The 58,154-nt window shown below is 37.7% G+C and overlaps 1 protein-coding gene across 3 annotated transcripts; it reads right to left on the reverse strand.

Annotated features, from left to right (window-relative positions):
- Positions 1–905: 905 nt before the first annotated feature.
- Positions 906–57,442, reverse strand: st18 (ST18 C2H2C-type zinc finger transcription factor). 3 transcript variants are annotated; one of them, XM_041802485.1, is made up of 23 exons: positions 57,336–57,442; positions 53,034–53,208; positions 27,665–27,780; positions 22,340–22,391; positions 21,512–21,542; positions 21,131–21,318; positions 15,052–15,729; positions 14,254–14,388; positions 13,343–13,433; positions 13,156–13,248; positions 12,363–12,571; positions 11,968–12,167; positions 9,852–10,097; positions 7,099–7,208; positions 6,451–6,513; positions 6,068–6,136; positions 5,773–5,835; positions 5,300–5,380; positions 3,759–3,980; positions 3,520–3,605; positions 3,332–3,435; positions 3,071–3,214; positions 906–2,936 (listed from the first exon to the last, which is right to left on the reverse strand). In XM_041802485.1, exons 2-23 carry the CDS (start codon positions 53,200–53,202, stop codon positions 2,796–2,798), a joined length of 3,291 nt encoding a protein of 1,096 aa, XP_041658419.1. In that variant the 5' UTR covers positions 53,203–53,208; positions 57,336–57,442; the 3' UTR covers positions 906–2,795. The 3 variants fall into 3 exon arrangements, with proteins under 3 accessions (XP_041658419.1, XP_041658418.1, XP_041658420.1); XM_041802484.1 differs by having other exon boundaries at positions 3,071–3,217; XM_041802486.1 differs by lacking the exons at positions 53,034–53,208; positions 57,336–57,442 and adding an exon at positions 37,815–37,916 and having other exon boundaries at positions 3,071–3,217.
- Positions 57,443–58,154: the final 712 nt, after the last annotated feature.

The following is a 58,154-nucleotide window of genomic DNA, read 5'->3' on the forward strand; positions in this document are numbered from 1 at the left end:
GATTTAATAAAGTAAAAAAATATTTCTCCTTCCCTTAGGCATTCTGTTGCTCTTGATATAAGTTCAAGGTGGCTTCAAAGTATAAGAATAAAGTGAAATATGATGGCATATAGTTGTGATTCATCTTTTCTTTTTTGGCCTCTTTTACCTCTAGTTAAATATTTGGCCATCTAACTTGTAAAAAGGTGTATATAATTAATGGAAAGTTGACAGATTTGGTTTTAAGAAATTTTAAACTCAGTTTTCATCATTCTGGCTTTCTTGACTATGTGATTAATCAAATGAAAATTAAAAAAATATACATAATAAGTAGAATTGATAAGAAAAATAATACTTTCATCTAATTGACTAAAGAAGATTATAGCCTGTTGTATAACTTACTTTACGCATTTTTTGCTTGATAGTTCTAGCTTTAACAAGCGTACAGACATATGAAAAAGAAGTGCCAAAGCAGGAGTCATTTAATTTACAAGTTAAGCATCTTAAATCTCTACAGTATATCACAGTCATGCCTATATTTTCATTTCTAAACCCTGATCAGCTCTCATTATTGGACCCCAGTGACCACTCCCTGTCACTATGGATGTAATACCTCAGAGTCACCACACGGTGGTGCTAGTACCAAAGAAAATTTCAAACCTGGTCTGATAATTCAGAGGCAACTGGGTTTAAATTTCAGCCACAGCAAAAGTTTTAAGAAAAGCACACAAGCATTTGAAAAGTTTATTTCTACCATACACAAACTGTACAACACAGCGCATATCTGTTTATTATGAAATAGTAAAAGTAATAGGAAGTTTCAATTTACAAACTACTTCAACTGAAAAAAAGCATTACATTTTCATGTAAAAGAAAAGAAAAATACAATACAATTTCATATCATACTAATATCGTTCCACAAAAAAAGCATTTCACATTACAAAACATCAAATACTAACAGGGAAAAAATAAATATTATTCACAAAACTTCCTGAGCAAACAATGTGTGGTAGAGAAATTAAACAGAAGAAATTATAAATAAATAAAGGATTGTTAGGTTTAAAGAGTGTCATTCAAATTTTTAAAAGTTTAAAATTCTTTAAAACATATTGAGTATTTGGATAAAATAGGGTCCCTTTTTGTAATTTGGCTCTTTTGCTGTTACATTTTTTTTGTTTATCTTTGAAATTCCCTAGGCTACATGTGTTTGACTTGGTTTTTTTTGTTTTTTTGTTTTTTTGTTTTTTGCAGGAATGAAAAGCGTATTGCTCAAATAAATTGTCAGTCTTTTTTCTTAGAATAAACTTAATGTAGAATTCAGATGTCTTTTGTATGGTGACATGACGCTTCCTGTTTCCCTCTTTTTGTTAAAGTCAAGGGCAGTGTGGTGAAAAAGAGTCAAAGAAATGAAAATACAAAAGTGCAATTGATGCAAACAAACAACTGATTAGCCAACAACTATCATTTGTCTATGTTTTCATTTGATTTTTTTGTCTGTTTTTTTTTCTTTTGCTTTAATGACAGAAACAGAAATGTGAGTTGTGGTGGTAGTGAGCTGTTTTTTTTTAAACAGCTACTATTCAAATCTGCTCCAAGCGTAACAAGAATATTTAAACCGTACGACGGGTTGAATTGTTAAGGCTTGTCAGCAGTTTAAGAGAGAAATAAAAGATGTTGGATTTTAAAGTCAACTTCTTCCTCTTTTCCACTCTGGATGCTAGCAAAAGTTCAAATAAACACCAGGCGTTTGGATCTCAGTGGTGATTTTTCAAAACCTGGCTCTGAGATTACAGCTACTGAGACAACGGTATTTAAAACAGTCATCAGGAACGGCTCCTCCTATGAAAATAATTGTACTGTATAATAAATTAGACACCATCCACATAATACTGTCCTACCACAAAACATAGTACTCGTATATTTTTATGGATTCATATACATTTAGGCACATACTATATGCACACTCGAAAGTGTGTGCACAGAAGGCAGTTTAATATCTATATTTCAAACAAAAAAGACATCTTAACAGAGTGGAGTTTTGATTTGTGTTGCACTCTTCATGTGGCACGCTATGCAAAGCAGAATCTGACATTCAGGTCACTAAATGATGTTGCATTTCACCTCCGTGGTGCATTCAGCTGCTTTCGTTTGTGAAGAAAAAGGTACAGTACATGTGCATTGCATTTTTGTTTAATCCCAGTGTTCACTTTGTCTAACCATACATTCAGTTTCCAATAAACAAAGCAAAAGCAATGCTTAAAAATATTTTGGTAGTTTTTTTTCTACTTTGAAGGGAGATCAAACTTATGGTCTAATAATCATAATAATAATCATAATAATAATAATAATATACGTTTTCAACACTAGATGGCGAAAGTATGCCATGAAATTGGAATGTGCTTCTATGTAATTTACAATGTGCAGAAACAGATTTTTCAAATATTAATCATTTACAGTTCTAGAAATAAATAAAAATCAAGGAAATAAATACACTGATGAACAAATATAATAATAAATAGCGATAATATAAGAATGAACACATACAGATTAAAATCAAGCAAACCATACAAAATAATTAAGTGCAAGAGGGGTAAAAATCTCACCAGGATAAACATATCGAGTGAATGCAGAAACAGAGAAAGCATTACAAATCCGGCTGGTCATTTTCTCAGTGCAGTGTATTTACCGGGGAAATGCCAAACACATTTCCAAAAAGCCTCGTCTTACACATGCAGCCAAGCCAGCACTCTTCAGTAAAATAGAGCTATCTAGTGCCATTATCCCAAGTCAAAGAAACCTCTTGGTAGCTCTACAGCTTAAACATGGATGCCCTTAATAGCCTGTTTGATATTATCCAAGAGGGCCTTGCACTCTGGAGAGTATTCATGCTCCGAGTTGTTGTACATATCAGTTAATGTGTTCACATAGGCTTCAAAATTATGCTCACTGATGGGTCCCTGCAACGAAAACATGTGTGACTATTAGTGAAAAGAGCAGAGCAGAAGAGACAATTTATAGAGAATGAGATATCTTCCAGGACAGGTTAGATATAATGAGTGCTAGTGCAGTCAGTGGTCAGGGCTTACTGTACCATTTGAGGCAGCTGAATGTCTGTAAGACTGTTAATGAGAGCTTGGCTAAGGCGGGCGAGCTCCTTCAGGAGGCTGTCGTTGTGCTGTTCGATCATCTTGTTCTCCTCTTCAATTGTCTTCAGGTTACATTCCATAGACGAGATCTGCTTTCGGTTACAATGAAATAAAAACAGAAAGAACAACACAAAGACAGGCGTGTAAAATTGAGATATCAAACTTTTATGTTGTTTAAAGTGAAACTTGTCCGAGTGGATATTTACCTGGGTTTGAAGCTGCATCATGTCTGCTTCTATTTTCATGTTTGACTCATTTAGTTCATTTATTTCATGATCCAAATGTTGAATATCTTCTTTGTTTTCAACACCTGCATTAAAACATTAGACTTAATGATGCCAAATTCTATTTTACTCTTGTATTTTACAGCACACAGTATTCTGGAGTTGCTTACCACTGCTTGCTTTCAGTTTGATAGTCATCTCCTCCTCTGTGTGTTTTTTCTTAATACTCTGTGCGTTCAGTGGGCAGCCGGACAAGCTAGTTCAGCAGGTCATAAATGACAAATTTTTAGGTTCACAAAAGTTAAGCATCAATACAGAGTGATAATGAGAGTGAAGCTGCCATTGTAAGAAAGCAACATGTCGACCGGGTGTATTGTTTCAAGATAAAATGGAGGACAGGCGACCTCACCTTCTGTGAGTGGCAAACACATTATTGGCATGTCCGAGGCCATTGCAGCCAGGCAGGGGACAATGGGGCAGTTCCTGTTTATTGGTCTTCCAGGCAAAGGGCAGCCCATTGATGGACGACTCCTTCTGTCTTTTGGCAGCGAGCGGACAACTGCCTGCGCTGCGATGGGATGTGTATTTTCCCGATATATGGCCCTGCCCGTCACATCCGATTACTGGACACCTACCAGAGAGAAACACAAAGAGCGGTGCATGCTGTAAACCTGCAAACGCTGCTGATTCACACAGAGGGGGAAAAAAAGTGACTTACTTGCATTTAATAATATTTCTAAGCTGCAGACAAAACACAGACATTTAACTGCTCAGAAAAAAACAAGCACATCATTAAAAAACAAATCTCTCTTTCAATAACTAGACCGGAAGATTTGTTAACCATTAAGTTGATTAATCCAGCCAAATGCTGATTAAAAATAAAGTCGCCAAAACTAGAAATAATCGCATTAACTATAAGTTACTAATCCACTCAAACTTCGGGTGGAATGAGTGCTCTGTTCACTGCGTATATTTGGGGGTTGCTGATATTTGTGCTTGAAAACATAACTCTGAATATCATTAAGAGTTTGTCAGTAGGATTCCAGGCCTGTTTTCTGCAGGTCAGTAATGGAGTGACATGAATTACAGATAATTGTCATGGATCCCCTCATGCGAAAGAACGTAATTTAGGGGGGTGGCTAACCCTTTCCCTTATTGATAAAGGTGGAAGGTCACCTGAGATGATACAAATAGCACACACACGCTGCAGAGTGCTGCTGCAAAAAGCCTGTTTCAGCATTTTGTTACTCGACAGCAGCGCAGCACTTAGAGGACAAAACAACAGCAGTCCCATTACTTCCAACCAGCACAGGTAGGTAGCTCCATGCAAGCCACCAGGACAATGGAGCCATGCCATATGGCCCACTATTTACAATAATCTAGGGACATTTGTTTCCCTCCCCCTTTCTCTCCCTTTCTCTCTTAATGTGTATGAGATCTATTCCAGTCTAATTCCTAAGCTTGTGCCCTTGCATTAGTAATTAAAAAGAAAAAATCTGTGTCCAGATGTATAAGTAAACAACGGCTCATATATCTGACTTTGGATTTAACTGCAAATCAATTACATTATATTTTTTTCCAATAACACTTTCACAGACAGTGATTAAGCTGCAAATGAGTGCAATGCCATCAGAGCAGGCAGTTAAACATTTTCTTAATATAGTTTAATTACAAAGAAAGCACTCAGAGAGGAGTAATAAGCCAGATATTCCATTCAGAAAACAGGAAAATATACAAAAAAACCTACAAAAAACATGCTGCTAATCCTTTAGAAAATAATTCACTAATGTTACGGCCTGAGAAGAATTATTTTCTTTGTTTAACTCTATGGCCTCCAGGTATAAAGCCACAGGCGAAAACACATGACGCATTTTCACAATGTTTTTCTTGTTTTATTTTCCAAACAAAAACATGACAGCATGGAATGAGGGGGAAAATAAAATCTCTTACTTAAGCTCTTGCTCATCTTTGTCATCCTTGTTTGGTGTGAGCTTCAAACCTCCTTTTCTGGCACGTGGACATCCTGACAAGCTAAAGACGATTGGAGAGAGTTGGGGTTAATGTGGGGAAGAAATGAAGATGAATTGTTACAGGCAGCTTTAAGGTATGAGGAGATTTGAGTAAGGCCTGTTTTAGCAGATTTAAATGGTACATACTGTGCAGTCTGCATTAGCACAAAACAACCTGTTCTTTTGTGTCGTTTTAAAGTTTAAAATGTGCCTTTAACAGTTTCTTTAAATGAGAATTAAATGCAGAGATAAATACATGGATGTTCGAGAAGGCAGCCAAGTAAATCAATAAACACAAGAATTCAAAAAGTGCAGCATGTTTGCAGCATAAAGTGAGACTTTCACCATCTGTTTGAATGTCATGCATCTGATAAATGTATTTCATGCTCAGTTGCAATGATTTCTCTCTGCTACCTTCTGTGCGAAGCATAGTTCCCAGTCACATGTCCAGATCCATCACAACCAGGTGTTGGGCACCTGCAGGTTGAGACACAGAGACCAGGTGCTTTTTACAGCAAAAGACTGCAGAGCAGAGCGCTGGATTCATGCTAATATGCAGGAAGAGAGTGAAACAACTTCATGTGGAGTTGATAGAAATGGTGCATAAAAGGAAAAAGGAAAAGCATTGACCCAAGCTGAGGTAAAAACAAGCTGCCTAGTTCAACGTGATAAATCCTTTAGCAACAATAACAGTTTTCAAAACACATACTTTAGTTCCTGAGCGTTGGCTGCCATCAGTGATTTGAGTGTTTTGTCAGCCAGGGGACATCCAGACACACTAGAGAGGATAAAGAGCTAACAGTCATTTTAATGCACTCTTTGATCACAGCTGAATTGAATAATCTTAATACAATGTCTCAGTGCATATTTATACTAATTTATACGAAAACACAATTCCACTTCCTTGTCATGAGAAAGCTTTATGTGTCAGCGTGTTAAAAAAAGACATTTGATGTTAAACTCAACAAGCTATGTATGTGACAAGTTTGCAACTGTAATGACCAATATAATTTACACACTCAGCACTGTTTCCCCTTCTTTGTCTTTAGATCTGTTAGCTGGTGCTAATGAGAGAGTAATTAATTACGGTACCTCCGATGTGATGCATAATTCCCCGTCACATGGCCGCTGCCGTCACAGCCCGGGGTCGGACAGCTGCAGGAGAACACAAAGCAATAAATGCACAGATTACTCTACTTCCCACTGAATTTGCCAAGCTTGGACTGATTGTTTCTTTTTAAACACTGACAACCTTTTCATGGGTATTAAAGAGAAAATAAGAGTTAGTACAGCAGGAAGTTTAGTAGAAAAATTATTTTGCTCAACATTGGGTTTAACAGTGTTTCTGTCACTGAAGAGATCTGAGGGAGCTGCTGTGCTGCAGAAAACTACAGGATCCTACTTTATCTTGTAGTGTGATTCTCAAGAGGAGATCCAGCAGAGCATGCACTCTAACTACAAGAGTTAAGAGTTGTAAGCTTTTATAGGACATACAGGGAGGAAACTCACTTCAAAAAGATACATTTCTGCTCCACATGAACCTGCAGAAATACCAGTTATAACGACGTGTGAGTTTCACTGTGTTTCCACTCACTTTTATAAAACTGTCCCACAGAAACAAAGGTACGGTTCTGCGCTAAACTCCTATGGTTAATGCTGACCATCTGCCAGCTAGAGGGAGGCTCACATTATGCACAGCTGACTGGATAAAGATGCCTCGAGATGTTTCATTCTTCATACCTCAAAAGCTCTTTCTTTGAGTCTCGTAACAGCAGCTTGGCTTTGGTACTCAGCATGCTGCCGTCTCCTTGATAGTGCTGGTCCTCCAAAGAGATGTGATCGTAATCCTCCTGCAGAGAAAGAAACAAAGTAAAAACATGGCTTTTACTGTCTGTCAGGGCCTGACCAGGATCTGCAATGACCTAAAAGTGAATAATTAATGAAAAGCTCCTGAATAATACTCTTAAAACACAAACCCTGAGGGCTGGAGTGCAAAGCAGAGATTATGCTTAAGGATACTTAAACTGTAGTAAACCATACATCCATTTAAAGTCACACTTAATCCACATAGTATTTATCATGTATGGCCATGACGTATGGATTTCCTTTTTTTCTACAGACAAGATTGTGCAGTCACCAGATGTTGTCTATGTTTGCAAAGCAGGTCAAATGTAATGTGATAACTCACGATATACACGAAGACTAACTGAAAAGAAAACCTTTAAAACACACATGAGAATGGACTCAGGCCCTTGTTCAGGAGTTATACACTGCATATGATGAACAGATATTTTAAAAATGCAATAAATGGGCAACGAGTAAGATTTTTGAAACTTGTGGCTTTGCTGTGACAACTTGTGGCTCTTTTAAGTCTTACTTGGAAAAATGATTCCCCAAAAACTTTAAAAAAGGGGAATTTTGACCTCAGACATGATCTATTGCATGTCACATCAATTAGTTTATTTCCCACACTTACACAGTAGGCTTTAAATGGCAGATTTAATTGTCAACCTTTGGAAAGAGAACATGCAAGTTTGTTTTACTACAATAACCGGATGTGGATATTCGTGTAGGTTGAAGTCTATATTAGCAGCTGTTGGAAGAAAAAACATTTTTATTCAACATTTTTGTCTAGCATATGAGTATTTTGCCCATCATGTGTTGATTTTTCTAAACTCTATTATACTCACTAAAATGTTAGTTTTTATTTTATTAATTCAAGATGAATGTCAGGTTTTCAGTTATTTAATGCTGGTATTCAGTAATAATATTAAGTTATAAAATGCATTATTTTTAATCATTTTAGTATCTTCCACTCATCTTAAGTATAGCATATCATTTCTGAATTTCATGATTTTCTGACTTTATCTTTAATATTAACTATATCAAACTAATCCTTTCAAATAAATAAGCTGTTATTGCAGATTAGCTGGCATTTAAAAAAAATAAGCTGAATAAAACAAACTGAGGATAAGAATTTTTTTTGTAAAATGATAAAAAGTAATGGCTTAAACCATCTTTTAACCCAAATAATAATCTTAAATGACTAAAAATGATGAAAATGAAAGGTGAAACCAAGCTCTCTGCGTGCTCTGATTATGTTTTATTGAGCAATTATTCGATCCTTTGACATTGTGAGCATTCTTATTCATACATGTTTATACATACTGTGAATAAATATATCTCCCAGGTTTGGACTGTGGCTCTTGCAAAGGTATTTTTTAACAACGTGACTCTTTGAGTACCATTGATTTAAACTTCTAATTGTCACTTTTTTTTTCATGGCATTGTATTTTCCCTGGAAAGGCAAATTTAATGCGTTGAATATTTCTCATTTTCTTGGTTCATCAACCCCTAAAGTAGACTTTCTAGGTCATAAGATGATGTCTTTTTAAAGGATTTAGCAATCATGATGAAGGCCTTTTAAATATTTCCTTTCTCCTTCTTTTATTTGGAGTGCCTTTTTCCCCTCTTTTATTGTCATTTTCCTGTCATACTCTACAACAGTGATCAACTGGTTGCCCCAGGGCCACATCAGGCCCCCCAAAGCTCCCCAAATGAAATTAAGAAAATGTGAGGAGGAAAAAGATGTAGTGGTTTTTAAGATATCTTTTGTCTTTAAATCCATACACCTATCAAATAATCGCCAAAATGATCAAGACTGAAACAGTTTCATCAGGAATGATTTCATGTTTGATCCTTTTTTTTCATATCCACCTGTCAGCTATTTTAAGTAAATAGGAAGCATGATAAACACATACTTGAATAAATCGACAGTTTTCTGTTTTAACTTTTCACTTCATGCTCTTGCAGAGTGTAATTTTCTTGCTTGAGAATCAAAACAAAAGGCCTGTTTCCTCCATTTGTGTTCCACCAATCAGGATGCAGAATATTGGCGTCAAACCTGGTGATGGACAAAATGGCAGCCCTAGAAATATGTAGCTAAAATGTTTGATTTTCCACAGGCGATAGGGACTGATCTCTCTGTTAATGCTCAAAAATTATTGACATTTTGAAAGAAAAAACAAATACTGCTACAGTTAAATGTTAATTAGACAAACATTTTTACTTTATTTTAGGTAATTTGAAAGTCTGGCCACAAAGGTGCCTGTCAAAATTACAAAGTCTGGCCCTTGTTTAAATGTAGTTGATAACCCCTGCTCCACAGTTTTTACATAAATTAAAATCAACAGGTAAAGTTGACAATAAAATAAGAAAAACATTAAATTTTGAAGAAATAAAAGGAGGGGATGTTTGAGGTTGCATGTCCTCAGTATTTTCCATAACTTGTCCCAAGAACTACGACCCTTACCCATCTATTTCTGCTTGTAGGTACTAGTGAGCCACTTCATTTCTTTACCCTTTCTTAAACAGATCTTTCTTTGTTTAATCATGTGTTTGCATACTAGGTTTTCATCCTTTGTCATTCAGATTTTCCATTCACTTGGTGCACATTTTTAGAAATACATCCAAAGTGGCATTTTTCTTCTTACCTCTGGATCCTGTAACATGTGTGCTTTGCTGAAGTTGACAGGAACGGGGCTCTCCCAGCTGTCTCTCTCACACAACGGCTGGTAGAAGGCGGGGCTAATGAGAGCGCTCCCCCCTTTGGCTGCAGAGGACTCAGAAGGGGACAGCGGGTCATCCGAAGGTGTTTTTGTCTGCGTTTTTGTGTTTTCTTTGCACTTCTTCATACTCAAGTCCAGAGTGCCATTTTCATCCACCTCTATGAGCATGTCCTGAAGATGAAGAAGCTAAATTTTTAATATTTAATCCATAAATACATGTCACAACATGTTGTTAAACTGTACAATGCCTTGTGTATTGTTGTGGTGTGTGCTGATGTGCGAAAACAAATGAGGTAGGGGATGAAAATAGAACCTTATTCCAATTACACTAAAGGTATGTAAATAAAACAACACAATGTCTCATTTATACGACAGCAGTGATATGGCAAACTTGAACCCAACGTTTCTCTGTAAACATAAAAAATGTTGTGAAATGCAGCGCAAACAAACAATGCATTTAAATAATACATAGAGTGGTTATCTCACACCAGACAAAGTACCAAACTAAGCCTGCGTTAATTCTGCTGAACACAAAAAAATAATCACTGGTGTGTAGTTTTTCAGTGACAGCTGTGTCATCTGTTTTCTAGGACACACAACCAAGATGGCAGCTGGGGGGGTTGGGGGGGTGGGGGGGCTGCTGGTTTTAGGTCATCATTATAATAGCAAAAATTAAAAAGCTTAATGTGGCATAAGTTTCCCCGCTGACAGATGTGTTTGTCGTTTCTGCGCTCAAACGCAATAGCATGATGACTTATGGCTGTTTTATGGTATTAAAAGTTTTACCTCATTAAATGCTGAAATCCCTTTCCCATAAACGAAACCAATCATTCAACGCATATGTTTCATTAAACCCTATACATCATTATTTTTTGTAACAAAGGGCAGCTTTTCAAATTAATTAAAGGGGATAATTTACATGGATGTTGGATGTGGCTGTCCACTTTAATTATCCGGCCTTTTGATGATTTGTGTGCACATAGTCAAAACTACTCCAGTGTCTAACTAAATGACTTTTTACGATTTATTTTCATTTGAATGTTTTCAGCTGCAGCAAAAACTAAAGTCAGGATTAAGTTCTTTATTTCTCCTGTTAACTAATGATATCATCTAGGCACCTAAATCAGTAAAATTAGCTTGAATTCACGCTTTAAAAGCCAAGCTATTTGGTCCTCAGCGTGTGATATTCCAACGTGCCATATACATATGCAGATAAGTTAAAGCATCCGACGACATATAACACTCTAAATATGGCCCCCCTTTTTTTTCAAACTGAAAGCTGTTCTTTATTTTGTACGTCTCTCTGAGACAACTAAGCTGTAAACGAGAACAGATGATTAACTTGCTAACACTGTTTTATTCATTCAGTGGGCTGGTACCTGGTACAAGGCCACATTCTCGGCTCAACAAGCTGGGAGACAAGGATCTGTGCTGTGTAGGTGTGGAAACTTGAATCATCTACAGTACAGTATGCACGTATGTAACCCACAGAATGTGATCAATATTAATCATAAAGAGAGTTAAGAGACAGGCGAACACAATCAGAGATAATGACAGCAGACGAGTTTGGATTAAACTTTTCAGATGTTAACTCCTTTAGCTGATTGGTTTAATCCGTTAAAATGCTCTTAAAGACGTTCATGTGTAGACACACAGCCTATGCTGGATCATATAACTAAGCAAAATATCCTCTGCCATCTGCAGCGGGCAAGATGCAGTTTCAGACAACAGTTCAGGGTTTTTACATGCCAGCTGATGTCGAACAAAATACACTACCACATGTTTAATAAAAAAAATATTCAAGTAGTTGTAATTGGGAAAGAAGGCTGATTGTCTTTCTTCTTTTGATGTGATTACACAAATTTTCATTTGTGTACATTAAAGCTTTATAGAGTGGAACCCTCCTTGTTTTTCTGCCACCAGAGCGCCCAGCTCCCTTTGCCAAATTCTGTCTTTTGATGTCTTCCCTTTTTATACACAAATCAGAGTTCCTTTAAAGTGACCACATTAAATACCTTTCCAAGTGGTCTAATTTGATTACCTTTGTGGAGGTTGCCAAGGGCCGGCCAGCGACAGCCTCCATGTTCTTCCGGTAGCGAGTGGAGAGGTTAAGGATGGCGGCGGTGGCTGCTGCCGCTTGGAGACCGTCTTCTTTTTTGAATTGACTCGGGGGGCTGTGCTGACCAGAGGTGGGCAAACGGCCACCTGGAGCTCCGAGGAAGCCAGGATACTGCTGAGGTGCTAAAAGACAAATAATTAGGCGAATAATTTAGTTACGGTGACACCAGGTGTTCTACTCAAACTTAATGGTACAAAAACCTTTAAAACAGATGCATCCTTGTAGCTGAACAAAGGCCACGGTAATGAATGAGGTTGATGCAGTATGTTAACTTACAAATGACTCGTTTTAAATTCAAATAAGTGTACGAGACTTACAGTCAGGGAAATGTGACATTTCTTGGTCCTGGTTGGTCCCCATTAGAGGCTGCTTGCCGAAGACCTGTGCATCAAAGCTGGCGTAATCAAAGCGGATTCTGCTGTACTTGTCCATGTCTTTTGTCAGGCTCGTTTGCAAGGCTGCTACTGGATGAGAGAGCCTGTAGTTCAACTGGTTCATCTCAAACTTCTTTATCAGGCCCATGGCTCTACAAGAGGACAAATTAAAAAGACAAAAAAAAAATTATATTGTCAAATACTGGTGCCCTGCAATAAAAATGCAATAACAAGTGCCCAACAGGCTCATATTAAGCACTTAAGCATAGACATTGTTTGAAAGCATTCAGGGATGCCAGTGCTTTTGTACACATAGAGTCTGGGATCTGATGTGTGTTGTAGATCCACAGCCAGGTTGCCAGACTAATTAATATAGTAGGAGTGGGCATGCTGCCCATGATATATCCACAGGGAACAAAGAGTTCTGCTCTTTTATCATCTCTAATAGAGAGGAACTCACAGGACCAGCAACCGTTGCTTATGTCTGCTTGGAAAGCTGGAAATAGACCGTGTGTGTTCTGCTGGGATCAGGGAATAAAAATATCCCACACTCTCCTCAACAATAATAGTGTTTATCAGGTTTTTTTTTTTTTTTTTGCATAACCCCAGTTCTGCCTTTACAACTTCAGTCCACTACAGAGCTGAATAATATTTCTGGATGTTTGTTATAATTATTTTCAGCTCACGTGACCACACTGAAAGCAGTGAAAATCCACAGTGTTATCTGGCAGTGTACCTGGGTGAACGGTCAGGTGTTTGTCTGCATTTCAGGCTCTCGTCCTGAGGTTTGGAGACTTTCACTGCAGCAGCGATGGGGCAGCCTGAGAGACTGGTTAGAGAGGAAATCAAGCAGCTTAGCCAAATACTGTAACTCATCTATAAACATGGTGCAGATTTTTAATGGCTATCTCCTGTGGATTTACCTCCGGTGGGTGCTACGGTTGCTGTTGACATGGCCTCTCCCTGTGCACCCGGGGGTGGGGCACTTGAGGACGTTCTCATGCATGGCCAGGACTGAGAAGACGAGGATGGACAGAGGAGATTAGCATTAAAGATGCCCAACATAATTCAAAATGTAAAATGTAATCAAGCTTAAACACATATACAGAGCCTTCTGGAAATAAAACAAACACTTTTTCATGTGTTAAATGATGATTTATGTTAGTGGTTGGTGCATTAGAGCCTATAGAGCAAAGATCCTACAGAGACAGAAACAGGAGAAAAAAGCAAACGGCTTCCTCATTGTGAAGAATTCTGTAATGTGGCTGAAATGTAAATAGCTTAGTGCAAAGAGGAGCGTAACAAGACAGCTGATTATATTCTTCAAAACAAACGCGTCGTTAAAGGTCTGCTCTGTATCCTTAGAAACTTCTTCTCTGTGCACATTCTCCAATTAGTTTGTTGGAGTTGTCTATTTATTTTTGAATGCCGCGTTAGCTAGCCCTTTGATTTGCAAATACTGCCTCCAGACTAAGAGCACGCGCTTTTTTGAAAAAGTTAATTACTTTTTCTGTTCCTTTTGTAACATTACTGTTTAATGTCGAATGTTTGTTGAGTTATATTGAAATGACTTAACAATCGCCAGTGTGAGGAGGGAGAAAAAAGAATTCAACATTCAAACATTACAACGCATTATGAGAAAAGGAGGGAGAGAAAATCCTTTAAATTTATTTGAAAAGTTTCTGGCACATCTTTGTATTGAACTAAATGTATGAGCAGGTCTTTTTTGTCTTTGCGCTAAGAGGATTTCAATTACTGTGATTGTAAATCCCAAAACTGACAGGTTTTATAAGTATCAATCATCCATATTTTCACAAAACTGCATGTGACTTACTCTCTGGTGGAACTCGGACTTTATGGGGACAACCAGACAAACTCCTGTGATGCGGGTAAAGGCCGGTAACGTGACCAGTGCCATCGCAGCCTGGAGTTGGACACTTTATATCTTTTTTATCTGTACGTGGAGAGTCTGTGGACACAGGAAAACAACATAATACATCCTTAATACTTTTCTCCAAAGCTCCTTCTGTTTTAAAGACATGAGGAAAAAGTAGATACACTTAAAATGCGCTTTTCAGTCTACATATTGTGCATAGGTTAACAGATTGAAATATCATGCAAAGCCAGAGACTTTTTTTCCAGAAAACGCATCTATTAATCTGTCATTTTAGTTAAGGCTGCAGTTCAACACAGAGCATTCACTTCTTAATGCCCATCCATCGAAAGATTACATCTCGGATTACACATTTAGCTGCAGTCATTTGAAGAATCAGAGGGAAACATGAGAGGTACTTTAGGAGGATTTAAGACTTATGGTCATGGTTAAATATCCAGTTGATTCCTATCAAAATCCAATATTCTGAGTAGTAGCAATTCCATCAGTAAATTTTGTTCTTCTTTATTTTAGTCTGTTTATTTATTACTTCACTTGTTGCCAAAATGTTTTTGAGTACTTAAGAGGATTTCCTCCCTCTGATTTCCTCCCCCCTTCGCATGCGTATGCTTCTTTCATTCCTTTTAATGTTTTTTTGGGGCGCTTAAACACAAGTGGTTCATCTGATTTATGCTGAAAGAAGGCACATTATTGAAATAATAGTAATAACTTTTGATTCCTGAACTTCATTATCATTACCTTTCCCGCCATGATAGTTGAGTCTGCCGTCCATGTCGATCATCCTGTGCCTTCTTTCGTTGCTCATCTGCTCCAGGAGGAAACGGTCCATTTCCCTGTAGGCGTGGTGTAGGACCTGTCGTTGCTCCGTCTGCAGCGCTATGGCCTGCTCCAACAGGCTGAGGTTCACCCTGCCACGGCTCATCTCCAGGCCTCTCTCGTGGAGGCCCAGAGCCCAGCCATCCAGCCGAGGAGGCCTCTCTGCCTCTGCCTCCCCCTCGCTGTCCTCCTCTGCGTGAAGCGGCCTGTATCTCAGAGCCTCGGCCTGGAAAATGTTAGCTCGTGCCATGAGACCACCGAGCTCCAAGTGAGGCTCTTCTTTCATGAGGCCGTTCCGTTCTTCGGAGGCTCTGGAGGGGCTGAAGCCGTTCACCTTGGCAGAGTGAGCGAGCGACTCCCATTCAGCCTCTTTCATGTCATCATAAGGACTCCGTGGGGATGATGTGTGGCTCATCCTGCCTTGACTTTGGTCTTCTTCTACATTATTATTAAGGAGTTCCTCATCCTCTTCATCCATCAGACGCTCAGAAGTGTCTGGCTCACACTGTGGTGAACTGTCAGATGTAACTTCTGACCAGCCGAGAGAATCGCTGCAGCCATTTTTGTGGGCAACTCCATTCATTGCACTTAAGTTTTCATCTAAAACAACAAGAAAGCATTTATTATTTTTGTGTTTTCAAGACTTACAGGCGTGTTTGTGACCCTTCAGTCACATCCTGGATAAGAATCAAATGTCCTCTTTAATCTTCCCTAAATCCTTTAAAGGTTTTAGTTTTATGTGACTTTTTGACAAACAAAATCTTGAAAAAAAACATGTTTTTTCATAACCTACTACAGGATTAGCAAGAACACATGTTGCAGTACAATCAGAATGTTCCAATATTTCAAGTATTTTTTTAAGATAACATTTTTGACTCCTCTTGGTGCTAGTTGAACACGAAACCTGGAGATGAGAAACACAATTGTTGTCTTCTTTGTCTGTGTCTCCAATTGGAGCAACGAACCAAAATAGGGCGAGATTATGGAGGATTTGCTGTACGCTGGACGATGAACATCAGGCTTTTAATTAGTTATGTGTATTTTCAAGTGCACGCCAAGCAGCAACATGTTGTCATCCGTGAAAAAAAAATATTTAAAAACACATAATAGTTGTTTTTAGGGATGAGAACAAGGGAAGTGAAGAGGATTCCTTAGGACACAGATGGGAGAAAAGCAAAAACATGAAGATGAAGGAGAGAAATTGCTGTGAGCTGCTGCCGTTCTGTGTAAAACAACTTGTTTATATACCTCAGTCAAAATAACCTGAACCTTTTAGTTATAAAAAAAAAGTAGTTAAAGCAAAACCCACAGAAGTAAGTTGTTTGTGTAAAGCAAGGTTCCTATACACTTTTAAAAATCAAATTCAAGACTTTTTAAGAGCTTTGTAAGACCTGAACTGAGAAAAATTAATATCGCTTTTTGCGCAGTAAACAGTCAGTCCGAGATTTCTCAGTACACCGGACCAAGGCAGAATTTTCTGATTAAAGAACTGTTTATGGCATGTCAAATGGTATTGGGCAAAGACATTTTTTAGCCATAAACGCTCAAATTTGATGATTTCTGTCTAACGAACTCACTGTTAAAAAGAATAATATGGCTTTTGTCTGGGGGAAATCTGTTAAAATTCAGATGGCCTGCATGGAATTAAATGGGCAACCTAGTAGCCCAGATCTTAGAGAACTGGACTTGTGTTTTACAATAGTACAAAGTGTATTTGATCTCAGTGGTCCAGAATAAATTCAAGAGGGGTGGGGGGTCCTGCCCCAGAATGCCCTGAGTGCCCTGAAGTCTGAAAAGTAGTTACACAACAATTTGCGGTGGAGGATGTTAAAAAATCATATAAGATTGGCTAGAAAACAAAGATTGCCCTCTAAATTTAAGACCTCTTATTAGTTAAATTCAGACTTTTAAAGACTTTTTAAGGCCTTAAATTTCAAATGATAAATTTAAAACTATTAATGACTTTTTAAGGATCTGCAGCAACCCCTTTTTAAAGGCTATTTAAAGGCATTACTGAAAATACAAATAAATTGAAGAGTTGAAAAAAGGTGGTTTAAATATCTAATAGATGCCATTAAAATCAGGCATACCTCTATATAGAAAAGAAATCTGACTTAAAAAAACAACTTCACAATCAATGCACATATCAGGGGGAGTCTTGGAAATATATGGCACTAAAATAAATTGTTTAATTTCTACTGTAAACTTTTTTATTTATTAAATGCATTTTAAATACACCCTACTGTGAAAATATTAAAAGTAAACCACTTTAATCAGTGCTGGTTAATAATCTATTTTCCTTACCTAAATTAGAAGGTGAAAGAGTTTCAATAAGAAAGATATCATGTTTTCATGATGGCATTTTTGGCTGCTGAGTTTTAAACGTTTGTGGGTGTTAGAAGTGGATCATTTATAGCCGTAATAAAATTATAGCCAGATGAGGACTTAACCATTAAGCAAAGGTAGGCAAATGCCTGGGGCCCTGGACTACTAGGGGCCCTGTGAACACATAACTAACTAAACCTTTCTCTCCTGCACTAGCCTGTGTTCAGGCCAGTTGGTATTTTAAGGGGTAGACATATTACAGTGAGTAAACTTGGTCATGCTATAGTGGCATAAAAGCAAGCTGCATTTTAAATATTTGTGTGAATTATGACATCATTTGTTTTACTTTTTCTTTAAAAACATCAAAAGCAGGTCATTTGCTGTAACTGTGTTATTTTAAATATACTATCAAATATATACTTTATATTTAGCCACATTCTGAGAAGGTTGGATATTATAAAATTACCAATAAATAAAGTTAAAATGTAAAATTTAACAAAGATATATTTTTCTTTGACAGGCTATATACAGAAAATCTGACATTAAATCAAATACTTTTACTGACCTTTTTGAAAACCCTCTGCATCTAACCCATTACATCAACAACACAGTGTGCTAAGAGAAAGACAAATATGTGACAGCAAAGAAAAGACAATGCTGATAGTTTTTCTTATCATAGAATGCAAATAAGGATTTCTTTGAGATTTTTTATACTAGACTATGAGAAAAAAAACCCTGATGCATAAGGTAGCTGACAATGTAAGGTTTTATTTTTTACCGAAGCTTCCTACAAGTAGTTGTGCCACGATTAGAAGAATTTGTCTAAAAGTTAAAGCTAATGCAGTTCAAGCTAAAAAGATGAACAGCATACAGTAATAGCAAAAATACAAGGTATAATTGCCCATTTCAGAATACTTGTAATACTCTTTAACTCTGATTTTAAAGCTTTTAAAAGCCTACAACCTCTTCAGATAACTCTAGAAAGTCTCGATTTAAGACTTTTTTAAAAGTCTTCATTTTTGCTTCATTGATTTATCAACTTTTAATACTTCTGACCCTGCAGACACCCTGTTTGAGGAAATTGTCATTCGTTATTAAGTCACCAGATGTCCATTTAGAGTCTTCAGTGGAATTCTTAAAATCTACCTGGACATTTATCTTAAAAATTTGCTTAACGGTCAATTGTTTGATTAGTTTTACATCAAGCTACAAGCAGGACTTTCTTTGATAAATAAGAATTTAAAAGTGGGGAAAGCAATGGATGTGGAGGGCCCCATATCTGTGTTTGCCTTGGCCCCAAAAGTTGCTAAATCCACCAATGATTATAGCAGATAAATAGAATTTCTTAGCATTTTGGTTGATATTTTTACACCAATTTCCTCTAAATCTCTTTAGTGCTCTTAACAATTTAATTTGTATCGACCCACTACTGTCAGTCTTTTTAGCATAAATCCAGAAATCCTGGTCACATGAACAGGAAAGCCAGAAGATATCACAAAGCCCTACACACACAAAGTCTGATCAGTGGACAAAGAGGGTTAACATTATCCCTTAAAAAGCATCTGAAACAAGTCTTTATTAACACCACTGATTATACATTAAGTCATGGTCAGTGATTAACAATGGAAAGCTATCATCTGGATTGATTCACCCAAATCTCCCTTGATCCTCCAAAACCGTTCAAACTTATGCTCGATTAAGGCTCTTTACACTGCGAGGGTTTTTACTTTCTGCAGGCCCAGATCCTCTTAAGTGGCTAGACACCAGAACCAAAAAGTGGGATTCGACGTGTCGAGGAGGGAGATAGAGATGGATTGTGAGAATCAGATCACACACAGATAGAGGCATTATCAGCCAGCTACTACTTATTAATGAGAGCAGCACAAAAACTTAATCCTCTTCAAAAGAGCTTTAACATCAATTATGAGGTGCTAATAAAAAAGAGTTTTCTTTGGATATTATGCTCTGCATTATGAAATGATTGGAATATACTGCATCAAATACATTTTAAACAATATTCCGACTTGTTTCTGGCATTTTTCTGCTGTGAAAAAGATTTAAAAAGGTGTCTAAAGACAAACCTTGCTGAATGAAAAAACTAAAGCCACGTATTTACATTTATGAGGGAAGTAACAAGGGTTTTGTTTTTCATCCAGATGGACTCCCCCGGCCTGACACAGCCGCATACAGTCAGACAGGCACACAGACGTATACACACTCACTGACACACACATAGAGACACAGAAGTGCAGTAAAAAAAGGAAAGAGATGGAGGAAAAAAACTTGGATCCCTCCGGTGGTTTGTGTGTTGGAACAGGTGAACAGTTTGTACTCCAGAATAGCCATTACCAGCACTCTGCAGCAGGGCTGCAGTTGGCTGGAGTTGAACGCAGTGTGGCTCAACCAAACGAGAGGCTTATTTTTCTCCCTTTTTGTTAAAATGCAGATATGACCAGCTTCCCACTGCAAAAATTCTTATTGCTTCCAGTCCACTTTTCCAATTTTTGTTTTTCCACAGAAAATACCCCCCCCCCCAAAACTGACAATAACAGGAAAATATGCTCTGAAATTGTTTATCAATATCTGTGATGATTTAACACTCCTCTGAGTTTTTTCTTTTTATTCTGGCAGCATTTTGTTTTGTTTTAAAGCTGCTCCACTGAATATCAGGTTCAAATCAGGAAAATATACAGCAGTCAATCAGTGTTGGATGATAAAAAGGAAAAGTATTTAAAATACACATCAACAAAAGGAAGTACTGATGATGCAGAGTGAATTACTTCGATAATTGTAATGTAATATGAACCCAGGAAACAAATAAATTCCATTTCCAATGAATCCACACAATTCAGTGAGCTACTCTCCTGGTCCATTTAACTACACACATGTGTACTATAATGAGCCGTAGACATTATGCCTAATTATGTATTAGACTGTGTTAGAGGGCCTAACAAAAGCTTTTGAAAGGGACAATTACGTTTGTTGCTTAGTTACATCGTTAAAAATATACCAAATCAGTGCAGATTATAGTGGGCGAGAATGCACATGTACACCAAGAGCATTGTTGCCAAAATGCACAAAATTCAATTCATTAGGGAAAAAGAAAAACATTTTTGCTTGTGAAAAGGCCAGTGGCATAAGTGAAAATAAACAATTTCTAACTGTTGTTGATGAAATGCTCCTGTGCTGTAGTAAAGTCTTTGTAAAAATAAAACAGTAAAAACATCAGAGCATCAGCCAAGCAACGCTGACGCCTCGTTTGTTTTCCACAGAAGGCGACTTCAATAAAAATTCAGTTTAAAAGGATGTAAGAAGTTTAATTTAAATCAAAGTGAACTGGTGCTCCCCTCCTTTTCAGTTTTTCATTCTATGGATTCAATGGATTTGGACGGGCTATTGAAAAAGGACAGATGAGGGGGTCTGAAATCTGGCCTCATCAAGAGACGGTAAAGCCACGCCAGAAATATCATGGCAGATCAGCTGTCAAAACTTCAATTTGTGGACGTGAGACACAACTAATGTGGACCCAGCAGTGTAGTCTTTCACTTCCACTGCACAATGACTGCGGCTGCTGGCTGATGGCAGAGGGAGGGAAATATGAATGCAACAGATGGGATTTTAAAATTCAGCGTCAATTGTTCATCAAAACAGACAAAACAACAGGACATCTGTTTACCTGCTGGAGTGTCAATGTTCCTCAGCTCTTCTTTGTCCTGTGGCGGTGCCAGGTCCTCGCTCTCCTCTTCACATGCCTCGCTGGGGCTGTAGTGGCGGGGCTTCATCAGCAGGGACTTTCTCTTGTTGACGGGGGCGCCCTGCACCCCTTCCTGAGCACTCCTCTTCCTCGCCATGGACCCATATGGGCTGAAGGGAAGAGGGGAAGGGACAGAAAGCGCAGGAGGGTCAACAAAGGCATCAGATGGCTCTTTTTAAAGCTCTAAGTGAAGAGTTCTTTAAATAAAGTTAAACCCTCCTAGTGTATTACATGTATGATCTGGGAAGAAAAAAATCTTTTTGGCGTGAAGATAAAAAAGATGAGAAAATTCAAAGTGTTCACCTGTGAGTGTCAGTAAAGCAGTCGGCCAGCCCTGTGAAATAAAGGCCAAAAAAGAACAGACAAAAAGTCATGTTTACATTTCCACCTGAGTGGCACAGCATCTGTCCACATATTCTTCATCAAAGGTTCAAACCCACTCACTACTTTTGGGCGATTGCTAATGAACTTTTATGCTTCGTAAATATTTGTTAGGCACATAATGTTTCAGAGAGAGCATCACCTGGGTTCATACTCCTCTATGTCGCCTCATACTGTATTTTTACTCTTTTTTCCCCCAATGCCATCAGTTGTAATCAGAATAAGGATGGAGAAGTGGGCTCTTCATTGATCTGAAAAGCTTCTCATTCAGTCTGACACAAACAGTCGCTCATCCTTTAACAGCATTGACAACATGATCTAAAAGGCTAAATCAATTTTTCCCAGAGGCCCTGTGTAAATCTCATTCACAAGTTCTACCCCTACTCGCCTGAAGCACGACCAATAATAATAATAATAACACTTTTCATGAATTTTCCCCACATGTAGTAATAGCTGCGGTGCTGAAAGCGAAAAGGCCTCGGAGGCCCCCGAACACTCGCATAATGACATATCCAGTCTAGAGGTTTTCAATCACACAATATAGACACACTCCTTAACTAATTTGAGCCACTGTTTCAATTTAATGAAGTTATTCCCCTCTGAATAATGAAATGGCAGTGCAGTGCTCTTCAGACCGGTAAGATAATACATAAAATTGACAGTTATAAAGTTGGATTGTTGAACTGATACCCCTCGCCTGTGGCGGTGAGTGGAGTATGTGTGTGCGTTTAGCCTAAAAGCTGTGCTCACCTGTGCTACCGTTACATGTTTTCAGGGTTTGCTCCTCGCCTTCAGAATCCATCTGTGAAGAAAGAATTAAGATTAGTGCTTCAAGTATAACATTACCATGAAGTACAGACCAAAATTTATACATATAAGGACGATTTAAAATGATTTAACAAAAGTGTACATTACAATACTCGATTTCTCTCTAATATCCCTAATTGGAACAAGTATACTTTTGTTTCCGGAAATAAAACAAGCTCAAAATTGAATTTTTTTGCTTACATCTGTGTTGAAGCAATGGGAAAAAATATCTAGCACCTTTATTGTCATTCAAGGATGAATTCCCTTAATCTGATCTAAGCAAAATATCATAATAAAATCATTTCATGAACCCAGACTATACATCATATTGAGAGTTCAGGGTATCACTGCATCTCTTATTGGCATTCAAACAAACATGCTAATTTTCTATTCATTTTTTCTTTATATGTGAAAGAACCATAAATTCTTGAAAGAGTATTGCTTATTTTTGTCATATAGTCGGAACCAGTGAGCTTTAAAATCACAAAGCTCCCAAAACACCACTAATATGCAAAACACATGAAGTATAATTTTAGGATAAAAAAGTTTCAAAGGTTAGAAAAAATGTAATGAGTCCCAAAAAATGACATGAAAGTACAGACAAAACCTCTCTGTGTGTGTTTCGACAAAAATAGTTGCTAAAATCCATCCACTCTGGCGGGCTGTTGCTTGTGTGTCCCAAATAAAACCTATTAAACATAATTATTCCAGGCTGATGGTGGCGTATAGTGGTCACAGGCCAGTGAAATCTGTGAGTCATAGGATATGCTGTTACTTTTCCCTGGTAATGGGAAACATGACTCCTCTCTCTCGTTTGCTGTTGTGATTGAAGGCACTGACCTGTCATACATTTATAATAGGGGAGCAGGTGTGGCAGTGATGGACCTTAATTTCCTTTAATAAACCTTTTATGTGCCACACTCTTAATGCCACGCCGGGCCCTCAGAGGTCCTGCTCATAATAGGTTCATTACTTTTGATTACTACAGCCTATTGAGACAAACAACTCCCAAACACTATGGATTACATTCTGTAAAAACCAATGTACCTCATTAGTTTATTACACTTTTGCACACAGATATGCTTCAACATTTTTTATAAATTTGTTATTCTGGAGGCAAAATGTTGCTCTTACATTGTGCAACCACAGATTGTAACATGGACATTAATCAAAGTTCAAATGATGTTATCAGTGGACTAAAATATCACCAGTGACTCATGCACATTTGTTTCCAAGGTGTGTTTTTATTATCTGACATTTTAAAGGCGCCCTTCTCTGGTAAAATCACAGCACTTTATCATTAAACATGTTACACTTTTCTGTTCTTTTATACACATCTCCATATTTTTCAGGATTTTGAATTAGAAATTACATAAAAATGCTACTGAAATAATTCACACATGATCCAAAGACTTAAAAACTGCAATGAGTCTTACTGTGTATCTGCATATCCTCTTTCATACATTACATAAGTTTCAGCCTTTCAAGCAAACTGAATCCTTCCCTTTGTAAGTGCTGCTCATTAACCGTGTTATGTGTACATTTCTGACACTGTCATGACAAACCCGAATTTGACAAAGCAGAGGCTAATTCATATATCAAGTAGTGACAAGTAATGAGACAATGAGGAAGGCCTCAGCGGATGCTCTGGCGTATGAACAGGTAGTCCTGGCATGGCAACAACATGGACAAACATGTGACGCAGAGTGTTTACAAAAGCAGAACAAACAGATACATTCAGGGTCGGACGGGAGATTTTATTTGACTTTTCCTATACAATCTGGTCCAGAAATATATATCATTTACCTCCTCTTTGTGTCATTTCTTTAAGCAGAGTGTTATGCAGTGAAAAATTGGTAATAAAACAGTTTCACATTGATGAACATTGGAATCTAACTTCATTTTATTTTTATACATATTATCATTCTGCATAAACAGCATGCTTGTATACACGTTTGGTTTAAACATTATTTTGAAACTTATTGTCCTTTGTTTTTTTACATTTTCCTTTGATTACCAGTGAGTACATGGGAGCTTGTGTAAAAACAGAAAATGCATCACTATAGCAAAGCCAATTATGCCTTTGTATATTAAAATTTAGTTTTTTTTCTAACAATTATTCTTTAGAAATTCTCAAAGTATTCCTGCATGAGCTTAACATCATGTTAAATGTCTATTTCTATAAAACTAATGCCTCATAAATATGAGCTTTTAGTGTGAGGGTTGCCAGTGCAATTAAAAAAAAGTCTGTAGTTCAGAAAAAGTGTCATTCCAGCATAAGAACTTATTTCTAGGGATCCACAATATTGGATTTTTGCTGATATTCGATATGTCAATATTTACAAATTAATTTCAACCAGTACCAATACTGATACTGATATTAAAATGTAGTTCAGGCCTTAAACAGGATTTGACAATCAAATTTATGATGTTTTTAGACGTTTTTTAAGACCTGAGCTGATAATTAATACCATATTTTATGGTAAAAAATGAAAGATGTGAATTTTCTCGGTACACCAGACAAAGCTGAATTATCTTGTTTAATGCACTGTTGTCAATTGATACAGAAGACAGAGATTTTTTTGGTCATGAATACCCTAATTTGATGATTTCTGGCACCTTTAATGCCTCCTTTCTATCAATATATGGGATGATGATATTTATCATAACACACACAACAAGCATATACTCAAAAACAAATTATTTAAATCTAATAAATGTAGTTAGAAAATAAAGATTGGAAAAAGACGTCTAAATCAAAGTGCCTTCTAAAATGCAAGACCTGTCATTTGCACAAATAAGACTTTTTAAGACCTGTTCTAGCCGTAAATTTAAAAAGTCCAATTTAAGACTTTTGACAGTTTTTTTAAGAATCTGCGGGAACCCTGTAAAACTTCAGTCCTTAAAAAACACAATTTAAAGTTTGAGGATGATCAAATGTACAAATTTCATTCCTTAATACACACTTTAAAGTGTAAAAAATGATGGTAAATAAAGAAAAAGACATCAGCTGACATAGGCATGTTGACCTAGCCAAAAACTCCACCTACTTATTTGTTCATATGCCCAATATTTACAGCTGACATAGGTAGATTTTTATAGCCAAAATAATGGTAGTATATATCAGCAGAAATGTTCATATCTGTCGATATGACATCATACCGATAATAACATGCATCCCTAATTATGTAAATAAGTTACTTTCTAACAATCCAAACATAGGATAATAATTTTGATTTACATATTTTTAATTTTTTTAGTCAGGTTTCTTCAAGGTATAATGCAAATAATTTTCGTGCTGAAATGTATACAGTAATTCAAAACTGACTTGATCTATGTTTCATGTATCATATTAGTTGAGTACTTATATTACCTCAAATATTTCCAATAGTTTTAAAGCCAGAGAAATTATTTTTACTATATACACACACACACACACACACACACACATATATATATATACATATATATATATATATATATATTCCTTTTTATGCCTCTCTGGAGATGATAGTGGAGTATAGTGGATAGTCAGAAATAGGAATGAGAGTTCGGGTGAGACATGCAGGAAAGGAGCCACGGGCCAGATATGAACCCCCACGTACATGGGCCATGACCTCACCACTAGGCCATCTGCACCCCAGATATTCTTAATTTTACAGTTGTAATGGTCTGTGTTTGCAGACACTGCAAATGTTTCTTTTTTCCATGGAAATGCTGGATGTTGCATCAGAGACTACAACATAAGAAAGCTTGAACTGCTACTGCAAGCTCCTGTTCTGTTGCTGTACCTCAGGCATGTTTTGTGCTGCTTTCTTATGACGGACCGTGATTATTCTCCGCCATCAGCTGTGTGCTCTGTCACCCACATTGCCTGTAAGTCAAATCCCCCAAATCTCCGCCCCCTGCAACACTGTGGCCCCAGTAGACATTTCCCAGTGTGCTAAGCTCAACCCACCTCTGCTGCTTACTTGTTATTTTGAATTGAGGAGTGTTTTCAATAAAAACTGCACTCCATCATGTGTATTTACTTAACAGTAAACCACTGATTTTGTGTCACTGATACCAAGGGGAAAAACTGTTAAAAGTGCCCTTCTTGTAACCATTATTATTATTATTTATTTTCTTACTCCATTTATTCGTATATTTTATTTAGTTATATTGTGTAAGTCAGTGGGGAGGGGTGAATGGGTATGAGTGGACAAATGGGCAATTGTGTGTCTAAGAGGATGTGTGATTGTACCAGTCTTTTTGTTGGGTGTTTAATTTTTCCTCTTATGCAGAATTAAAGTGAAATATGTAATCCATCCATTATTAAGTGAGTAGTTTGCAAACATGTAAGGCCACTTTTGAATCACTTTCCTCCCTCACTGTGAAAAATTCATCCATGAAACAAAAACAGTGGTTCATCATTTAGTACATACACCTTATGGAGTGCAGTTTTGTTGAACAGAGTCCTAAATTTGAAATAACAGGTAAACAGGAGAGATGGTTGGAGATAAGCAGCGCACCTCTACTCATCATCTTTTGTTGTTGTTTTGATTTAGAGCCCCCTGGTGGTAGAATCTAAATACAGGGTGTTTAAATAAAAACAATGCCATGATGTTTTTCAGTGTTAAAAGAATGTGTGTTCCCATCTACAGCATGTTCCCTCTGCCATACCAGCCTGTCCTCTGGCATTGTGTTCTGTGTAGTTGCCAACAACTCATGTAAAATGCTGTCACAGAAAAATGTGGATTGTTTTAGGAGCTATTTTCCAAAAGTAAACACTCAGATTAACTTCCACTGAAGTAGAGTGTTTAAAGTTGATAAAAGAATAAACAGATAAGACATATAACCAAGCTCCAGCTCAGTTCAAAATTCACACTCACACAGACCTTAAAAAGTAAACTGATCTAAAGAAGCACTAGCATCATTATGATACTAATATTTAAAACATAATGATGTTATTACAGATCTCACTGAAATTTATATTATGCAAGTTTTGTCAGGTACAAATCCAAGTGAGTAAACCGCCACAACTAAAGGTAGCACTGACTTTAGAAAAGGCTGACTCAGTTCTGCCTTTTAAAGAGTATATTATCTGTGAGCCACCCACAGCTCTACATAAGTAAAAAAACAATCTGAGCTTGTGTTCGTTGTGGTCAAACGAGCAGTGACACTCCACCACTTAGTGTGCTACTTATCCAAAACACTGTTACACAACCATTCATCAGCAGAGACTTTTTGTCCCTAACTAAAGTTACTTTCCCTTTTTCACATGTTTACCTTTGATTGTAGTTTGTCGAGCACTCGGTGGGATAAGCAGCCTGCTCTGCACTGTCCAGTCTGGTTGTTGCTTTCACACTTGCCTTCTCTCAGGAGCTGATCGTGTAAATCATCATCTGGAAAACAAAAAAACAACATATACAGCATTTGGTGGCTTGTTTACTTTTCTAGCACATCTGAACTCAATTATGCATCTTTAATCTACAATTCTGAATGTAGTTTTTGTGGCAACCTAGAGCCATGCAGTCAGAAAAAGGTGGTAAGAGCGCATTAATGCTCTCACATGGACTAAGCAGCACAATGCAAATTGATTGCTTGACAGAGATCAAATTGCTTGCTTCTAATTAATACAAAACATCCAAGAGGGAAAACAAGGATGAACACAATGAGTACATTAAGCCTCTTCACTTCACAGATCTTATTATGGAATTATTTATTTCTGTTAGCTTTGAAAAAAAGAAAACAACATCTTCTTAATTATAGCTCAGAGAGCGCTTCCCCAGAAAAACAAAACTGGGGGGAAAAAGATTGAGAGGGAGGGGAGGTTATTCACCCAGTTTCATTAGCATATGAAAAAAGACTCACTACTATTTGAGCTGGTTCGTCATCTGCTGAATCATATTTATGCGCCCCCCCCTCCTCCTCTAGTGCACACACCCCGACACAAATAATGCTTCAGAGAGGACGGTTTCCCTGTGTCTAGGGCAGATTTCTCTGGGGGGAAAAGGAGGCAGCCTGATGCTTGGGGTCTATGAGATTTTCTATGTGTTAATCTGGCTGCTAGCTGTCCTTGAGCCCAGCCCATTCCCCCCTTAACCCCATCTGCTAGCATTCCCACCACAGAGGAAGAGAATGGGGCTGCGACTGGGGGTAAAAAAAAAAAAAAAAAAGAGGGAGACCTTCCCAGTCCAGCAGTCATGAATAACCATTGCCTCACACCCTCATCAGAAAAAGCTGGATCCAGGCTGAGACGGTGAAGAGGAAATATCTGTAAAACACCACAATGCACGCTTGCATTTTTGTTGTAAGTGATGCTATTATGATTATTTTTTCATATAATGCCTTATTAATACCGTGCAGCTGCTGTGGAGATTCATCACTGACCTTGAGTCTTTGTGTCCCCTTGTTCCCAGCTTATCCGTGCACTTGGGACGCTCTCATGTAATTAACACAGACATTATTGTGATGGAGTTAAAAAAACAACCAAGAACTGATACCTCATCTTGGAGCCAATAAAGCAGGCCGGAGTCACAAAGTAATATTCTGGAGAGCATAAAATTAATTACATTATTTACATTTCCTTTTAGATAGAGGGGGTACAGGCGAGATGATAGAGGCAAATGAGATTACACAAAATAAGATTTCAAAATGTCAGTGCTGCACACTCAACCAAGCAACTGTTATGATTAGATTACTCGTTTAATATAATTACTATGTAAGGCTGTGCGTGTGCAAACAATGCATACATAATAAAAAAAGAGGAGGCTGGTCTTAACTGATTCCCATCCTTTTCTGCATGAGCCTTCTCTTAACCTTTCTTCAACAGTATCATTTTGAATTATAGGGAACGGATCGGTGCTCTGTGCAAGGTCACTGTCTGGTGTGTATTCACCCCCCCACCGTCCCCTCCTCTCTCCTTGTTTTTGTTTCCTCTTCCAGAAGCACACAGAGCGAAGGGTTAAAACTGGAATGGATTTAATTATGGAATGAATGGAATTATAATGCGCCTGCAGCAAGTTTTCCTCCTTATTTATTAAAGCAGCTGATGGGCCAGGTTTGATGAGCCACTTCTGGCATAATTGAGTCATCACACAAAGAGGGTTCCTCGCATTCAGAGTGGTTTTATCAGCAGCAAACAGACCTGATTACTGGCAATTACACTCTGATCTAGGGGAAGGAGAAAAAAAGGGTAAATGTGCGGGGTAACTTCTGTGTTTATAGTTTACCCCGGGAATAATTTTCACATTAATTTTACATGCTAAGTGTTTTCAGTTTATGTAGAATAAAGAGCAAACGGCAGGAGATAGCACCTTGTACTTTCATTTCCCCCTTGTAATGAATAACGTGAAGTGATCATAATTTATATTTACCCTACAGGGAGTTTTAGTAGTTGCAAAGACCTGGCTGAACATAAAAATAGTCAAAGTTCAAGCGAAAAGGTGAGCTGGCAGGAATCTACCTGCTTGGAAACGCCTCTGTCATTGGAAAGCAGGTTAAATTGTGTACCAAAAAAAGGCAGGCGATTGCTTTTGCTATTTTTCATTGACATGCAAATGTGTTTGTGGGGACTAAATTAAGCTCTGTGCAGAGATTAAAATCAACTTCTGTTCAGAGAGTATTCAGATAAACAACTTTTTCTTTTTTTTTGTGCTTTTTGTGAGGTGGCCAGGGAGCCATCAGACGCCCTGTGCCTAAATACCAGCTGGACATTAGAATAATAGCTGAGATATATTTTAGGACAAGGGAGGGGACAAAAGAGGTTTGGTGTTTCTAATTCATGCCTAAAACTTGGCTTTTTATTTTGCTTTAAAGTGTGTAATCATGGGTTGATGCTAGTCACTTTACCAGCGCCACATTACATTGTGAAAATGTTGACAGTTTTTAATTATTCTTTTTTAAATGTACTCCCTTAAAAGCTTTAAATATAGGCTGACTTAATAAGTTTAATCAAAATTTCTGCATTGAAAAATATTGGGTGGTGTATTTTTCCCTTTCAAAAAATGTCTCCTTTCAAATAAAATTGAGCACAAATTCAGTATCTGAAAGTAAATTATTCTGCCGGCACTTTATGAGCATTCCTCTGCCTTATAGAGGTTTCTGGATTCAAGCATACACAGTAAAAAATCTTGAAGTCAACTGCGATTTCAGATATAACAGCCTCACAGCTACCCTGACGGCCAAGCAAAGTGTTTGTGCCTTTTGCCAAAGAGTACTTTTATAGAGGAGCGTATTGGCATCTTATCACTTCTCCAAGACAGAGATGCTTCAATAAAAGAACACAGCTCACAGAATTCTTCACAGACAATTAGGAGCCTGGCTAGCCACTATCGCTTCAATGATTTGTTATGATGGCATAACTACAGGGGAAACTTGTTATTGGACGCAGTTAGCAAGAGTCCCATAAAAGAGTCAGATGGTGACACCTTTGCCGAGGTGATTTATGAATCTTGTAATCGCTTTCCAAAGTCATCCCAAAGCCTTCCCTCTAAATTGAGTTCATCTGGAGCCGGACCACACAGAGGCACCAAGTCCAGATTGTTTCTTCTGACATCAAAGAGCCAATTTCTGTTTTTGACCAAATTTCTGGTGCTTTTTAGTTCCCTTATCGTATGAAAGGGGCCTAGATGATATGCTATTTTATTGGGGAATTTCAATCCAATTAAGAGCACCAAAATATCGAGACAAATAAAATTAGTATCTTCTTACACAACACTGTGAATCAATAGCATAATAAACGCAGTGGCAGACAATTCACCCATTGGCAAGCCTCCAGACGGCCGAAGCACTCTCATGTTAGTTTGAATCTTTGAATTCTGTCATGAACATGGTTTTTCAAACCTGTCTAATTTAGGGACAGGTGTTTGGGGAAAAAGAAGTTCCAGCCCTGGTGTAACAATGAGCAGAGTAATCCCGCTCATTGTTCCTGCCCAAGGAGGCCCTTTCATGGAGGAGGTGGCATGAATGCTACCAGGTGGTCTGCAATTTGGAGAAACGTAGTAACCGTTCCAGCTAATCCCCCCGTCACAAAAGGCAGGTCTCCAGTGCTCAGGGGCTCTCGGGGGCAAAAAGGGAAAAGTTTACCTCGAAACAAACAGTGTCTGAAAGGAGTCAGGGACTCGAGCAGTGATTCCTAATCAGATTGCGCTGAAGTGAACAGCTCGCATGGCAGCTGTAGTTTTCCCAGGGTTAATTACCTTTCACTGCTCTCTCTAAATGAGTCAGCTGTTCCTGTCATTAAACAACCCCACTCTATCTGTGCTCCTCTGTCCTCCACACGTGCACACGGGCACGCACGCTCACGCACACATACACACACTTAAAAAGAAGCACCTTTGTCTTTCTTGTACTTTTTATGTAATGGGTAAGAAGAAAAAGAGGCTTAAACATTCATAATTTGAATATTAGAGCCACTTTGATCACTTTACTCATCAGTCAGAGGCCGTTTAAATGGAGGTTGCTCTCTTTGTATTTATGCTACTGATGTTTATGCAGATAGAAGGCAGTATTCCCCAAACACCTCCCCTACCCTGTTGAAGCAGAATAATACCAATCTGTCAAGGTCTAATTCTAAACAGCCCCTTTAGTACTAATTGAGTATATATAGGAAGCAAACATGCTCACATATGCACACACACGCACAAACACAGGCGTACGTACAGACGCACAATCACGCGCACACGCACAGACACAGAGTCCAGCTCTGATATAGCTGTGCTGTCATCAATTGTGAACAATCTGTCTGCTCACTGAGCTCAGTGGCTTAGGATGTTGGGGGAGTTTTAAGTGATTTTTGCCACTGTATGGTAAAATCCCTTGGCCACCTGGATTACAAACTCTAGTCCTTTAACTCATGCCAGTATAAATCCGTGTTAACTCGGATTTACCTCTGGCATATGAATTCTCAATCTGCGTAAGCTTTGTTTGGAATGAGTCGAACATAAGTATTTCATGCAGTAAGGATGCCCGATGGTGAATTTCCTATTTCTGTGAAACACACACTGCGAGAATGTTCGGGAGGAAATCAGTCATCAGAGTAACTAGAAAAAAAACCTTAAGCAGCGTTTTATTACACTGGAGAGGTGAGGCCCGCTCACCACCGCTCCACAAACCAGGTGGAAGTGTGCAAAAGCTGCACTGTGAAATCTGCGTTACCATGGTAACGGATATAAACTCAGCGTTGTCTGCAGTGGTCAAGAGTTTAATCAGATTCCTCAAAGCAAGATTCTGCTTTGCTTATTGTCAGGCAAACATTATTTGCTCAGTTGTTCAAACACGAGCGCTGCTCTGCCACCAAAGCGATCATGATAAAATAAAATATGGCATGAGCAGCCGGGAGGATCTAAATTAAGTATTATCCAATATCCATACAATCTCTCACACTGGTGCGCACACACTTCTGGGCTAGCAGAGTTAAGCCAGACTATTTTGTACTTAAGAGGTTAGCAGAGCTGTTTTGTGAGTTTGATCCGTGCTTGCCAAATCAGCAGATGGTCCATGAATATGATTATGTGCATCAATAAAAGGAGTAATCTTTAACAAAATGTAAATTTGACTTAAGTCCAGGGTTTAATATACGCGATGGACTTTAACCCACTTTGCCAGCCTGACAGTGGAGCATGATAAGCTAATGCACTTTTCTGTGTAATGACGCTTCAATGCTACTACACAGAAATCAGAAAGAAGAAGGAAGGTAACAGATATCTTCAGTGTTCAATGGTGTAAAAACAACACTTATGAATGGACATTTTAACCATTTACCATCAAATCAAACAAAGTCTGGCTGCTTTAAAAGATCTGATCTTAAGATCTTGAGATAAATCTTTCAAGTCAAACATTTTCAAGGAGCAACATTAAAAACTGCATCTCAGACAAAAAAATTAAACCTCTAAACTTGGAGAATAAAACTATCTCATAGCTCTGACATACAGTTCCCATCACATAAAGTGCAAGAGAAGACAGTAGCTCGCAAAAAGACCAAGAGAGAAAAGTTTCAGCAACAATTCAGGAGTTAAGAATGGTCAAGTAAGAAAAAAAAACAAGAGCTACTCCTCTGAGTCACATAAAACAGCATCACTGTTATTGACCCTTCAATGAATGCACTTATCTGAGCCTGAGGCTTACACAGCGCAGCACATCCTCACAGAGACAAGCAGCATCACTTGTCTCCTACATCTACACGCACTCATGTTAACATGTCCGACAGGGCAGAACGGCGAGCTTGACTTACCGTGCCCCTTTTAGCCTTTGTTTTGCCTCTCATGCTGACGTCGGGGACGAGACGGAGCAGAAGGATATCGAGGTGGGGTACGGGGTACAGTCCAGAGCCTTGCTGCCTGATGAGAGAGTGTGTTTGGTTTGCATGTGTGTGACTGTGAGTGAGTGTGTGTGCAGGGACACTGTGATATTCACCCGAAACGCTAAGCTTTTCTTTTCTTTTTTTTTTTTTTGTAGCCTTTGTGTCATTCACTTAACAACCAATCTCATTAGCTGCCGGGCTACAATAGGCTGAATTATTTTCTGTGTAAATACACCACATGGTGATCCTCAAGGTAAGACCTCTGAAGGTCTTTTTAATCACATAAAAGATAGATTCACCCCGGAAAGACAAAAAACAATGATTACTAGAGGAAGCAGGCTACTTCTAAAAAAAGAATTGAATAAGACAGTAGAGTGATTTTAATTTGGAGATTTATACTCCTCGGGGTCTGTGGAGAAGAGAGAGGAAATGTAACATTATGGGACTTTCATTAATATGACTAGTGATATACATATAAGCAGTTCTGACTAATAATGATACACTGGGCACATATGTAGGGTGAGATATAAAAGAGTGCCCCTGCTCTGATTTTTTGAAAATTTTAAGTATTTTTTAATAGATGACAAAGGTGATGTTTTATGAAAATAGTGTGCATGTTTGGTTTTTTCAGTAAATCTCTAGCTGCAGTGCTTACTGGTGCAGAACCATGAATTTGTGTAAAATGTAACTATTGTGAGCACTTGAAGTCATGACAGCTGTCTATAAGCATCAGGGACGTGTCTATTGGCCAACTTGACCCTTGTTAGAAAACAAAACAAATAGAAAAAGAGAATACTGCAGCCTGGGACTGCCGAGCCGGGTCACTGGAGATTTTCCAGACAAACGCCGCACAGGGGAGGGGAGGGGAGGAAGAATAAAAAGGACAGGCTCAGAATCTCATTTTAACAGACCGCACACAATCTGGGCTCCCACAGAACTATCTCTGCCTGACCGCTTTCTATTTATCCCTTATCAGTGTTTACCAACCGCTAGTTTTCTTTCATTCACACTGTGAGGCAGTTCTCTTACTATCAGTCAACAGCTGACACCGTGGAACAGCCTCAAAGGCAAGAGGAAGGGATCAAAACTAAACCAAAGCTGTTTAAACAATACAACAGAGGAAATAAATTCATAAATCCTAATTCTTCCCAACCCACAAGGGTATAAGCAGATCCTTTATAGTTAGGCCAACAAACAAAACCACAGCCAATGAGGTACATTACAATCAAGGTAAACGCTAAAATATATATTTTTAAAAGAGGAAAGGCGTAGAAAAATCCCATGTAATATTAATTGGGAACATTTCATAGTCTTGCCCTGTCAGGCAAAATAACTATTTACGAAAAGCGTTTATTTTTTCGTGCCCTTTTTACTATCTTTTGTTCAAAAACCTGATAAAACCTGTTTTACATATTCACATCCATGTGCCATATAGGAGGGCAAAACGAGGAAATCGGACTGCTTTTAGGAAAAATTAACACTTAGTTAAGATTTTTAAAAATGTTGCAATGATCCTGAAATTCCTTTTTTTTTTAGCTTATCTTGTTAGAATCAGTCCACTTCTGTAGAAGAAAATCAAAGTATAGGAATTACACTTTAGGTGTATTTTTATATAATGGGTAGTACTGGTATCCTATATTCTACATAATCATGCAGTTATAGAAGATAATTAATTCACCAAGGGCCTGTCTCCTAATTTGTGGAATATCACTGATAACAAATTTAAAGTGATATTTACATTTCAACAACTCCTCAAAAAAACACAATTACACAATTACAGAAGAATGTTTCGTTCTTAAAGGTTATAAGTAAAGACATTTCCAATCATATAATGCAATTTAAAACCAGAGTGAACAAGAATATTAATTTCTAAGGTATATGTGACACTGTTTCCTTGCTTTTTACCATCAGGTCACACACACAAGCAGCTCTGTTTTTCTGGAATAGTGTTCAAAAGTTAAGTAATTAATTACATTTATCCTTTGACCAGCTGCTCACCAGCAGATGGATCATTTATGAGACCTTGTTGAATTAAATCCACATAATTCATTTTCCTGGATTAACTAACTGAACTTTGAGTATGGTCAAAAACAGGTAACACAATATTTAGCTCACTGATGTGAATGCCGAGGTTATTCATGCGATTTTGTTTACATTGTGTGCACCCGACGGCATCTGACTTTAAAATAAATAGAAATAAAACAGCCTGAAAAACTTCATTTTTAATTAATAATACAATACTATTTTAAAAAGACAAAAATATTCTGTTGTATTAGAAGTTTAGAAAGTATTAGAGTTATGACAATAAGTTAGTGGGAGCAGTTTTACTGGGCAGTAGGTACCATGGACAGCTCCTGGAGGCAAACACAGGTTACATTTATGTGTTGTGTAGCAACTAACATCCTGCTTTGAAGCCGAGGGTGGGGAGCACACAGGAATAATGACTCTTACTTATCACTGCTTTGCCACACATCCCTGCTAAAGCCTAGGCTCCTTTTTCTAATTAAACAAATAGGAGACATGTAACTTTATAACCCCGCTCGCAGGTTCTTTCTTATCGTGATTTACTTTTAAACTTCTAAACGGATTATTTTTTGAAATGTGACACTGTTACACAATGCTGTGTTATCTAATGTCTTTTGTTGCCCTTTTTCTTGTTTATTGAAAGCTGTCTGAAACAAGCTGATGGAGTTTTGATTAAACAGGCAGAATCACATTTTTTTCCCCACTGAAAAATTTATCAAATTTTCTACAAAAATTTCCAAACCTAAAAACAATTTCACACAGCGATTACTGAGTATAATGGCTCCAAAAGACAAGGGAACAGATATGACTGACAGATATAGCAGATCCTGGCAGTTTACATGAATATTTTTGACTCCAGGCGATGAGGATTATTTCTGTTGTTTAAAAGAATATAAAAGACAACCAAAAAAAGGACCCTGAAGTTTTAGCAAAACAAAGAAGCCCAAACTGTGCTCATATGTGAAAAAATATTCCACTTTTGTCTCACAGTGATCAACTTAAAGTTGGGTCATCAAGCAGAATCTCAGCCGCAGCTTACTGGTAAATGATGAACTTTTCTAAGCAGCATCCGTCCTCCTGAATCAATAGTTGCTCTGGAGACTGTGGAGTGCTTTGGCCCCTCTGAATTTGTTCAAAGCTAAGACTTAGCTGTGTGTAACACAAAAGTTCACTTGTAGACCGTATTAGTATCAAACTGCATTCATGATTAGCATATAGCTTTTCAACTTTGCCATAGTTATGATGCAAATAATTACAAAAATTCAGAACTGAATGTAACGCTTTATCCCTGCTGAATTAACACACATTTAAATCTCACCCACAAACACAAAAGATGCTTTTTTAGACAATTTAACTTCCCTATTATATTCGACATACATCTATATTTGTCAAACTTTTAAAGACTTGCAATGTGAATTACAGAAAGCCAGAGCAGGATGCAATAAAATACTTGAGCGACTGTTCAAATACGTTATTGGAACATGGAGTCAATGTTTAAGTGCATTAGGCTCAGTGGTCTTGTATGTACAGCTGTCACTGTCAAAGCCACAGGCAACCTGACAATGCTTTGTCTCTGCACACAATACCAACATGTGCTCCTCTAAGACAAGCTTAAACTCTACACAAACGCCGTGAATTTAATCTAGATAGACAGTATCTCATGCTATCTGCATGATCAAAAATAGGTCAGGCATCTCAAAAAACAGTTTGAGCCATTTAATCTCCTCTCAAACTGTCTGTAACCTGGACTGAAGCTGTGCTTGCTTTCCAGCAAAGATTTTAAGAATACTGATTTATATCATGCTAAACAATGCTCATCACTGGAGCAATATTTTCTAAATGCTCACTGACACAGCTCAGAGTGATTGCCAGCATAGTGCTATATCACATAATCTTTTAAAATCCACCAACACAAGTTTAGCTGCCGAGTAAATCTCAGTGTAATTCTGAATAAGTTTCTAACACTTGTACATTTCAGCCTCTCTTTTAGATTCATGACAGCATAAAAGCTAAAAGCACTGCCGCTCACAAACACGACTCAGAGTATCACAGTTGATAAACGCTGACCAAACTGACATTATAATAAATAAAAAGAACTTTGACACCAACCTAGTGCTGTGATCCAAAAAGTTTGATTTTCTCCCAGTCTCTTGATAGCTGAGCTGGTGCTGTGGCTTTGAAAGGTAGTCCCCAGGAATATGACATACTGTGCCTTTGACAGCCTCGAGATAAGCACCTGCGTTCGGGTCCCTTTTTACGTCACACCTCCCCATTCACAGCCCTTCAACATGATGCACATTTGCACATCAACAGCCACCAACCCCCCTCCTCCTCGCTCTACTCCCACATCCGCAAAACACACAAACAGGCACACAAGAAGGCAGATGCGCGCACTAGCCTCTACTCCTGCGCGTGTGCGCTCTCACAGACACACACGCACGGAGAGATACACGCACAGATTTGTGCGCGCGTAGTGAAGATGCATCATACATGCTGGAAAAAAAACACTCACATGTGCATAAACACTCACAGGTGATTTATCTCTTTTTTTACTCCTCCATCCAGCCTTATTCATATATTGATCCTTATTTTCTACATTAAAAAAACTTTCACTTGCTTTGTCATAAGACCGGGGCATATGCCCTCCCAAGCTCCTCATACATCACTCATCATGCAAATGAGAGGGAATGTCACTCCTCAGCAGCAGATGGCCAGGGATGATAACAATGGCTCAACAGACCAGTTTCAATGTCTGCGACTTTATCGCTACGGCAACAACAAAAATAGATGATATGAAATCCTTGTCTGTTAATTTGATTTCCCCCCTTTTTAATGTCTGTACCTGTCAGTTTGTTTCATTTCTCCCAGCCCATTTGAATGTAAAAGCTTTGTCCGAGCTTTTTCCTGTCACGAGAAGTCTGGCTATCAGTAAAAGGCAGAGACCTGGAAATGATTTTTGGTGACTACGGAAGGCTGCTGCCTAGCAGTTATTCAAGTAATTAGGTGTAATTCCTCCCTGTAGGCCATGTTAGCCTCCTGAGTTAGCTCATGCGTTAGACAGGCCTGGATAGAGACAGAGAAGAAGAAGAGGGGAGAAAAAAAAAGAAAAGAGGGGCCCCCGAGAAAATCACAAATGCAGCTTTTCAAACACCCCCCCAGCCAAAGTGATGTCACCCTGCGTCCTGCTGACTCCTGTTCATACAAGCCCCCATAGCAGAGAGTAAACAGTGCAAGCGTTTAGCAAACAGGGCCAGATTACAATGACAAAGGCAACCACACTTCTGGGTGGAGCCTGGGGCGAGGGGGGCAAAGAAGAGGGGAGGGGGGAGGGGGGCAGGGATGGTGTGGTGTGGTTCAGGATTTAAAATAAGTGATACCCATGAGGGGGCCCCCCCTTTAAGATCCAAGCATAGCCTTTTCCCCCAGCTGATGGTAGGGGCCACCCAAACATGCTTATCTGTCGGCGATGTCCCCCCCTCGGTCCCTAGGGACAGACGTGTGAACACAATATGTAATAATAATGTATTTTCAGCTCTTTTTTCTGTGATTTGTGCATTTGGTTATGCAAGGCCGGGGACTTGAGGATGGAGAATATCATTACTTAAGGTTTGGCAGTTGATCATCACCTTGTTTAATGCCTCATTTGAAAGTCTAATTTCTAACTGTCTTCAAGAGCCAATTCATGGTACACTGTGAAAGAGACGTACAAAAGACAAGCAGACCTGCACTGCTTCTCCCCTCTTTTCTCTGTTTGTGCCTGATAATCACACAAACATATGAAAGTAAAGAAGCGTCTATCTCAGCATCTTATCAAATAACATGTTTCTTTGTTTGCTGATGCGGACAATCTCATTGTGAGGACACAGGAAGCTTGTTGTAGGGGATGATTATTTCATGTCATGAGCCAGACATCAGTTCTGTCAGAAGAAAACACAAAAAAGATTTTACTCATGTAAAGCAATCTTAACAAAATTTGAGAGAGCAACATATTGAGGACTACACTACACGGCTGCTACAAAATGGAACATTTTCTTTTGGCCCTAACATCTGTTCAAATGTGTAAAAAAAACAGAGAGAGAGAGAGGGAGAGAGAGAGAGAGAGACCTCATTCAGAGCAACATAAACTAGTGTTTTGTCAAGCTATTTCATCAACTGAAAATGTGGGCATAACTGGAGAGAGCTGATGGAGAAATGAAAGAGGAGTGGGTTGGACAAAATTACATGTCAAACAAGGGTTCACATTTAAAAAGTCCTGCTCATATTTGTAGAAAGTGTTTGATTGCATTTAGAAGGGTATTACAATGGGTCACATCTGTGTCTAAAAGCTTTTTGCATTCTGCTGCAAATTATGTAAGCAAAGTGAAGGGTCGCAGCACCCTGTTGTTTTGAGCACTATACCTTACTCCTGTGAAACCTACACAAATATGTTTAACTGAATTCTTCTAATGCAGTGCAGGATCAAAATGTCAGCGGTATAACTTCAACAAACCCCCTCACTCAACACCCCGCCCCGTAATTTCAACAAAGCAAGGCGACTAATTTCGAATGGCAGCTTGTTCAGCCAAACAACAATGCATATTCACAATGTGCCATTGAATATGATAGACGTGTAAAAATCTATATTAAACTGTGGTTAATTTCAGTTATAATGCTGCAAGCTTGGTCTAAATGACACAAATGCTGCTTCTTGGTGGCTCTGAACCCTCATTGTGCAACCACTTGATGCCGCTTGTTCATCACAGAAAGTCACATAAAAGAACTGAATTAAAATAAAAAAAAAAACATTTGCATATGCAAATACAAGGAACCACACATAAGTACATGTTGTTGATATGGCTCCAGGATGTAGAACTATCTTTATGTTAATGTCAACAGACAGGGAATATTCTTTTGAAAATACAGTACATTTTTCATGGGGATCATTATCTACACTGCATGTCACTGTGTCTCAGTTAAAAGAAATGATTAGATTACTTCCCAGCAATCCCCTTTGGGGTGATTTGTGTGTGACCGTGGGCAACCTTACAATATGTTTATTCAATGTCCTTTGAAGACACTTCAATAACATCTTAAATGTTTTATGGACGAATATAGGATATTTTCTATCTCTGCCTTGGAACACGACTCTGTTATATCAGAGTTTCTTCTTTAAATTCACAAAGTCTTCATCTCAAAGGGTATATCAAACTGAGCGCTAGGGTTGTCACAAGCCTATAGGTTTAAACTTTGATATGATACAAGACAAACTCAAACGATATCAATACCTGTTCTGACAACCATGGTGAAGGAAGTAGAAGTCCCAGGCCCTCAGTATTGGGTATTTTCTTGTTTTCAGTAATCAAAAGTTGCAGGCAAGCTTAGAGACCTATCTCAGGTTGCATAAACTCACAAGCCATATTTCAAAATGTTGCCAGAGTTTTGGTGCAATTCAAACAGTATGCATATAATAGCTTACAATTAATTCATTCTTCTTCACTGTAAAATAGAATGAGTTAAGCTTACTTAAAGAAATGCAGAAACTCATTGCCTCAGAAATAAAAAGTAAACTAAACCGGACTGGAGTGAGTTCAAATAGTTTATTTATTCTAAATGTGCGGCGATTACATTCACTTAATATTTATAAGTAACAAATACTGATACAACCTTTATTAATCTAAGTGTGCTATACTAGTTTTAAATTTAGTGTTCAAAACTGAAAGTCGAATGTGAACTTGATTTTTCAGTACTTAAGCTTAATCATCTACTTTGACTATTCAAGACTTCTAATTCGATCATTTTAGTGCACTGTAAACCCGGACGAGTTCATAGAACTCAAACAATTACAGGTAACTGATTAACCAGCATTTTTAAGACATCTTAAGCTACCATTCCACCTACAGCAGGCTAACTTAAGCAGCCATATGCAACAATGGCCGTTAGCAACCCACTGAACCAGTAGCTGATGTCTTGTTAAGTTTGGTGTGCAATCCACTCAATGTTAACATTGCCCCCCACAGGCAACTTCACTCACGGTGCAAAGGCATTCTGGGAAAACTATGCAGATTAAGAGATGATTGTTAAACACTTTGACTACAATGAAAAAACACTTAAATTGTTTTAGTACTGTTTACTCAAAACTAAAAATGAGTTTCATCAACTCCAAAAAATAAGGTGGAAAAGCTATTTTTGATTTTAAAGTAAACGCAACTCAATTTTTGTAACCACCTTTAATTATTTGGTCTTAGTGCAGTGAAAAAAGTTACAAGTTCTAAACACTTAATTCGATTAAAACACGTTGAATAAAGTTCTTTTTAAGCTTTTATTGCCAAGGAGTACAAGTAGCTTTTTTATAATAAGTGTTTATAACAGGTTACAAAAAACTACGTTAGTTCAACTCTATGTTTCTGACTAAAGCTGAGGTTACATTTAGATCTAGGAATTTGTCATATAACATAGCATTTGATTATTTCCGTTACTTTGATCATCGTTAAAATAACAAAGACTGTATCTTTTTAAAAGAATTGGTATCCAAAATCAGGTGTGGAAAGATGATGCATATACTGTACTCTAGTAAAAGTACAGTCACTTTGATTAGCAGTTACTTAAAGTCAAAGTAAAAATACTGCTCTATAAATCTGCTCCAGTAAAAGTAAAAAGTAGAGCTATCAAACAATTAAAATAGTTAATTATGACTTTTTTAATCTTTTTGTTACACTGTGAATACCACTGTTTTGACCTCATTTCTTTCAGTTTGGATTTTTGTACTGTCTTAAACTAGATATAACAGACTTCCTGTTTGGTCTTTTTTGGAAAGACAGAAAGGAACTTTGGGTAGATTGAAGTTTATGACCTGACCTTAACCACAGAAAAAGGAACTTGTTATTGACAGGGGAGACAAAACAGGGAACAGTAAAAATGTAATGTATGATAACACAAAGTGCAGACAAATTTTGACTTGTCCCCTGAACCGTCTATGAGTTTTTTGCTTTGTTTTTTTTTTTTTTTACGATGATTTTTGGGCCATTTCGTGCCTTTATTAGATCGAGGAGGACAGTGGACAGACTCGGAAACAGGGAAAAGAGTGGGGAGGGACATGCAGTAAAGGGCCACAGGCCGGATTCAAGCCCGGGCCACCCGCATACATGGTGCGCACCTTACACCACTCCACCATCTGCGCGCCTCTGTCTATGAGTTTTTAAACCAAAATCAGACATTTAGAAGAAAGAAACAGATCCCGCTACACAACACAATAATACTAATGATGGACTTATATCAGCGCTATGTGTAGCTTTACATACACATGAGGACAAAATGATTAGCCCCCCTATGAAAATGTCATTTATTTCAACATATTTCTCAAGTGCTGTTAAACAAAGCAAAGTATTAGCACAGCTTTTTCAAACATCCTAGTTTTATTTTGGATGCTGAAATTATTTTACTTTGCACACAGAAATGAAAATATTCCACAAAAAACCAAAACAGGGTCAAAATTGTTAGCCCCCCTGGTGCTAATAGTCAATAGCGTCTCCTTTTTGCTAGATAACAGCCTGCAGTCGTTTGATGTAGTTTTCAACAAGTCTCTAAAACATCTTCAGAGAAATCCCCATTCTACTTTGGCGAATCTCTCAAGCTCCTCTAGATTTGATGGCCTTCTTGCATGAACCTTCGTCTTCAGTTAACCCCACAGATGTTTAATGGGATTTAAGTCAGGGCTTTGTGCAGGCCACTCAATAACACTCACTTTGGTCTTCTGGAGGTAGTTCTTCACCAGGAGTGACATATGTTTTGGATCGTTGTCGTGTTGGAAGAAAAAGCGATGACCCAGACCCAGTCTTGTTGCTGACTGCTTCAGATTTTCTTTCAAAATCTCCACATATCCTTCTTTCTTCATGGTTCCTTCCACCTTGGCAAGGTTTCCAGGTCCAGATGCACTGAAGCATCCCCACATCATAATCCTCCCACCACGTCTCAATAGCTACTTTCACACTGCCTCTCTTTTCCGTGTCTGTTACACTTTCGTTCCGCAACGCCGTTCTGTATGAAAGGGACCGTTCCACAATTGGGGGGTCAATCTCGTCCAACCTCTGATTCGGATCAAGAGGTAGTATCAGAGCGTTAACAGACTTTTCCGCAATGAGTATGAAAGGACGTCACGGCATTCTGCAACAGCGAGTGTGCGCTGCTCTCTCCATAAACGGGAGAGTTAAAAAACCAGCGTGGTTTAATCGAGCATCATTTCATCGGAGAAAACAACAGGGGGATAAAACAAAGAATAATGTGGATTAACTGGAGAGACTGCAAGGTTAGAGAGCTGATCACACTCTGTGCAGGAGAGGAGAGAGCAGACACATCTCAGCTCACAGCAGCGTCTGAAAAGTTTCGTGATGTGTTCATGTGAGCCCGGTACTCTGAAGTTTCTGACCTCCGACGTAAATACGTGTGCTGTGACACTGCTTAAAGTCGGACCTCCAACTCAGAAACATGGAAGAAAAAAAGTCTATTGGCTCTAATCGATCAAAATGAATGTTCATGTTATTTTCCCCGTATTTCATTCAGAAACACAAAGTTTTGAACCGAGAAATCCAGAGTTTCGAGTTTCCTTGAAAGCAGCAGCTCAGGCAATGGCTGCCATCTGATTATGGGACACCGGGTATGTGTGTAAGCTCGGGTGTGCATGGTGCTGGTGCTGTGAATTGCTTGTTGCGGAACAGAGACGGGCATTCCTTTTCACCTTTATTGAGGAATCTCTGCGTAAAAACGGCTACTGTGTGGACGGTGTTCTTTGGGCGACACGCCTCCACCTTCTTTCTCCAAATATAAGCAACGTCTCTGTGGCCAAAAAGCTCTAGTTTAGTTTCATTTGACCAAAGGTCATACTTCCAGTATTCATAATTCTTCTCCAGGTTGTCCTTAGCAAACTTCAGTCTGGCTTGAGGGTGTCTCTTCTGTAGAAGTTGAGTTTTTCTTGGTCTTTCTGTTCCTGTGCAGGGCTCTAGTGATGGTCTTCTGTGAGACTACAGTTCCTGACTTGACTAAGTCATTCACTAGTATATTGGCAGTTGTTCTGGGGTCTTTAGACACATCTCTCACTAGTTTTCTTCCCAGGGTCTTTGAAATCATTCTCTTTCCCCTCCGCTGGGCTTGCTCTGGACTGTGTGGCTCTCAGTTAAATTCTTTATTATACATCGCACTCCAATTCTTGACACTTGGAAACGCTGTGATAACTTTGCATATACTTCTCCAGCTTTGTGAGCATAAACAATTCTTTTTCTCAAGTCTAAATTGATTTCTTTTGTTTATGGCATGTTGCCTTCTGAAGTGACAGCTGAAACCCTTTCAGAGGCTTTTAAACTGTGTGTAAATAAGTGTTGGTTTTAACTTGATTTTACAAGTTTTGAGCATTACAAAGTTAAGGCACATCATTGACCAACAGCTATGGCTCAACCAAAAGGTTAGTTCTAAAGGGGGCTAATAATTTTGACCCCTGAAGTTTTTGGTTTTAGTGAGATAATTTCATTTCTGTGTGCAAAGTAAAATAATGTAAGCATCCAAAATAAAACTAGGATGTTTGGAAAAGCTGTATTAAAAACTCTTCACTGTGTTTTACAGCACTTTGAAATACTTGAGAAAAACTGAAATTTTCATGAGGTGGGGTGAATAATTTTGTCCTCATGTGTATTTATGATGTCAAAAAGTACAGAGAATTACATACTGGTGAACAGAATGCTGTTGGGTGCATTTTCAATATGTAGACAGAAAACACAGCAGTTCTTGAGCATAAAGTCTAGGGCCTTATTCAACAATATCAGTTTAATTTGCTCTTAAGAAAGTTTCCAAGAGAAACCTACGGAAAATTTATGATGCCTTCTAAAACTATGTAATCACTCTCACCTGTGATCTTAAATTGATGAATACAGCTTTATTGTTCTGAGTTAACAGAACACATCTTTAGTTTTAAGTAAACAGTACTCAATCACTTTGAGTATTTTTGTAACTGCACTCTAAAATTTTGACAATCATCCCTTAACATGCACAGTTTTTCCAGGATGCCTTTGGATATAAGACACTTTTGCACCATGAGTGAAGTTACTCTCTCAGTTGAAGAAGTTGAGACAAGCTTCAACAAAGTGATAATGCTATGCTGAATTCTGTGGAAGAGCAATTTATGGGTCAAAGTGCACCTTTCATTTTTGTCACTTGTATTCAATCAAATTAGCGTACTTCCGACAGCATGATTGTTTAAAATTAAAACATTTGAGAGACATATGGGAAAATTTCAGGGGACAAGAAATAAGTAAATAACATATTTCAAAATGAGTCATACTGAAAAAGTTTATTTCCACTACTTAAAAACTTTCAAGTAATTAGTTTTGACAAATATTTTTAGTAGTTTCAACTTGTTCAGTCTAACAGTGTAAATTAAGAGTCTTCCTTCATGAGAATGAGGATATTAATCTTCTACAGTATTGTTTAAGGCAAAACACACTGATGGAAAGCATGGGCCTTTTGTTATCATTACAAATATTTTTTCGCAGCAACTGTATATATGTAAATGTAGTGAAGTTTAATACTTCCCTGAAAAATATACTTGAATAAAAGTAAAATTACTGATTTTTAAAACCAATGTAAAAGTACAAAGAAACTATTCCATGACAGTAATGTGAATTAATGTAATAAGTTACTTTCTGCCCCTGGCAAAAAGTACAGAGGAGGCAAATATTTTATAACTTCGTTCAGAGACTGCAAAAGTTTTCACAAAAAAGTATTTGGACACAGATGGGGATTTGCAAGTGACAGGAGACCAAACATGGACTTACACAATGTAAAAATCAAAATTTAGGGCCATATTTTGCATGCATAAAAAAGAAGGGCTGCTCAAGTCAGACAAAATTGTAATTACAATTATTTTGATTAATACTAAGATCCTGATTATTATAAAGGGTTTTTGTTTTTTCAGGGCCGATATCTGTAACGATAATTAATGGTTCAACAAACCGATAACCAATATTGAAAATCAATATGCATTTGTTATGACCAAAAAATTTACTTCATTGTAAAAATTAAAACTGCATGCTAAGAAATTAAGAGAAATAAACAATGTAGCATTGGCTCTGTCAACACAGCAACATAGTAGCAGCAAGAAACAGGAAGTGAAGCTACACAACCCCTGTGTCAGTGCCACCCAGGCCTCAGTGTTGATTGGCTGGTAGTTTTGTGACATCTAGATTGTGTTGTGCGTAAGAAATTAGGTGAGTCTGTAGAGAGTGAAAAAAGCCAGAGAGGAAGAGGCACCTTGCAGTGGAGCACCAAACCTTTGATTGACTCTATCAACTATTAGTCAAATATAAATGCTGATACCGTCAATCTTCATAATGCCAAAAACTGGCATAAATAGTCAGCAAGAGCGATAATCTGTACTCCTAATTATTATATGTACCACTTTGCTTGTGAATCTCAATTGATTGAAATCATTTTTTGTGTCCCCTTGAGGGTTAGAAAAAACTGCTAGCAAATTCTGCAAGTTATTTCACCCTGTTCCCAGTCCGACACTTTAGAAGCAGTTTTATATGACTGAGGTTGCTTCAATTTTTTTGTAAACCAGCTGTTGTCTTTCTGTAGTCTTTCTAAGCTGCTAAGCTCGCTTTTTCAAAATAACCATGGTGCATGCTGTGACTTCCTGGGCTCCTAACTTAAATTTAAGTGAGAGCTTGTTTTGGTGGAAAGGGACACACACTCCACTGCAATGAAAGGGAAGGAACACTCAACTTACCACACATAACAAAACCTATGGATTACTACATGTAACAATAATTGTTTTGTCACCACTGTCTTGTTTTCGTAATCACGGGGAAGCCAAAATCTTTCTGTATTCAGTGTATAAGCTGCACTCTTAATACCTATTTGTTCATCCTAAAACATAGTTGTGGCTTTCATACCGGGGCGACTTATACACCAATACGAAGAACTGAGATACACAATGTCATTACCGCAAATGAATGCAGCTACCCCGTGCATGAGACCTAGTATGATGAAATTCATGCCATTCATTGTGTATTGCAAGCAGCCACTTCACCTCTCAGAACGTGCTGGGATGCATAACAACACATATCAGACTGGCAGGGTTTGCTGCCACTTTTTAACCACTTTTCTTCCTTGTATGTTATAACCGTGCATTTAAAAAAACAGGAGTGGAGGGTTAGAGTTGCTATTACTATTGAGTGCTGGTTTAACTGGAAACACCCCTGAGTAAGGGAAACAAGTGACAGGCAGAGGGGAACAGAGCAATTCACAGGCTGTGAGTCTATTTCACAACAAACAAGCATAGAGCTCAACTACAGTATTGTAGCTAGTAGATGTGCAAACTCTATAACACTAACAGATGGTACTAAAAGAGTACAGCTTAACAGAATCTGCACGTTGAGAACGTTGCTAAACCAAATGGAAATCATCAAGCAAGAAGACAGTTCAAACCTTTTAAGTTCCCAAAAACAGGCAACAATTTATATACCAGGGCGACCTATATTCCAGATCTTACGGTAATTGATTTTAAAACTTCATTAATTGTTAATTAATCAAGTTAAAGTACATTCCTTCAAGTACATTATTTTGAAAGTGACTTGAAAGGTTTTGTTTCATACTTAGCTGTATTGAATTTTCTACTTTATTACTTACAATGAAATATATCTGTCAATATTTGTCACTACTTGTTCCCTGCCTATTCTGGCCTGAAATAAGGTACGTATTTTTTAGTAAAAACATTTCAAAAATCTAGTTTTAGAAGATTTTCCAAGGGACCAAACCTGAATTTCTAAAGTGTAGATATCTGAATTAAGGCATTTTCTGGCTTTTATGTGAATAAAAGTTAATTATCATCTTCTTCATCTGAAAGAAAGGAAAAAGGCTAGGGACTAAAATTTGTCTGTTTTATAATGTTTACACAACTCTAGTTGTAAATGATGTACCTTATTAGTACCAATGAAAAAAAATCAGTTACTATTAGGTCAACATTTGTTTTCTGAATACCCTACTCTGAAATAAATGAGACGATTAAGACTACGTTGCAAAGATCCAGTGGTAATTGATGAAACAGCTGACAAATTACCTGCAATTCCTAAAACCACTTGGATCAGGTCATAAAAGAATTAAATGTCAAAAATATGTATAGTTGAATTTAAATTTACGGTATCCTCTATTAATAACAGCTCAAAACATGAGTTATTAATGGTCACTGCTGCTTCCTAACATTTACTGCCCTCACGTGACAATATCTGATTGCTCAGATCTAAGAAATCAATGCGTGACTGGTCACTCGATGTCTGCCTTTTGTGGTTCAGAGGCCATGGACCCATTGTGTTGTGTCATTGAGAGGTTACGTCCAGATCTGGGCGTCTCTGGGGGTCCCTGCCCATCTTTTCCACTCAGGCAGGCAGACAATGAAGCAGACACGCCTATAAGTGGCCAGATAGCGGCTTGGATGTTCAGCCAAAAAGCGAGCATCTAAACAATGGTAACAGGTGTGTATAATGCCTGCCTTGATAATGACCTTGGTGGCCGTAATAGTATGTCTAGACACAGATAACAGGAGGCATTTCAGTCTGGTCTCAAAAGTCCTGAGGGTACTCAAATGCAACATCTTAAGGAGGAATGGGCTTGTTTTGGTCATTAATACTAAAAGTGAAAAGCGTTTTACTTTGATTCTGAAAGCACAAGATGCCTCAGTAAAGTTAGGACTGCCACTCAACAGAATCATTTTTTCTGTTTTTAAAATATTTCTTGGGTAGTTTGCATAATAAGCTAAAATCATCTTGAGTATTCAGAGATATGCACTTGAATTAATAGAAAAAATTCCATTAATGTGGATGGCTTGCAATTTTTGATTGCACCAGATACAGGAAGCTTGCCGATATGAACTAAAATGCAAATGCCCTTTGAGCAAAACAAAGAAATTGATTATGAAGTAAGTTTGTTCAGCACAAGTAGCCAGCTTTGAGTGATTAATGGGGGTGGGTCATTGATTTCCTTTTGTTTAGATCTTGGTTAACTTTGTGGAGACACAATTATAATTTGTTTCCAAACAATAAATCCAATCTAGCTCTGGCAAATTAAATTTCCCTATGGCCTCTTCTGCATCATTTTAGATCAGAAATGGATTGTTATGAAAAGGCAGTGCATGTTAATGTCTGTTTTGTGTTTATATTTGTTATACTTCTGATTAGATATTGTTTTTTTTCTCTGTGTAATACGAGGTGAACACCTTCTTTAGGAAAAAGAGCTGTTTACATCCACGACTAGTCAGCCACAGCACCAGTGTTTTATCTTCCTATTCTCACTTCAATAATAAGTCATAAATCTATATTCCTGTTAGCCATCTACCTACAGCATATGAGAAATGCATGTTTTCTACTACACAAGTGTTGTGTATTTGTTGAATGAGCACATATTGTTTATCTGTACATAAGCCATGCTAAAGGTTGGAGAAATGTTTTGCAGTTATCAGGGCACAATGTACTTTATTTTTCTGTATATTTGCAAGTCAAATTGCAGTGTTAGAGACTACTTTATTGAGAGGCTTTTTGCCATATTCTTCAGCTTTACAACTTTGAAAACTTCCCCAGATCCAGACATTTATACTTCCTGATTTCTCGCATCATCTCTCCAAGATAGTGATAATACGATTTCTGTGTTTTTCGCTGTTGAGAAACAAACTGGATTATGAACAGATCACTACATAAACAGCTTTCTAAAAGGAGGCAGCTATTTTAAAAAAGGCTGAAGAAATGCAAAGAGGGATTTAAATTTTAATTTGAATTTATTCCAGCAAGTGAAAGGTTCTTTTGAGAGGGGATTTCAGCAAAGATGATGGTATTTAAAAGTGATAAACAAGCATCTAAACCTCCAGTGGAAAACAGTCATTTTGCTTCTTTCTAGTGTAGGGGAGGAATTGGGCTTGCTATGGTCACATCCAAAAAATAAGAATAAGTAATAGTAGTAATTAAAATGTAAATAAGCGAGATCTGTGGAGATATTTCAAAAGATTCCTGTCATAAATTGTGTAATTAACATTTTGTCTTGACATACCTTGTGACTCTGGATGTATAGCTATATGTCCTCAGGTGCAAATTCATGTTCTCTGTGTACTTGGCATAGCGTACTTTATACTGTACATGGTTGCTTAAAAACATCTTTCACACTTATCACATGCAATTTAAATCCTGCGCCTCAACACTGAAGAGGAACATCAGGCTAAGTTCAAAATTAAATGCCTTACAAATTAGGACTTGTGTTAATTAAGGAATGTTGTTGCAGTTTGAAGCAGAATCTGGAAAAAAAATCTGGTGATTTTTTTTAGGATGAGTGATTCACTCTGGGCAGTCACATGTCACATTTATGTGACAAAGGATGACTAACCAGGGCTGTCATCTATTATATCCACAATATATGGATTATAATGATTTGACTGGATTTCAAATGTGTCTATTCTCTGCTGGATGACCACTAAACTTAAGCAGAGAAACCTATGCCACACAAGAAAGACAAAGAGTTACATCATTTTGTTGAACAGTTAATCCGATCATGGACAGTGTTTGTGCATTTGCTATCTTCGGAAAATGCCAGCAAAGGCGCTAAGTAAACCTATTTTACAAGACTCCCTCACAAGGATACAGTGCCAGTATCGGGATAAAATTTCACACAGCGGCATGGCTCAGTCACATAACCTAAGCAGGCTTAGGAAACTGGAACACTACAAAGTATTGCACTTCCTTCCTGTATGATGTGTGTTGCGGCGTACAAAATGACTGATGTGAGTTTTAGCGTGAAAGCCAGAGTGAACTAATGGCTGAATAGCATGTAGATACTGTTGTTAATGCTGCGAGTTGTTTAAAATGGTAGATTATGGAAGTGAGCACCTGGCATTCTGCAGGCTAGCCTGGCAACACTCCTCCCTTATAATTATAATGAACACACAGTAATTCAGGGTTGAGGCTGAAATACGAATGATGTCCTCTGAGACAGCTTGTTTTAATGGCTATGCAGAAGAGTTCCTAGAAGTGCAGATGGCAGATGCAATGCCTTTTATGCTATTTACAGATTGTACACTACAAGGTATAGAAAGACCCATAGCGTGAGGCCATATTGCTCTTCTCTGTGCTCCTGGATTAGACATGAGGCTGCCACATGAACCACTAATGAGAGCTTAAGATATATTTTAAAGTATGTTTACTGCAATATTGATGGCCTATTACACTAACAAGTTAGAAAGCATGCATGGAAAGAGAAACAGTGGCTTGATAAATACTGCATGGCCTGTTTGTTTCATCTAAATACCCCACTGTTCTTACTTTGTCCACATAGGGGTGCATTTGCTCAGAACTTGGGATGCCATGCAGCCTTTTATTACATATCCAAGGGCCTGATATTCTTTTTAACACTGTAGCCTGGATTGTAAACTATATCTTACATATAGGCTGTATATAAGATAAAAGCCAACTAAATATACATTTGAAATATGTGAAAGCATAGAGTTGAAGATATCACAGCATGAATACTGAAACAGCACTTTCCACTCCTAACATCAAATGTCAATTTCAGTGTAAATGCATAAACTGTAAAATAAATCATGTCACTAATTATAACTAATAATTTTCAGGATTTAATAAGGCACATCTGTACCTGTTTGCACTGAAAATATTTCACTAACATAAAGCCTTTCTTTACATTCAGCTTATTTAATGCATCTCCATCCCTGGCACAGTCCCAAACCCCTATAAAAGAGATTTTCCCCTTTGAATCAGCCCACCACTGTGATACAGTAGCAGGTATTGCGACAACAAAATGTTAACTCCAAGAAAAAGTTTTGCCGCATTAAAGTCACATAGGAGCCACATTAGCATGTGAAAAGAATAAACAGAGGCATTCTCAGTTACACACTCCACCTGGCTGCTAACCAACGTCCTTGTCAGAAGTCCACCCACCGCACTGGCTAACACTGAAAGACCTCCTGGGGACCGCAGTGACCATTCACTCGCTTCTCTCTTTTTCCCATGCACCTGTGACTGTTTTTGTGTTTGCTATTTTTTGCTTTGTCTTTTTCTGGCAACACTGTATCATCGGAGACACACTTTCCCTCAAAAGGAATTCTCCTGCCCAACAATGTGGTTTGTTTGTTCACCGGATATGGCAGGCCATAGAGTCAAATGTAAAAAAAAAAAAAAAAAAAAAAAAGAGAGAGAAACCCACAATTAAAAAAAACAAGTCACAACAGTAATAATTAACATTACCAGAAGAAAAATAAGCCCAGAGGCAGGGCAGTATGAATGTTATCGAAATAAGGAAATTTGTTACTTTTACCAACTGGTTTCTTGCCGAGTTGGGGGGCTTCACAGGTGCAGTTGGAAAGGCTCTCCTCCTTACTCTCCTCGGACGGCTCATCCGGCTTCTCCATGGTCCTGGACCTTAGAGAGCTGCTTTTCCATTTTCCAAAGGACTTTGCCACAATCGCTTTGTCCGCTCCTTTCATTGTTTTCTGTAAAACACATTTACAGCATGACTTCCCAGGTTTATCCCTCTTGTGAGCCATCTGCCCCCTTTTTTGGCTCTCAATAAACCTGGGCTCATCTTTCCCAAACCCAAAGTAAGGGAGAATTAGGGCATTGTGTGCATATGCATTCTCTTAAGCATTCCAGAAAATTTCCTGATTGCCCTGGCATCTTTTTTAGAGAGCGTTTGGACATTGTTTTTCTCCTGACATTTTGCAATCCTGTCTGGAGAGAGTGCTGCTGATTGAAACAGTATAAAACAATACTTTGCAAAGTACCCACACGGTAAACAGTAGATGAGAACGAGAAAAAAACAAACATGTTTTCACATTTAATCCAACTTAAAGGAAATAAAAATAGCACATTATGCCCTAATTGAGTGCTGTACAGTCCGCAAATACTATTACAAGGCCGATCAGGATTAGCAGTGGAACATACCTAGTTATCTATTTCTGAGTGCCAAGACTGCTAGCAGTGGGCAACTAAATTTCAAAAGCTGGCAAATCCAGTTGTCTCCTAAATACAGAAAGTACTTAAATCCAGAGCTAACAGAAGAAAAAGACGGATAAAGGGTGCTCTGCATATCACCGAAAAGCTTGTGCACTTTTCAGAATCACTGGCTAGGTTAAACAAATATGCTAAGTAGAGATCAAAACAATCCTTTGATCTGCAGCCTAGTTTCGAGAGGAATGGCTTGGCTGTTGTTGTAAATAACTTGTATAAATCTATATACCATTTGCCTTCAGGTAATATCAAAAGTGCCAGGGATTCACAGGCAAATACCTTGTGGTTAGGAGATAGATCAGATAAAAGCATATAAATATTTCAGCAATACTGCACTCTGTAATTTTGTGTAATACAGCAGAGTTTTTAACCCCATATGAGCCTTTTACTGCTTTAGTATTACACTATAAACCCCAGTGAGTATCTTAAAAGCAAAAATACATACTACCTCTTTCTATTTTGTAGTTGTGAAAAATGTTCCTACCTCCAGCATGCCATTCAGGTCAAACACTGTGTAAAACATTGTGCTAAACTTCATACAAAAGAGGCTTGAAGAATCAGAATGCAGAAGCTATGCAACTTGCTGACTAACTTTGCCCTCTGTTTTGATCGAGCACACAAAGAAAAACGCTGTCCATTCAAAACAGACAGCATAACTCTTTTCAGAGAGGGGGGACCGTGAACAAACGAGGCCATGTCCTGAGCTGCGGTCAGTTTCCCATCAGGCCTGCACAGTGCACGGTGAGGGCCGCAGGGACTGGGACCGGCTGACACCGCACTCAGGGGCTACAGAACAACTTTTGTGCACACTATCTTCCTCTACAGCTTTTTTCACCCAAATTGGACAACTGTGCTTTTTGATTTGCAGCTTGTTTTTCTTCAGCACATTTGGTCATACTTAGTTAAAAAAAAGGGTGGCAATTTGACAAACTTTCTGCAAAGTACTTTAAAGCAAAATAACAGTAGTCTTGAAGCAGGGGTTCATTTTTAGCACCACAATAGCACATATTAAAAGCTTTTGTGCTTGCCTTGTAGAAATTTAATAAACATTTAGCTTGTTTTCTATTAAATCTGTACAAATATTAATAGTTAATTTAGCACTGGCAAAAAACACGGCTGCAAACTTACTTACACAGACTAAACAACCAGCTATCTTACTTTCCAGTGTATTTTTTAATCATCATTACAACACATATCAAAAGCATTATCACATGTTTCCAAGAGTTTTGGACACAAAATATAACTTGTTTTCTAACAAATAACTACAAATTAGGCTGAATTAAAGATAGATATTTCATTTTGGCCAAAAACACAGTTGCTTACTAGCATACCCAGGCTTACGAAACAGATATCTTATTTCTTATCTATTTTTTTCTAAGATATCCCATATTCTAATTCATTTTTATCATCATAATAATACATAGGAAAAACATTGTCAATTGTCTCCAACTTGTTTATATGAAAATTACAACAAACTAAGCACAAGATAGCTAAAAGTCAGCTGCTTGCTTGCTTACCCAGGCTAACTGAGATATCCCGTTTTCTATTTTATCTTTATCAACATAATGATATAACCAAAAACATTTTCATTGGTCTCAAACTTGTTTCTATGACAAATGACTACGAATAAAGCACAAGTGAAGGCAGGAAAAAAGCACAGCTGCTTGCTAGCTTACCCAGGCTAACTTAGATATCCCTTTTTTTCTAATTTTTTTTAATTAACATAACAATATAACCAAACACAGATGCTAACTAGCCTAACCAGGCTGATTTAATATGTTATTTTCGAATTTATCTTTATCAAAATTAAAAAATATATACCAAAATCATTGTCACTTATCTCCTACTTGTTTCTCTTACAAACTATTTTAAATTGAGCACAAGTGAAGCAGAAATTTAGCTGTGGCTAAAAGCACAGCTGCTAACTAGCATACCCAGGCTAACTAAGATAGCGTATTTGCTAATTTATCTTTATCAACATAACAATAAATACCGAAAGCATTGTCACTTGTCTCCAACTTGTTTTTATAACAATTTACTACACATAAAGCACAGGTAAAGGCAGAAATTTAGTTGTGGCTAAAAACACAGCTGCTACTGGTATCCCAGGCTTATTAATAGGATACCTTATTTCAAATTCATCTTTATCAACATAACAATACATAGGCTACTTGCTCACTTGTCTTCAACCTGTTTTTGGACAAATAACTACAAATTAAGCACACGTGAAGTCAGAAATTAATCTGTGGCTACAACCACAACTGCTTACTCGCTTACCCAGGCTAACTAGGCAAGTTTATTTAACTCATATGTCTCAGTTATTTCATCTCCATCAACATAACAATACAAACCAAGAAGAACTGTCACTTCTCTCCAACACCAAATTACTACAAATAAAGCACAAATGCCGGCAGAAATTTATCTGTGGCTAAAAGTCCAGCTGCTAACTAGCTTACCCAGACTAACTGATGGGATATCTTATTTTCTAATTTATCTTTATTAACATTAGGGCTGAACGATTTGGGAAAATAATCTAATTGCGAAAAATATCTCATTGTGAGGATTTTGACTCATTAAAATTTGGATAGGAATTGCTATGTTAAAGGGAGTTATAATTTTTTATTTAATTCAAATATTTAATAAAAAAATTTTTAAAAACATTAAAAAGTGGGGTTTCTGTAGACTATTTTTAAAAATTGTCTGTGGATGATTGCATGATCTGTAATGCATACCATTTCTGCTGCAAAAAAGTTTAAACTGCTATTTGATGCAAATTTCAGGTCAAAAGAATATTGCACCTTCCGCGATTTGAAAATTGCAGTTTAATCTAACTTAAATTAATTGCCCAGCCCTAATTAACATAGCAATACAACCAAAAGCATTGGCACTTTTCGACAACTTGTTTTTCTGACAAATTACTACAAATAAATCTCAAGTGAAGGCAGACATATAGCTGTGGCTGAAAATACAGATGATGACTAGCTTACCAGGGCTTGCTAATTATTTTCTGATTTATTTTTATCATTACAATAATACGTACAAAAAGCATTGCCACTAGTCTTTAACTTGTTTTATGACATTTACTACAAATAGAGCACGTAATGCTAACCTTGCTAACTGCCTGGCTAGCTTATTTTCAATACTTGCTCACTAACTTTAGATTTTACCTAAGCCAAACTAAGTCAAGTCAAGAACTGCTCATACCAAACGTCACTGTATGTGTTTATAAGACACAAGAAAGACTTAAAGAGAACAAACCACAAGTTAAAAAAAATCACGTAGAAAGAAAAAGCTGCAACAAATAAGCCCCAAGCTAACCTAACTAACATTGCAGCTATGGGACTTTGGCTTTACCCATGCACAAAGATACATTAGCTTACCTTGCAAATAAAGATGTTGGCTAAGTTAGCCATTCGTAGAGAAATGCAAAGAATTGACTTTTTTGTTTAAATGGTTCTAATCCAATTTCTCTGACAAATTCATCTTTTTTAAATGAATAAATACATAAATAACACACAAAAGCAGGAAATTCATTAACTAGCTAAAGCATGCTAAAAGGCTGTGCTAGCTAACATGGCATTGACACTTAAATATTTTTAAAATACGTTACCTGACATTTTTATCATAAGTTGTTCAGGTGAAAACTGAGCTTTATTTAACCTATAGAGACTGTAAGCATTACCAAATGTTGGCAATGACATGATGTTTCCTAATAATGTTGCCACCACTTTGCTGTAGCAGTCCTTAAGGCTTCCTGCTGTACTTTCCACCCCAAGCTTGTTAACAATTTACCAACTACAACTGCATGACAGAAAACAGTCATTTCTGAAACAATGATTAACTATTAGAAGAGTTTATGACACTGTTTCCTGTCTTATTATACTGCAACATTGATGCTATAGGAAAATTATTATTTATGAGGTGTTTAGTGATTGTTTTGGTCTTTCAGAACATTTTAAGAGACTTGTTGGTTTAAAAAAAGGGGGGAAACAAAAAAACTGTAAAATTACAGAAAGATTTGTGTCAGATAGATTGGTTTGAGTCATTTTTTAAAAGAGGTACTGTATAATTTCATTAATATAAACCATTTTTACACTACCAAATGTTAAAAACTCATCTTAGGTGTTTAAAGGGATATCATTGGAGCTTTATCGAGCTTCTTTGACTCCTGGAAAAGCATTTTAGAGAGAGAACAGAATGTACCATATTCTTGACCCGTCTGCCTCAGATGCTTGCTGTATATGGAACTGAATACTGGACGTGAATTGTATCATTCTCTGTGTCAACTTGTTAGATGGCAGTTGCTGTAGTGGAGTGGTGAGAGCGGCACATATGCATTATAGGAGAAAATTGTGAAATGACAGATTCCGGGTGTGATACTGAGGGAATGACTAACTAATAGGAGGGGTGCTCCAGGCTGTTAGCTTTG

This window comes from Cheilinus undulatus, linkage group 13 (genome assembly GCF_018320785.1).
Source record: "Cheilinus undulatus linkage group 13, ASM1832078v1, whole genome shotgun sequence".
Classification (NCBI taxonomy): Eukaryota; Metazoa; Chordata; class Actinopteri; order Labriformes; family Labridae; genus Cheilinus; species Cheilinus undulatus.

Coding starts and splice junctions, on each gene's coding strand:
- st18 (XM_041802484.1), bottom strand. CDS start 53,202: ATGAAAGGAGCGGACAAAGCGATTGTGGCAAAGTCCTTTGGAAAATGG. Junction 21,319..21,511: donor TGCTTTACTGACACTCACAG/GTGAACACTTTG, acceptor TCTTCCCTTCAG/CCCATATGGGTCCATGGCGA. Junction 2,937..3,070: donor ACATTCAGCTGCCTCAAATG/GTACAGTAAGCC, acceptor TTTTCGTTGCAG/GGACCCATCAGTGAGCATAA.